We start from the raw sequence: 72,089 nt of genomic DNA, 5'->3' as shown, positions 1-72,089 counted from the left end.
GCTGGTTTCTGGTGACGTTGTCCCGCTGTTTTCTCTAATTCAGCAACCCTCAGAGAAAGTGCTGCCTTCCCAGGTGAGTGGCAAGGCGAGCTTTGCTCACCGCAGCCGGCTGTAGGTTTGGCTTCCACATCTTCTTCTTCTGACTTAGTCATTGTGATCATAATCTCGTAGCGAATGATTGGAGGATTTTTGGTTGGGGTGGTTTTTGCACCCTCCGCTACTCCTGGAGGCCACTGGACATGTGGGCCTGTCATTACACTCTTAAGCCTTGTCCCTTTGCCGAAATGTCCAGACTTTCTGGGCCAAGTGCGATCACTCAGATTTTCCAAATTCCCCGCCATAGGAAGCAGAGACGTTTCTGAAGTTAAATGATCTTCAAATATATTTTCAACCGAACCAGAGAGAGACTTGGTATCTTCGCTCGTTTCCCCCAGGTCTCCTTCTATTTTGGATGCGGTTGTAGCATCCAGAAAAGAATAGCTGGTGGAGAAGGACTTGTCTACCCAGAAATGCAGAGCATCTAAAGATGTGGATGGGACCGCATCTGACCATAAAGAATCCATTTCACTTGATTGAGATGGGAATTTCTCCTTCTCCGTTTCATGGGGTTGAGGGCAGACATCAGGTCTACTCTTCATATCCACACAGCTGCCAACAGCCGGTCTCTGAAGCCGCCCCAAAGGATCACATGCTGCGTTATCCACACAGTTTGAGAGCTCAATATGGCTGCTGCGGCGCTTGTGCCAACCAAAATTTCTGAATTTGTTGAAGAGGCTGTTCTTCCAGAGACTGGGCTCCGAGGAGCTAAGCGAGCGGATCTGTAGAATGGAAGGGAGAATGTTGAGAAAGGAAGTGCAAATTCAAATGCTTCCATGGCCTGTTTCTTGGGTCGGGTGACCTATTCTGCTCTGCTTGAAGGGCTGACAGGTGGTCACAGCAATGTACTCAAGGTAAAGATATAGGTTCTCCTCGCACATTTGTGCTTGTCATTCCTGACTCTAGGGGGCGGTGCTCATCTCCGTTTCAAAGCCAAAGAACCAGCGATGTCCGAAGACGTCTCCGTGGTCATGTGGCTGGCATGACTAAATGCCAAAGGTACACGGAATGTTGTTACTTTCCCACCAAAAGTGGCTCCTATTTTTCTACTTGCATTTGTGCGTGCTTTCGAACTGCTACGTTGGCAGAAGCTGTGATAAGTAATGGGAGCTCACTCCGCTACGCAGCGCTAGGGATTTGAACTGCTGAACTGCCGACCTTTCTGATCGACAAGCTCAGTGTCTTAGCCACTGAGCCACTGCATCCCTTCAGCCTCATAGGGTTAATTACTAAATACGATAAGATAATTTCAGCCACTGAGATAGGAACACATAGAAACAAACAAACAAATTGTTAAGACAGATGAGTTATCCAGTTCTTCCTGGCTACACAGACCACACTAAGTCAGGATTGTTTGAATCAAAGTTTCTTTCACAAAGTATAATTTTCTAGGCTTACCCAACAAGGTAAGCTAAACCTGGCAGTTCTCAAACTACTTCGCCTTACTCAAGGATACACCCAACTACAAGCACTCATCCGCTTCTCATTCTCCTCCTCCCTAAAATTTAGAAATAAAAATTCCATGAGTGGCTTAGCTGGACTTCTCAGACCTAAAAATGATTTTATAACAGTTTACAGATTGTTGTTGTATTGTTTACACTAGTTTGTAAACTGGCCTAGTTTTTATCGTACTTCTATGTTGTTTGTTTGTTTACTTGCTTGCTTATTGAATTTATTTGCCACCCATCTTGTATTGAAACAACAATGAGTGGATTTTAATTAAACCATAAACAAATCATAAAATGGGTTGAGTGGGCATAGAAAATTAGGGAGACACAAAAAGAGGCCAAGTCCCAATTTTGCGCCCAGGAACCCCACCTCTTATAAACACTCCGACTGCCTTCCTATCTAAAAGTTACATTCCAATCATGAGGACTGACAGCTTAGCTTCCGGGCCTTAACGCTAAATTCAGAGTTATCAGGAATTCAAGTTCTATGGCCCTAAAAACTCCCAATTATGTAAAAATGTACCTGGGGCTGGCCTGCCATTGTGCATCTGAATTTATCATATGTATAGCAGCCCTAATTTGATTCTGCTTCCTTTTATATAATCCTTCTTGGCCCCTTTGCCAGGCCAGGAAGTGGGTGGTTTCTCCTGCAGCAGATGAAGCACGCCTGGATAGCAGCCATGCCTACCCTCGGGGCCAGCTCCAGAGACTGAAAAACAGCTCAGGGGCACCCTACCCAGAGGAGCTGCTGAGGTAGCAGGAAACCACTTGATAATAAGCATCCTCTTGTTCCAATTCCATACACACCTTTGGAGACTTCAGCTGCCTCACATATCTGTAACTGCCCCCAGGTGAGCCAGCTGCCTCCCAAACATGGCAGGGGCTAGATTAGGAGCCCTTGGCCATACCATCATGCTGGGGGGAGGGGGGGACATCCCTCTTATCCACTGCACAAAAAACCAGGTGGGATTTTGTTCATGGGGCATCTCAATGCACTGCAGTGCCACTTTGGGTGCCAGTTGGACAGCTGGCAGCGGGGAGAAAACCCAGTAGAAAATCTGTAAGAAGGAACCAAACGAGGCCCCAAAGTCTCTCTCTCTCTTACTAGCTCACTCTTTCATTTCTTTGCTCCTGTTTTTTTTTTCCTGGGTTGGGGAAGAGAAAGTGATGGCAGGACTGGAAAGTCCAGGAAGGATGCTGAGTCCTCCCAGGTCACATGGTATCAATTATTTATTTCTTTTTATTTTCAGTACTTCAATTTTTTTTAAAAAAATAATAGGATGTTAATATTTTTAAAATATTATATAAACTTGACTGCATTGAAAATACATTGAAATACTACATTTACAACTAATGGAGGCATCCTTTCTTCATATGAACACAATTTATGGCTTTTTTTTTTTTTGCCAGTTTCTGGCAAAAAAAAACAACCTAAAACCCCCACCCATTTGAGAAAGTGGATTCAGATTTATGATCCTGAGATTTATTTAATGACCACTATAAAAATGGCTGAAAAATCAGGTCTGGTTACATGGTGCTCTGACTTACGAGCACCCTGATTTTCACTGGTTTTTGCCAGTTTCCTGCATTGGCTTTCAGTTTCTGGAAAAATCACTCATTGGTAAAAATAGATTCATTTAATGACCACTACAAAAAAAAACCATAAAATCAGATGGCAAGATCATGTGGTGATTCAGTTAACAACTGCTATCACATAAAACAGTAATTCTGGGTTCATTTATGGTCATAAGTCAAGGACTAATTGAGTGGCATTCGAAAGAGTGACTGAGAGTTTCCGCTACTCCTGGTTGAAAGGTTCAGATCCTACAGAGCAATGGAATAGACCACTTCATTTAAAAATGAAGAAGAAATGTGGATGGAGGATAACAGGTCACGAATATTTCAGATACCTTCAACAGAAGCATTAGAACAGGGGTGTCAAACTCGTGTCATCATCTTGTCATCAGGTGACGTAACACGACTTCCCCCCTTTGCTAAAACAGGGTGGGCGTGGCAGCACGTGATGCATCCGGCCCACGGGCCGCGAGTTTGACACCCCTACATTAGAAGATTAAAGTTTGGAAAATAAAGCAGCCCAAAGAAATTTGTGGAAATGGAGACTGTATCTATTCAACACATACTAAACCAGAATACTTAGAAACCTAATAACTACATTCACACATGCGCCGTTTAACCTGTCCTCGTCCTGCATAGCTAAATGCCTATGGAGATTCTCAGTCATCCAGGTCATGACCTGGATAACTTAGAATCTATACATACACTTAATATACATTTAACCTGATTTTATCTTTTTTTGCATGACTGTTTGGGGTGAATCCAGATCATCAGATTAGTTTATTACTCAAAATATTGCATCATCTGAGAAACACAAGTGAAAAAGATTTGCAGGAGAAAAAATCAGGACGGAAAAATTGGAAAAAGAGAAGCTGGACAAGGATGATGTTGGGAGCAAGGAACTTGCCCCTTGATTTGGACAGCCAATAATATGCTTGGCAGCAGATCTTGTTGGATATAGTATATGGTATAAAATGACCGTGGGAAACTGCCTGGAGCCAAGCTTCCAGTTCCTTTCAAAAATATGTTCAATTTCACTTGCCATAATCAGAAGCCATGAAGGCCTTGTAGGCACAGTTTTTGTGGAGGCCCAGTAGCCAAGCAGTTATGGGGTACAATATTACTTATCGGAGGACTCTATTGGTTAGGCCCCTGTCATCCTCTTTTGCTAGAGCACCAATTATCTCGGATCTAAAAAAGCTGATCCATACTATCTAGGAAACAAAGTTCTTTCTAGAGCAGGGATGTCAAACTCGATTTCCAGGCCTGAAGAGAGGGGGGTGCAACCAGTACATTTTCCCAGGGCCCATGGAGCTCAAAGGGAGCCCATGAAGGGGACAATTTTAAAAAAAATTACAAACCAAATTTTTAAAAAGAAATACAATATTGGTGTGTATAGCAAAACTGCCTTCTACACCTATATAACCTTTATTAATCCGAAACTCAGTGAACAGTTATTTTTGTAATTTATTGAATTTTAATTTCATTACTTATTTATTTAAATTTGCAACTAGTTTCATTTTCTTTGTGAATATATTTTATATTTCCTTTTAGTTTAGTTTATGAATGGTTATGAAATGTCATCTCAAAACTCTGTGTATTGTTTCATTATTTGTTTATATTGTTTATACTAATGTGTATTATTATTTTTATAATCTTTTACAGAAGTACCTATCCCCCTTTTAATATATTTGCAAGTATGTTTGAATGCAATTAATAAATGTACAATTATGACATTATTGTATGTGTCCATGTGTAAGTGAGGAGGCCCATATGAGTCTTGTTCCAGCACTTAATAATCCTTTCGGCGGCCCTCTCGATTTCATTCAGGGCTGCACCAGGGTTGTGTTTGACCTTGGGAGGGCAGGGTGGGCATGGCCAGCTTGATGTCATTCCTGTTGGGGATGGCTGGGGTGGCCCGAGTGCTCTGCCAGCAAAAATGGGCTCCCGAGCTCCATTTTCGTCTAGCACGGCCTCCTGCAACCCTCTGCCAGTAAAATCTGAGCTCAGAAGGGCCGCACGCTGGCAGAAGCACCGCGGGTCGGATCTCAGTATCCCACGGGCCGTATCCTTCCCCCGGGCCTTCAGTTTGACACCCCTGTTCTAGAGGATGCAGAAAACCAAATGTGCAACAGGCTATATATGCAAAGCAAGAGGACCAGCTCACTATATAACAATCCTTGCCAAGCCTTTCCTCACAAGGACCCACCTTACTCAGGGAGTGTTGAGTCAGATACGACACCGAGACATATTTATAGATTTAGCTCACATTGTCTGCCCTGAGTGTCGCTGCCTCTCCCACATTTTATACAAGAATGTTTCCTCAGCCCTATCCAGAGCCAATTTCCTTCTACACATGCCCCTTCGCTGAGCTAGGAGGTAGACTTCTTGGCTCAGGTGATTCCCCCCTAAGCTGGCTACCCTGGCTCCAAGCCAAGAATGACAAGAACTCAAGGTGGTGACTTTTTTTTTAGGTCTATGCAATTCCCTCTAATAAAAGCAGAGGGGAGGGGGAGGGAGATATATTAACCATTTTGAGAGCTTCATTAAAATTACTTTGAACTGAATTAGTTAGTAACACACCCTTCTGCAGCTTTGGGAGGAAGGAAGAGAATGCAGAGGCTCTGTAACTACCCCAACAGGTTCCACTGACATCTGATACTGGCAGTGCCACCAAGAGTGCCACAGATAGAGCAAGGCAACCAGGGGTGGGCTTCAAAACCCTTTTAGCAAGGGTTCTCTGCCCGGTTGCTGGGTGGGTGTGGCCATGGTGGGTGTGGCCACAATTGGCGTGAACTAATCAGCCTACTGTACAATGGGGGGGTGCCCTCCCCAGCCTCCGGAGGCATTCCTTGAGCCAGCAGGAGAGCAAAAATGGCCTCCCCAGGGGCCAGTGGCCCATTTCCCACCTTCCCAAACTTCTGGTGGGCCTGGTTTTCACCCTCCCTGAGCCTCCACGCGCGCCCTGCACTTACCTGCATCCAAAACAGACCGCATGGGAACTCCTGGAAGGGGCAGGGTGGGGTGGGCGGGGCCAGCCAGGAGTGGAATTTGGGGGTTCTCCAAACTGCATAGAATCTTAGCTAGAGGTTCTCCCGAACCCCTGCGAACCCACAGCAGCCCAACCCTAACCCCATGAAAACCTCCAAGAATATTTTCATGCAATCTCTTTTTTTTTCGCCTGAAAGATTTTGCAACGATTCTTCTGCAAATCTCTTTGATTTTCAGTTTCTATTGGAATTTCTCTGAGTTTGCTCCAGGTTTGGAAGCACATCTCAAAAGCTCCCCTGTTTTGGTTTAGAGGTGCTGGATGAAGTTTTCTCATCTATGCTGCTAAAGAAAAGCAAAATAACCTACGCAGAAACCAACTTTCTGCAAACTTTGCAAGAGCTAATCCAGCACATCAAAGAGGTTTGAGCACCACTCCTTGTATATACCCACAGACGGTTTGTAAGATAAGCAGGACAGGCTTTGTGAGAGTTCTGAATCATTAAAATTAAAACTTCCATCCAAATCTTAGAGTGAAAATACTTAGTCAGATAGTCTTCCCTTCCTATTCTCTGTGATTTTTAAATTACTCGATCACAACCTGAAGCCCAGTGATGCATCTGAAAAACCAGTTTCTACTTTAATGTGGATTTGTTCGCTTCTGTCCCGTGTTCTTAAAAGTACAGATAGTCCTCAACTTACAACAGTTCATTTAGTGACCGTTCAAAGTTATAACGGCACTGAAAAAAATTTCATGGCTCTTTTTCATCCGTATCGTCTCATGATCATGGGATCAAAATTTAGAGGCTTGGCAACTGGTTCCTATATATGACGGTTGCAGTGTCCCAGGGTCATGTGATCCCCCTTTGCAACCTCCTGACAAGCATAGTCAATGGGGAAGCCAGATTCACTTAACAACCATATTACTAACTTAAAAATTGCTTAGCAACAGAAATGTTGGGCTCAATTGTGGTTGCTAAGTCAGGGACTACCTGTAGCAAATATTCAATTTTATGATATTTCAGTTAGGTTTGCAGGCAGTCAAATGGTCAGAGAAGCAGAGAAAAACTTTAATAATGGATGAACGGTGCATTGAAAGACGAGAGATCCATGATCCTGACTACGATCAGGATAATCAATATAAACCCTTACTAACAGTGTGTTAAGATACTATCACAGCATACATTAAAGGAAGTACTGTGCATTGTTCAAAAGCCCAGCTCCCTACAGTTACACTCTGCTCTCAGTAGAGGGCACTCTTTGTTCAGGAAAAGTAATCAATTAACACATCCCTTGATTTTTTCTACACAACAACTGTGCCTAAAGGAGAGGTCTAAAAAGTTGAAGCCTAAAACATTAAAATTTGCAAACGTGTAAAAATGGTAAAAATTGTTAAAAGGTAAAAAATGAAAAGATCACATCCGGCAGGCAGGGAGAAGGTCAGAAACAAACTGGTGTGCTCTGAGGCTGCTGGAGAAAAGTTTCTCAGCTGGAGAAATGTTTCTCAGCTTTAGCCTTTTAAGATTTGTTGAATTTCAACTCCCAGAATCCCCCAACCAGCATGCCGGCTAGGGAATTCTGGGACAGGAAGTTCTCCCGTCTTAAAGTTGCTGAAGTTGACAAATGCCGTGCTGGGTTGATATATCACCAAACTTCCACCTCCCAAAAGCTGCCCGCCAAGAAAACCATCTTTTGCAATACAATCTGCCTCAGAAAGCAGTAAGACTGACCTTTGAGGTTGACTTCTGCCGCTTCTTGTAGGCTGAGGGTTCTGCAGCAACACGCTTCCCGCGGGCAAAGGGCACATCCTTCTCCCTTGCTCTGGAGGAAAAATGTTAAAAGAAGCCTTGAATTCAAAGGGAAAGTAGAGAGATCGCAACGACGTTAGCGCAGTGGTTCATCTTTAATACCTCTTCCTGCTAGAGACAGTCAACCTGGCACTTTCCGAGCATTTGGGGTTGCCACACGTAGAAGACATAGCTCCAGCAAGGACACAGCGCAAGGATGGTAGGTTGTGTTGCTCTGGGCAGAATCAGCAGGCTTAATTTTTCTTCAGATTGCCAAGGGCAAGGTTTTTTTTCCCCTCTCTCTCTCTAGACCAGTAGAGTAGAGTAAGAATGAATGTGGCTGGTTTGGCTTGATGAACCCAGCCACACAGGTTCAGGGCATATGTAATGAGCCCAGCCAGTGGCTTACTCTCTCTTGTCCGTGTGTGTTTATGTAAGCTTTGCAATATGTCATAAGTCAGCAGCCAAGAGCTCTTACCTCGAACACTGTACTACTTTCTCCCCTCTAGCTGGTATCCTAAAAAATAAAGCTACGATTAAAGTATGACGAAGTCACTCAGCGTGTGAAGTAGTCAAGGCAAGAAGCACAACCAGGAATATTAGATAAAGGCAAAGGTTCTCCTTGCACATATGTACTAGTCGTTCCCGACTCTAGGGGGTGGTGCTCATCTCTGTTTCTAAGCCGAAGAGCCAGCGCTGTCCAAGAAATTCCATGGTCATGTGGCTGGCATGACTAAACACCGAAGGCACACGGAACGCTGTTACCTTCCCACCAAAGGTGGTTCCTATTTTTCTACTTGCATTTTTATGTGCTTTTGAACTGCTTTGGCAGAAGCTGGGACAAGTAATGGGAGCTCACTCCGTTACACAGCACTAGGGATTTGAACTGCCGAACTGTCAACCTTTCTGATCAACAAGCTCAGTGTCTTAGCCACTGAGCCATCGTGTCCCTCCAGGAAGATTAGCTCTACCTTTATTGTTAAGTTACATTAACTGAATCTTGCAAGTCTGAAAGTATTTCTCCTTCCTTCCTTCCTTCCTTCCTTCCTTCCTTCCTTCCTTCCTTCCTTCTTTCCTTCCTTCCTTCCTTCCTTTCTTCCTTCCTTCCTTCCTTCCTTCCTTCTCCAATTCTGGAAGCTTTTAAGAAGAAATTGGACAGCTATTTGTCTGAAATGGGATAGGATCTCCTGCTTGAGCAGCAGACTGGAGTAGAAAACCTCCAAGGTCCCTTCCAGCTCTATTCTGATTCTTTTTCTTCTTCTCCCCTCTTTTCCTTTACTCTCTGGAAAACTATGGAGGGTCCCTGCTGAGATGCTTCCCACTCCTTCCCTCCTTCTGTAGGTTGAGATGTCTTATACACACTGGTTAGCCAATCTGTGGCTCTCCCTCCTGCCTCTCAATCATTTCCATAAACCATTATAGGTAGCAATAGCAATAGCACTTAGACATATATAGTGCTTCACAGTACTCTACAGCCCTCTCTAAGTGGTTTACAGAGTCAGCCTCTTGCCCCCAACAATCTGGGTCCCCATTTTACTCATCTCGGAAGGATGGAAGGCTGAGTCAACCTTGAGCTGGTGGGACTTGAACTGCCGAACCGCAGCTAGCAGTCAACTGAAGTAGCCTGCAGTACTGCACTCTAACCATTGTGCCACCTCGGTTCTTAACTTATGACTATTGAGCCCAACATTTCCCCATTTTATGAGCTTTCTTGCCATAGTTGTTAAGTGAATCGCTGCAGTTGTTAAGTTAGTAATATGGTTAAGTGAATCTGGCTTCCCTATTGACTTTGTCAGAAGGTTACAAAAGGGGATTACGTGAGGCCGGGATACTGCAACCCTCATAAATAGATGCCAGTTGCCAATCACGTCACCATGGGGATGCTGCAACAGTTGTATAAAAAACAGTTCAAAACTCCCTGTTTTCAATGCCATTATAATTACGAACAGTCACTAATTGTATGGTTTTAAGTGGAAAACTAACTGTGCACTAGTTTTTATGCCAAAGGGAAAGCTAGAATTCAGTTTTCTGCTTTCTAGTCCAGTATCTTAGCTATCACACTAATATGTGATGGTAGGGGGTAGTTTTAATTAGTACAGGTAGTCCTTGACTTACAACAGTTCATTTAGTGACCATTTAAAGTTACAATGGCCCTGAAAAAAGTGACTTATGACCAAAGGTGGTATTCAGCTGGTTCGAACGAACCAGTAGTGCCGAATTGGGGGTGGTCAAAACAGTCTATGTAGCTTCATTTTCAATGGCGAACACATGCATGCACACCACGTGCACAAGCAAAGCTGGTGTAAATCTTGGTGAATCTCACCGCTGCTTATGACCATTTTTCACACTTACAATCCTTGCAGAATCTCCTTGATGACATGATCAAAATTCAGATGTTTAGCAACTGACTCATACTTATGACAGTTGCAGTATCCCGGGGTCATGTGGTCCTCTTTTGCAACCTTCTGACAAGCAAAGTCAATGGGGAAGCCAGATTCATTTGATAATCATGGTACTAACTTAACATCCACAGTGATTCATTTAACAACTGTAGCAAGCAAAGTTATAAAAGGGAACAAAAATCACTTAGCAAATGTCTCACTAAGCAACATAAATTTTGAGCTCAATTGTCATCGTAAGTCAAGGACTACCTGTATGCAGTAGCCCCATTTTATGACATTTCCTGCAGAAATGTAGGAATTTCCTGCAGAGAAAGCATTTTGTATTTCCTCCTTCCAGCGCATATATTTTAAGACTGATGTAAAGTCATACTATTAATTCTCTGTTTTCATTATTTGCTGTTTGCTGGGTGTGCATTTCATTCCTGCTTATTTTGCTCTCTTCATTTTCACCACATGCTTTCATCTTTATGTTTCAAATGAGAATCCTCCACTGTTGAACAGGATAGACAAGCTGGGCTTGCAAATAATTTAAATACATTTTGAGCGCAAAATTCTGAAATTCTTAGGCTGGAGTTAGGTGACTGAATGGATTCCAAAGGATTGCAGAAACCATGCAAGTGCAGGGAAGACTGATCACAAGCAAAAGGAGAAGTAAAACAGCAACCCCCCCCCCCAAAAAACCGCCTTGGGATAGAAACCAAAATAGAATCTGAAAGATGATCCCTCTAAGATCCAGGCGGTGACTCAGCTGCTGCCTGTTTCCTGAAACAATCAGAAAGTGCTTACGTCAACTTTTTTGAACTTATTGGCCTCTGGGCATCTCGGATTCCAAGTCCCATAATGCCCTCTCAACATGGCCAGTGGCACATTGTTAGCATTTTCGAAGTGCAAAGGAGGGCAATAAAGGTAGCTGAACTCTTGCAGACATACTGGCGACATTCACTTTGTCACGGATTCTGAATCAAATCTACATTTGTCATCAGGCGCAGGCCTTTGGCTATTCAGTAACTATCAGGCTTGTTTAGAGCCAGAGTCAGCAACTAAGGTGGAGGGGAGGGGGCTTTGAGAAACGTTTTTGTTCCTTCCCTCCATCCACTATGAATTTGTCCCTGAATTTCAATTCCCTGCTGAAATTTGGAAGCCACCAAGTGGGTTTTAACAAGGAAACTGTTCCAGAATACTGGCGTGGAAAAAATAAATTGGTGCCTAAAATTGTTCCAGAGGTTACATGATTGAAAAGCAAGATGATGGCAATTATTTAAAGCTAGATTTTAAAAGGAGTCTGTTTACTTTTTCAAGTGTAAGCTTTCTTTTTTCAAAGAAGAAATACACACATGGCTTTGAAACGCAGTATGGGTAGTTCTAGACTTATGACCACCATCGAGACCAGAATTTCTGTTGTTAAGTGAGTCGCTCCCAATTTTATGACTTTTGGGCATGGTTGTTAAGTGAATTGGGCGGGGGGAAGTGGGTTACTCAAAGTCCCTCGGGCAGCTTCCATGGCTGGAGAGCCTCCCTGCTCTTTCTGTGACAAGGTCCTTCCTACACCACCCTGGAGTCTTTATTGTCAGGTCTGTGAATTCTGCTAAGGGAATCATGCAGTCGTTAAGTTGTTAGGGGACTGCAGGCTAAAACATACGATGAACGGTTGCAGGAACTGGACACGGCTAGGGTAGTGAAGAGAGAAGGACCAGGGGAGACATGATAGCAGTCTTCCAATACTTGAGGGGCCAGACAAGGAATAATGGATGGAAACTGAACAAGGACAGATTCAACCTAGAAATAAGGATAGTGTTTCTGACAGTGAGAGCAATCAACCAATGGGACAGCTTGCCTTTAGAAGTTGTGGGAGCTTCATTATGGGACGCTTTCACAAAGAGACTGGACTGCCACCTGTCAGAAATGGTGTAGGGTATTCTGGTTGGGCAGGGGGTTGGGTTGGACTAGATGACCTACAAGGCCCCTTCCAACTATGTTAATCTGTTAAGCTCCTCCCATTCACTTTGCTTGCCGGAAGCCAGGTGGGAAGGTTGCAAATGGCGATCACATTGGATATTATAACTGTTGTAAAGACATGATTGCCAAGCACCCAGGTTTTGATCACATGACCATATAGACGCTGCGTTGGACTGTAACAGTCATAACTATGAAAAACAGGCATAAGTCATATTTTTTCAGTGCCGTTGTAAACTCCAATCGCTAAACAAACTGTTGTAAACTGTTGTAGACTCTCTGTACTGCAGTTCCAGGAAATGGGTCTGTTCAATCATTAATTAAAAATCTTTTGCAAATACAATGTTGGAAACAAATACACTCAAACCAGAGGTGAAAGCAACTTACCTTCGCTACTGGTTCACAAATGTGAGCATGTGCGCACGCTTGCTTAGCTCACATGTGCTACCTCCATGCATGCGCAGGACCTTCCGCAGAAGAGCAGAGTGTCAAAAATGGGACGTGATGACGTCTGGGCCAGTGGGTGGAGCCTGCTACCGAACGCGTCTGCAAAGGTAAGTAGAACAGCGCGGGGGGGGGGAATCCGCTGCGCCATGCAATTTAGATTAGCTAGAAAGCAGAAAATCCGATGATTCTAGTTAATATAAATCGCGCATCACAGCTGATAGTCGGAAATACCAGTTCGCCCGAACCAGAAGCATTTTTTTTACTGCCGGTAAACCGAACCAGTAGCATTTCACCCCTAAGTCAAACCAGCTAACTGTATCCCTAGCTTGCTGCCTTTCAGAAGTTGAATTATTCAACTTCTTTTCTTAGACACTCACCCTTCAGCGATTTTTTGCTTCCTATCTTCCTTCCTTCTTTTGTCCATGCTGTGGTTCTGATGGACGGTTTCTCCCGCCAAATGGGGACCACTTTTATCCTTGTTTCTTGAGTTATGAAGTTCTTTGAGGCTGAGTTCACTTCTTGACCACAGGCCAGATGGCTGTCTCCTGAAGCCCACCTTCTTACTCAGTGAGGCAAATGTGGGTAAAAGTGGTGCCCGGCTCTCCATCCTGAGGTCATTGGAAAGAAACCACCAAGAAGAATGAGCTGATGCTGCCAGGCTTCACACTCGTAGCCTTGTTGACCAAGTTGAACCTCACAGCTTCGTTTCTGTAGCAGAAGTATTGGCTTTTACCTTGTTCCTTTGCTTCCCAGCTGCTGAAAAAGATCCGGTTGCAAAGGTGTGACATGTTGACAGTTCCCAGGTGTGTCACTCTGGGACCCTAGCCAGCAGCTGAGTTGTCTGTCATTGGAAGTCTCACCAGAAAACTAATTTTATGTTCCTCAAACACAGCCAGCGCAGGAGCTTCTAATGGGGAGGAGGAGTACGTGCCACGGGCATAACTGAGAATAGGAAAGGGATGTACCGTTGCAAATGATAAAATCAAAGGGAAAAGCTTATGGGTTCAAGCAACAACCATTGTAGGAGGAAGCTGAACACCTAGAGTAAATAAAGGCTTTACTGTCTGCATCTAGACGCTATAGGGCACTGCACACCAGAACACCTAGACACAAGAACAGCTTTTTCCCAAAATGCCATCACTCTGCTAAACAACTAATTCTCACAATACTGTCATATTACTAAGATTGTATTACTATTATTCTTCTCTTCCTTCCTAGTATCTATCTCTTCCCACTTATGACTATAACCACGTGGCTTATATCTTTAAAATTTATATAGTTTTATTTGTTCCCTAATTTGATTGCTTATTAGTAACCTATGACTATCACCAAATGTCGTATCTTATGATTCTTGATGAATGTATTCTATTTTATTTTTGTTATATGCACCAAAGACAAATTCCTTGTGTCCAATCACACTTGGCCAATAAAAAATTCCATTCTGTTCTATTGTTTGGGAGGGAAGCTAACCTGGTCTTTTAAGACCAATAAGACATTTCAACTGTTTTTGCTGCTGTCACTTCATTACATAGATCAATTCATGAAATACACTCCAAAGGAAGGCCCAAGTTACTAGTGTTATTAGCTATAGGAACAGAATTTTGCAAGTTCAACTGTGCTTTAATTCCATCTCCATCTTCAACCTTATGCTCATGTAAATTAAGGAGGTAACTGCCAGAGATGTTTGTGCATGCCTTCTTGCTTTGGAATTAAGGCATGTTTCCCCCATGTCATTTTGGTAGCAGATCTATCTTATCTCTGCTAAGGACATCCGCCTTTCTTTAAGAGGTGCCCATACTGGGATTTAGAGCAAAAGAGAGCCTCTATTTTAGGCCCAGACTTGGTGCTGTCCCTTAGTGCGACTGTTCAGGGTACCCTAGATTTGGGTGTGTGTGTGTAGACAATTGTTTCTTTTGTTCAGGGTAGTGTGTGTTTGTTTGTGTGTGAGAGAGACAGCAGAGTCGAGCTAGGCATTTTCTGAACTTTTGACACGCTAAACCCAAAATGTCCGCCATCACTGTGCTAAGATCACACCACCTCAGATGAGCTTGGCAGCCATTTTGTTGGTCCTTCAGAGTCCTGCAAAGGCTGGGAGTTTCTCTCCAGACACATGGCTGGGGAATTCTGGGAGCTGAAGTCTATACATATCAAAGATAGTGTCTTAAGTGGCTGCCAAGTGAAAGGCTTCCTATATTTTGCTGCCTTTAAATGCCATAAGGAATTTTGTCTGTTAATCTTCTCGGATCTTAACTGAGAATACAGGAGGGAGTTCACTGAATTCCCTATTGATCAGAGATTGCTTGCGACTAAAAGTCCTTTACTAAGTTTTACATTTTATTTTTTTATGGTGTCTTGGTTGATGTAATTATGCTTATGGTTTTTTTAAAATACATATTTCGCAGTTGGTTGTGGGTTATACAAATTATGTATTTAAGGTGACTGGGCATATATAAAAAAATTCTAAATTAATTTATTTTGGAATTCACACAAGACGTTTAGCTTCCCATCCCAGCTTATCCATTTAAGTATGCCCTGTAAACGAGGCCCATTATCTTGACCGAAAGGAAGATTTTATTTGCTGAAAAGAAGAGGCACACAGGACATTGTTATCCATCAACTTTATTCATTTCCAACATTTTCCATAACTGGTATAAAAATGGGAATGGGGAGAAAGATGCAGTGTTGGGGATTTCCGATGTCACTGCAAGACATAAAATCAGCAGGAAAAGCTGCTTATTTGGACAAAGTCCTGCAGCCAAGACATTCCCCCCCCCCCCACAAAAAAAGAACCCAACAATCGCCATGTTATTGCCACCCCTTCCCTCCCACCCACCTATCCACTTAATTAAAATTCAAGAGTTTAACACAAAACAAGCTTTGGTTACTAGCAGTAAACATGGAGTTACATTCGTTTTGTCTTGCAGGACACAAACATGGAGCCATGCAAGAAATGGTTACCCACCCACCCACCCAGCCCTAGTACATTCAAATTCCCCACACCACAATGACCCTGAGTGCGGACATGGCTTTACCCTGCCTGCCATTCACACCGTTTACTCTTTATGCATAGTGTCCACCACTCTCCAAATTGTATTCTCATTCCTTGTGCCAGACAGCAATTTATTTGTAAGACCAAGTCAAAGGTCTTTCAAGACATTTTTTTCAATGTCCAAAATCTCTCACTTTCCCATTTTTTGAAAACAGAGCGATGCAAAGCTACCGCTGGTGCTATCCAACCTCACTACAATGAGTTTCAAAACATGATTTTCTTTTCCATTCAATGCTCTTACAGATAAATCACCGTTATCCAATAATCCAATGATCTCAGCAGTTACAAGAGAGATGGGGAGAGGGGACTTCACCAGCTCTCACTTGGCAGAATTACAATAAAGTACAAAGAGGGAACCCTACCCCCATATCTCTGGTGCAAATACAACCCCCTTGCTTTGGCTATTTTTCTTACGTTTGTAAACAATAATCCAAGAAGAAATTGGGAAGAAATCAGACAACTTTACATGAGATATTTACACAGACTAAGCATCTAGAAAGAGGAAGAGTGTCACTTATCCTTCTTTTTTCTTCTTAATAAAAAGCAGATTCAAAACTCCAAGGTGCCACAATCTAAATTTTGGGCACAGCCTAGGGAAGCATTCATTCTTTGACCAATCTAGAGCAAAGTAATTTACCTAGTGGTAAGTTCTATTGTATTTGACACCTATGGTCATAAAAAAAAATCCTGAGGTAGATACAGTAAGTTTCTTCACAGCAACATATCAAAATTAACCACCTGCATATTTCTCACTGCCACTATTTCTGTGATGGGTGAGTCAGAAGACGAATGACATGGAAGTTTTAAGTTGTTCAGCATCTTTTGAATTGTATTGCTCAGTTCTGTAAGTTCCCAAAACACATTTAGTTTTCACTGTTCCACTTAAATGTTTTAAGAGTGCTGCATTCACCCCTTAGCAACTGCGAGAAAGCTAGTTACTTTGATATCAAACAGCAGATCCTACACAACTTCCCAAGAGTAGCAGAGTAGAAAACTGGGAAGTTGGGTGCTCCAAAATACAATTCAGTGTCCCAGCCAGCATAGCTAATACAGCTATGATTTATCAACATCTGCAGTGTTACATGCTCTCAATTGCTGCCTAACTCTCCCATCTTTGCAGATCCTTTCCTGCTTGCAATATCACCTCCAGCAGGCAAGCCCTACTATTCAGCAGAGTGAGGTGACATCCTTCAACTGTGGGTTTGGGGCAGAGTGAGAAGGCAGCAAATGAAATATAGTTTCTCTTTTTCTTTTCCTGACAAAAATATGGAAAGGGGAGATGGATTTTTTGTTTTGTTTATTTCAAATAATTCATGGGGCTTGGAGTATAAGACATCCTGGCCTGGATAAGTGGACATGTCTGCTGATGTGCCTGACGCAGCAAGTACATTTCTCTACTTTCAAGAGGTGTCAAAGTTTTCTGACCAATTTACAGATTCTCCCCTTTCCTATCTCAGTTTCTTAAGACTTGCAGAATCTGAACATTACATGAAACTGACAGTTAAAGGATAATATGGGTCTGGACTCTAACATGCATGAACAAGAAATTCTACTAGAGATGAGATGCAGGAATGGTCAATGAGTCAAAAGGCTTAAGGATAGGTGGAACAGAGGAGGAGATCCTATCAGGCACCAAAACTATACTAGGGTATAAATTACATCACCAATATAATGCACTGCTGTGGGATATCCTTCCCTTTGGCTTGTTGGTCCACAGGCAGTCCTTGGAGAAACCTTTAGCTTATGCAACTTTGGGGGGGAAAGGAAGGAAGCCCCACAGAAGTATCTCTACATGGAGACTTTCCTCTGAGCTGTGCCACAAATCCTTTTACCTTCACTTGTATCCAAGAGGGAAAAGAAGAAATCTACTAAAATACAGCATTTAGAAACATCAATGCACTCACACACAGAGATTGTTAGAGCTACAAAATGTTTTAAAAACGGAGGCTCTCTTATTCTTTGTGCTGTTAAATGCTGATCCATTCAGCCCCAGAGCTGCCAAGATTCTTCCATCCCTGAGATGTGTGAGAATACCTGAGAATAAATTGCAGAATCGTGTCGTTTTTTTTCTTCCTTTTTTTCCTCTTAAAATTTAAAATATACAAAAATACAAAACAGAATATTTATACTTTTAAAACAAGGGAACATTCCCCCCTCCCAAAGAAAAGCAAAATAAAAAATAAAAATAACAAACCCAAAGATACGTCATTCACGCACATCGTAGTGCAGATTTCACATCACGGCTTCAGAGCAGAGAGAGGTCCACCCACCCTCCCGCTTTTCACACGGCAAGTCCAGCTGTCCGCGGGAACAAAATAAATTAAAGGCAGAGCTACAGAAATTAAGCTGGGCAATGGAGCAGCAGTTTTTATCTGATGAGTGGGCTTGACAAAGTAAACACATATTTAAACTTAGAACCCTTGTGCTCATTTAGAGAATGAAAAATATGTAGGTCGCATGCATGGCAATATTAGATATGTGCCAAATTTGCATTTTTGTGTCTATGTGTTTGTATCGTGTGTGTGTGTGTGTGTGTGTGTGTGTGTGTGTGTTAAACATCTGAATTAGCCAAACAAGCACCTGCAGGAAGGAGCATGGCTATAGACGTTAATAGCACAGAAGTTAAACAGATCTAATCCTTCAGGTTTGTTTTGGCAGAAATCAGATTCCTGCGCCTGCCAATATTCCTTCAGATCCCATAAACATCTAAAAGCATGTGGCTCTTACTTCTCCCTAACAACAAATGAATCCCAGTTCAGATATGAAAATAGAGGGGATTCAGTTATTTTCTGTTAAGAAAACATGGGGCAGGCAGTTTGGGGAGTCGGTGTCCCTAAAGACTTCTAAAGTGGGACTCTTCCTTCCTTGACCCTCGGATTGTCTTAAGAGAGGGGAGCCTGCCAGTTATCTTATTTAAATTCCAATGTCAATGTGTAGCAATGACATATACACACAGAGAGACACAGACACACAAACACATTTAACTCAAGTACAAACACATCCTGAGATCCATAACTTTAGTTTTTTTTTGTTTTTTGCATTTTCTTGATCTTCACTCGGATTGGTGAAGAAAGCCAAGCTCACGAAGGTACCTTTGGCTTTTTCTTCCAATTTCACAAAACTGATTAAGAAAGGGATTCCTTAGATTCCCCACCCACTAAAAGGAGAAAAAGGGTTTCCCCCTTCCACTCAAGTTTTTGCCTTTGCTAAAGATAAAAGCTGCTGCTCTCCTGCCCAGTGCTTGTTCACTCATAGCTTGGAGCCAATGCTGTTCTCTGCTCCCATTTTGGCTGACTTGATGCCCTGAAGCCGGTCAACTGGGCAGATTTCCTACTGATTTCCAGAGATCATTCCCTGGTTTCAGGAAGAAAGGGTGAGCTGTGCATTTCTTCCTCCTCCCGGAAGTACGTGGGCTTTCCCTGAGAACTGGGCGACTGCTGCGTTTTGATCGGACAGTTGGCCACCATGTGGGCAATGCTTTGGCAGAAGTGGCATTTCTTAGGCTGCGGAGGGAGCTTGCATTCTTTGGCATGATGATCCAGGCCACCACAGTTGTAGCATCTGGGGAAAAGAGGAAAACAAGATGGAGGGGAAAGCAGGAGGGTTATTCCAGGAAAGCCGTAGCTATGTGTATCTCCATAACCTAGCCAAAACAAAGGAGAATTATTATCATTCATGTTAAATCTAGGTAATGTTCCCCTCGCACATATGTGTTAGTGGTTCCTGACTCTAGGGGGTGATGCTCATCTCCATTTCAAATCCGAAGAGTCAGCACTGTCCGAAACATCTCTGTGGTGATATGGTCAGCATGATTAAACGCTGAAGGCGCATGGAACGCTGTTACCTTCCCACCAAAGGTGGTTCCTATTTTTCTACTTGCTTTCGAACTGCTAGGTTGTTAGAAGCTGGGACAGGTAATGGGAGCTCACCTTGTTACTTGGCGCTAGGGATTCAAACCGCCAAACTTTCTGATCGACAAGCTCAGCGTCTTAGCCATTGAGCCATGTCCCCGAGTTATTATCACTGAGGTTCCCCTCACATATAGTCGTTCCTGACTCTAGGGGGCGGTGTTCATCTCCATTTCAAATTCGAAGAGCCAGCACTGTCTGAAGATGTCTCCATAGTCATGTAGCCGGGAATGACTAAATGCTGAAGGTGCACGGAACGCGTTTACCTTCCCACCAAAGGTGGTTCCTATTTTTCTACTTGCATTTTTTATATGCTTTCGAACTGCTAGGTTGGCAGAAGCTGGGGTGAGTAAGGGGATCTCACTCCATTATATGGTGCTAGGGATTCGAACCATCAAACTTCTGACCCTCCACAAGCTCGGTGTCTTAGCCACTGTCCCTATTAAACCTAGGTAGCAGAGCCCTAATGACCTTGGCTGATATAAATAAAATCTGAACAAAACCAATCTGATTACACTGAACCAGGGCCTTATCAGGAAACCTCATAGCTATCGACTCAATCGGAAAGTCAAAGAAATATCAACAACACTCCCATCATTTTTCAGATTCTCTGCCCCTCTCTTTCACACACACACAGCTTCAATGAACCAATTGCTCCCTCAAGGGATAGTAGTAAAGGAAGATCCAGCAACTTTCCCAGAGAGATCTTCAAAAATTTGATGAATTAAAATAATGTGTAAATCTGTTTTCAACCACTAGGGGGAACCCCCCTCCCCGTTGCTATTATTAAACCCCCCCCCAACAATTGTGGAAAAGCAAAGATAAGGCAGGCGGCAGTCTCATGCCCTCCAGATGTTTTGGACTATGCCTATCATAAATTTTCAGTTTTGGTTTTGCAGCTTGCAACCCCTGATGGGAAATGCTATCCGAAAACATGTTAAGAACATCTGGTTTCCCAACCAGACAGCTGAAAGTTTTTTGTTTGCCTTCAGGTGTGTTGGGAAGAGCCAAGGTGGCGCAGTGGTTAAATGCAGCACTGTAGGCTACTGCTAGATCAGCAGGTCAGCGGTTCAAATCTCACCGGCTCAGGGTTGACTCAGCCTTCCATCCTTCTGAGGTGGGTAAAATGAGGACCCAGATTGTTGGGGGCAATATGCTGACTCTCTGTAAACCGCTTAGAGAGGCCTGAAAGGCCTATGAAGCGGTATATAAGTCTACTGCTATTGCTATTGCTATATCCCTCAGCAAATGAGCCATACGGTAATTCTGCAATAAAAGCACTGCTGTTCAGTGCATCCCATCCTCCCAACTGTATTATGTCAGTAGAATAAGTGGATTCTCTTAAAATAGTCCGGTGCCCATTTAAGATATTAGAGGGCCAGGAAGAATAGACCACCCTGAATCAACCAAGGGTGTAGCCTAAAGGCTTGTCTTTCAGTCAGTAAGGATCACCCCATTCTCATGGGTTTGTGCACACACTGAACTATTAAATGAGCAAGTGAGCTGACTTCATGCAAGCTGCTAGCCAAAAGGCCTAAATTTAATCTCTGAGTATGCTATGCCAAATTGTTAGATCTGTAACAGCCAGTTAACAATTGTAGGAATACAGCCAGTGTAAGATAATCTGGTGCCTTCCAGATGTGTTAAGAATGCAACTCCCACAGCCACTGCGATCTTTAGAATATCTGGAGGGCACAAGCCTGGGGACAAGTGTTGTAAGATACACTATATTGCCAAACGTATTCGCTCACCCATCCACATAAGCAGAAGCAGTTGTGAGCGAATATTTTTGGCAATATCGTATATATATTTTTTCCATGCACTGCTGTGGGAAGTCTCCCTGATGTTCTCTCTCTTCCTAGGGTGCCCAAGGGATGAGCCACTGCTCAAGCACATGAATGCTAACGGGTTGATCTATTTCTATTCAGCTGGGGTGTGTGTGTGTGTGTGTGTGTGTGTGTGTGTGTGTGTGTGTGTGTGTGTGTGAACTCTGACCTTATCCTTTGTTGCCCTAGGAATCTGCATCTGCCATTCACTTAAAAAGCCAAAAGGAAGCAACTTATGCGGAAGGAGGAGACAACTGATGGCCAAGCCGCCACCCCACAAAGGAGGGTAAAACTGGCTGGGAATAATGGGACACCTATAGTCAAACACCTCCAGAGACAACCAGATTGGGTGAAGCAGAATTAAGGCAACTAATTTAAGCAAGGTGGTGGGCCTTTGCATAGGCATAGCCGCATATATTAGAGCCATGATGGCGCAATGGTTAGAATGCAGTATTCAGGACTGCTAGCAGTTCGATCCTGACTGGCTCAAGCTTGACTCAGCCTCCCATCCTTCCGAGACTGGTAAAATGAGGACCCAGATTGTTGGGGACAGTATGCTGACTCTGTAAACTGCTTAGAGAGGGCTGTAAAAGCACTGTGAAGCGTTATATAAGTCTAAGTGCAATAGTATTTCTCCCCTTCTTTCCTTGGTCCTGGTGGCGCAGTGGTTAGAATGCAGTGTTGCAGGCAAATTCTGTCCACAGACTGGAGTTCGATCCTGACTGCCTCAAGGTTGACTCAGCCTTCCATCCTTCTGAGATCGGTAAAATGAAGAGCCAGATTTTGGGGGGAAATATGCTGACTCTGAAAACTGCTTAGAGGGCTGTAAAGCCCTCTGAAGCAGTATATAAATCTAAGTGCTATTGCTATCATGTTGGATCTGAAAGTGAAAAAAAGGGGTTGCAGAGGGCAGGGCAACACATTCAGAGCACTGTCTACCACTCCTTTGAAACAGTGTCTGGCACTCCAAGAAACCAGATGATTCAAACAACCAATTAAGCAAACCAATCAGCTTCTCAGAATTTAAATGTAGCTCCAAACGAACAACCAATCAGACTGGCACACAAGACATTTATAAGCTAAGGAGAATAGGAGAAGAAAATTCTGCTGATATTACCTAGTTTGGGAATGAAACATTCAGAAACTAAATTAAAACAAGCTTGGGGAGCAAACCACTGCCAAAATCTAAAACCCAAGCTGCAAGTATTTTCTATTATTATAAACATCTCTTCTCCCAGGCCTGAACTGGCGTGCCTACATGCCTATTTGCCATTCCCATCATGCCAGAAGACATCTGGCAACTGAAATTACTTATTTGATTTTTATCCCGCCTTTATTTTCATAATAAGTCAACGTTACAGTGAACATACTTAATGATCCTCCCTTATTATTTTCCTCATAACAATCAAGTGAACGGAGTTGGACTGAGAAAGGGTGACTGGCCCAAAATCACCCAGTCAGCTGTCATGGTTAAGGAAGGACTAGAACTCAGGCTCCTGGTTCCTAAACCAGCATCTTAACCACTAGGCCAACAGGCCCATTGTCTTATTGTTATCATTATCTTGGTGAGAATGTCAGATGTCATTATTTCCTATTAACATTAAACAAATTTCTAGCTCTCGTGATGATGGTGAAAAATGAACATCACTGGAAACTTTAGAAAGCCAAGCAAGATTTTATTGTTATTAGCTATCTTGAGTCCTCTATGGGTGAGACAGAATAAAGTAATGAAATAAATAAAGAATGCCCGGATTTGCGTAATATGCCAAACTGCTGGAAAGAAAGGGAAAAAAATCACACATCTTTTATAACGTGTTTCCCTGAAAATAAGACCTCCCCGGATAATAAGCCCAATCGGGCTTTTGAGTGCATGCGCTAAAATAAGCCCTCCCCAAAAATATTTAAGCACATGTGCAGCTGGTTCCCACCATTTCCTCTGGTTGTTTGCTGTGCAAACATGAGGTGAAGAGGCAAGGCTGGAGGGGGGGAAGGGAGGGGGGAAGCATGCCTCATGCACCCCACACACCCTTACCTAACAGCCGCTCCCACAACCCTAGCCATTGTGCCCCTTCTTTGACGCTAATGGCCACCGCAAAAAGAGTGGCAGGCCCAGCGATGTGCCTTGCTGCTGTAGCAGCGCAGCAGCAGCCATGAGGTGACCATGCTTGCCACCTCCTGCACCTCAAAAATAATAAGACCTCCCCAAAAATAAAGCCAGGCACTTATTTCGGGGGTGAAAAAAATAAGACCCTGTCCTATTTTCAGGGAAACACAGTAGATTATGTGGAAGAGAGTTCCAAACTTAATTTGACTGTTGTTTTTTCTCCATCCAAAAAACAACAACACCCTCACAAAACTGATTTATCTATTTCTATGCTTCCAATACACAGAATATCCTTTGCTTTTCCAAGCTTTGACATTTTGTTGTAAGTCAAGAGGTTTCCGGACTCGCTGAACAAGTCCCTGAACGAAGCCTTACCGATCTCCTTTCGACCTGCGTTTCTGAAGGTTTTTTCCCTTCGGTCTCCTTTCGCTGCCAATGCAGAAAACTCCTCCGGGGCCAGTGACTCGGATGGACTCCAAACCTTTAGAGGATTTCTTGAAAGTGAATTCAACTGCTTCTCCTTCTTTCAAACTGCGGAAACCTTCCATGTGGAGCTTGCTCTGGAGCCCAGAAAAAGAGTGGGAAGAGCAGTTTAGCAATGAAGAGGAAATTATAAAATACAGACAAAGCAAGGCAGAGAATGATCAGATAAAATCAATCGTGCATTTTCACTGAACAAAAGTGATGCACATATTCACCCACAAATTTGCAATAGGTGTTTGATTTAACTACCATAACTAAAGTTTTTGATCACTTGCAAAGGCAGCTCCATTTATCATGGACTGGAATAAGACTGACATAAAATACAACTTACAAAGCTTTCTCTGCCCAGAAAGGAACACAGTTGGCATGCTGACCGACTTGCTTTTATGCATTTTCATATTGATTGTGTTATTTATTGATGTATTTTCATTAATACATCTGATCACAGAATGTTTAATTTTGAACTTAGAACACTCCAAGGATTATTTTGGGTTAATGTAGGAAACAACCCAGAACTCTGAAAGTCCAATAACAACCCTCAATACAACAGTCTTCTAATATCAATGTACACAACCAACTATGAGAACTATGTAGCTATATATGCCCCTCCTTGAATTTCTGAATCAAGTCAATTTCTATTTCAAAACATTCTCTGAAAGCAAACCGAAACAGACCAAGGAAAGTCCAATCCATTCCACACTGTCATGAACCAAAACTTACCTTTCTCAAAATATAACATCAATTCAGAAATTTCTCTCCATGCTACAAACGCATCCTTATGCCTTTGTTCAGGGGTCAAGTTGATAGCCCAATCCAGTACATGCCTATTGAAAAGCAGCTGCCATTGCATTATAGGTTATTAAATAATATAATTAAAGTGATGGATGGAAGGAACCAAGATGCTCTCTAACCCAAATGTTTTGGCAACTTGAAAATATTGCACTTCAGTTCCTAGAATTCCCCTCCACCAGATGGCTGCCTGCCTGGGGAATTCTGGGAGTTAAAGCCCACACATCTTCAAGTTTTAGGGCTGAGAAATATAGATTCAGCCTAACCTTTCTAAAATGGAGGAATCCACAACAGTTCCAATAACAGATGACTATCCAGACCCTGATTAAACAGCTCTGGTGAAAAAGGAACCACCACTAAAGGAATCCATTGCTGAGCACTTGTATTATCAGCAATTGTTCCTGACATCCAACCAAAGCCTATTTCCTTTTAATTTAAACACATTATTTGTTGTGATTCTGCATCAACTCTTCAGAAATTCTCCCCTATCGTCTACAATGCATAACAGCTTTTCAGATATTCAAAGACACTGACCTAACCTTCCTGCAGTCTTCCCTTCTCCTGGCTAAACATACCCAACACCTCTCCCCATGCCTCTGAAGTTCTCCCTTCCAGGAACCCCTTATCAGCTTGGCTGTTCTTCTCTAGACATGTTCCACTTTGTCAACGTCTTCCCTAAAAAGCATTGCCCCAAGATGGATGCAATAGCCTAGGAACAGTTTGACCCACACTGGAGAGGAACTCAATGGCGCTTAACTCCACAAAATTAGTCATAGGACTGCAGTTAAAATCTTTTCATTTTTCATAGAGGGTGAGAGATTATAATCCCTAGTAATCTGTCTACCCCACTGAACTGAACCCCAGTCTCCAAAGGAAACCCACAGTAGTGCTAGTACTATTTGGTCAGTTTCTGTCATCACCTCCCCACTGTGATCCTTATCTCCCCTCTCTATATCCCCCTCAAAGCCCCTCTAGGTTTTCAGCTTTGGATTCAAGGCAAGAAGGCTTTGAAACATAAGGGGGTGCCCATGGAGAACTGTCAGCAACTCCTTCACAAGCAGCCAACACTTGATACTCAGGATTCCGAAGGATCTTGACCGAAGTTGTGTATTGAGCCCTAGCCAACAAGATGCAGGTCAATAGCTGAGAAAAGTAAGGACCAGCAGTTAGGGAAGAAAAACCAAATGCATAAGTATAGAATAGGACAGTGATGGCGAACCTTTTCAGCACCCAAACCAGAACGTATGTCCATGTGTGTGCATGCCAGAGCACTGGGAACCAGAAGACCAGCTGGCTGGCACACACATGCCTGTTTTGGGGGGCATTTAGGGGCATTTTAGACTATTTTCTGGCGTTCCGGTGCCTGCAAAGACCAGTGTGCCAGAAATCAGAAGACCAGCTGGCGACGGTGCATGTGCCCATAGAGAGGGCTCTGTGTGCCACCTCTGGCACGTGTGCCATAGGTTCGCCACCACGCGAATAGCAGATACCTGGATGAACTATGTGATAGATCTAGGTTTCCTGGTGGACTACCTGAGCCAGTAGTGTGCTGCACCTGCCTTAAAAAGCCAATGCAATTCAGGGCTGCCTCAACAGAGGGACAGTACCAAAATCATGCAAAGTGACAAAACTGCTTTATACTGCACTGGTGAGGCCACACTTGGAATACTGCTTGCACTGGCCTCCATAATATAGAAAAGATGCTGACCCTAGAAAGTGTGCAGCGTAGAACAACAAAGGGGATAATTTGATCTGGAGGATAAATTATATGAGGAACAGTTAAGGGAATATCTACCCTATTCGAAGGAAGGATTAGGGGTGATATGGTGGCTGTCTTCCAATAATTGAGGGGCTGTTCCAGAAAAGGGGGTTGACTTATTCAGCAAGGCAGTGGCTGTTAAGATTGGGCATCCATTTCATCGGGACGGTATATATGGTCTCCTGCATTGAGCAGGGGGTTGGACTAGATGACCTCCCAGGTCCCTTCCAATCCTAGTATGATTCTATGGCTCTATGCTGCATTTTCCCCTCTGCTGCTTCAGCACAATCCTGGAAAATATTTGACATCAAGAGTTGCAGACCAGTGCTACCTAGAGGTCCCTGTGTTTCTGGAAACACTTTTTTTTTTGCTTTCAAAAACTCTGCATGGCACTTTTATTCAGATTTTATTAAAACAGTCAATAAGGTCATTCTCTTAGCCTTATGGTGATTACTCAGGAGTAATTCTGATTTGATGTAAAAACACATCTGCAGAACCCGAAACAATCAGAAACAGTATGGATGTCCATAGACTCTAACCAATTAAAACGTAATCAGCTTGATTGGAAGCCTCCTTATTTGTTTGAACCACAGTTCAGGTCTCTAAAGGCCATCTCCTAACACATTTTCTAATTCATTCTCAGCTATAAGAATAGATCAATTATTGTTCTGTCGTCCCAGGAGCTCTGAGAAGGCCACTCTGAGGCCTTCTTCCCTCACCTCATCCATTTTTGGAAGCTTTTTCCCCTAAACTACTTGTTTCATTTCTAAATTCCACAACCATTTCATCTCAATTTTTACAAAGAAATATTTACTTATGTATGTTTTTGTGCTGGTCAAGTATGAAAGTAAAACGATTAAATCAAGAGCTAGTTTGTCATACAAATTTGATCACTGATATAATGAATTCCTGTGGTATGGGGTTTTTTGTTGTTATTCATTGCCCAGAGTTTCATTAATAGATAAGCAATTATATACATTTGCAAAATTAAAAAAAAAAAGCTGCTACATCTTTTCCAACATTTTTAGGTAGAAATAATGACCAATGCATAGTGACAAAAAATGACAATGATTTTCCTGGAATTGATCCTCCTCTCAATTAGTAAGAATTGACAAGCAAAAAAAAAGTAACTTCAACTTCAGCTGACTTGTATCAGTTAACAAATTCATAAAATAATGAATAATAATAAAATAACTTCCATTTAGAAACCCCCTTCATATAATCAATCCCGAGAAAAGGTAGGGGATCTCTCTATATAGTACATAATGTAACTTTTTCCCAAATGCCATCACTCTGCTAAACAACTAATTCCCACAACACTGTCATATTACCTACTAAGACTCTATTACTATTCTTCTTCACATCCTTCCTAGTACCTATCTCTTCCCACTTATGACTATAACCACGTTGCTTGTATCATTCAATTTATATTGTTTTTATTTGTTTCCTAGTACGATTTGATAGCTTATTAGTAATCTATGACTATCACTAAGGGTTGTATCTTATAATTCTTTCCTCCCCAATATTAAGTATAGCACCCTAGGCCAGTTATGCAAATTATTTTACATTATTCCACATCACACCTTACCCCAGGGAGTAAAGCTCACAGTTTAATAGAAACCATATGCTTGGCATGCCCCAAATCCATATTTAAAGTCCAGCTCTTGTTTTAAAAGAAGTAGATAGTCCACAGTTTGAAAACCTTCTGCTCTCCAGGCTGTGTTTTAACGCAGGGTCATTTTCTTTGCAGAAAGTTGAATTAAACCAGGAGATTTGCCACCCCCAATTATCTTCAACGGTTCTACTAAAACAGGGGTGTCCAACATCGGTAAGTTTAAGATTTGTGCTGGCTGGGGAATTCTGGGGGTTGAAGTCCACAAATGTTAAAAGTTGCAAGGTTGGACATCCCTGAACTGAACTAAATAATAAAGAAACTAACAAATAACAATAACACAGAGACACTACATCAGGGAAACAATAAATAAATAAAATATATCTTGTGCAAATTCACAAATTACTGGGGGTCTAAGGTCTGGTGGAAGAGCTGGGTTTTGTTTTGTTTTTTTAGTTTTCCTTTAAAAAAAAACCAACCACCAAACAAACGAACACCCCAGCACATCTTATACATTTTGTCTACAAAAAATGCACCACAACATGATATGTTACTTTGTTTTACCTTGGCCTATTATAAAAACTCAACTACAGCAGCCTGTAAATCATACTTTATGATTTAGTATCTTGGATGGACTTAGCCAGTTGTGACTTTTGAACGTAACAGGTGATAATGTTCAAAAGTGCAAAGAAACAAAGGCTCTAAATTTTAAAAACAGTGCTGGGGATGAGAACCAAGTTCAGAGCTACAATAAAACGCCTTATTTCCAAAAATGTATAGCACCCCGAAGTCAGCTCACAATTACGGGTCAAAATCCCAGAGAAAAGGATTATCATTCCCAAAATTTGATGCCACTATATACCTCAATTGTGGTTGTTTCATTGCAAGTCCCCACTGGTTTGGCTGCCACAATCTCATATAATTATCTCCTACCAACAGGGCAATTTACACTCTCAAAGGCTCACTTACCATTAAAATGAGCTCTATGTATATCCCTAATCTTTTTGGGAGGGGGAGGGAGTGGAATGGCAGAATTAATAATCTGTCCATGCTGCTCTGGCCTGAGCCTTTTCCAAGCCGGTTCAGGCTGTCCCTTCTGGGTCTGCAGGCCATCTGCCACACGCAGGAGAGAAGAGCAAGCCTTTTCTTTCCTCCTGTCTTTCATTCTCCCCCCACCCTTTAATGAATGGAGCAAACCCCTCATTCAGTTGTTCAGTAACCCAGGTCAGCTGATGGCACTTCCCTGGGGCTCAAAAATAAGCAACACCACATTTAAGAATACTGAAAAGCAGTCATGTAGCACTACACTGCAGTACCAGAACTACACTAGTTTGGCATTTCCCAAATAGATGCCCTCAACGGCAATGGATATTATCAGGGGTGTGTTCCTGTACCAGTTGATGCCGGTTTCCTTTGCGCATGCCACACATTGCTGACTTTAAATTGTTCTGAGCATGCACAGAAACATGCTGCCAATGGCAGAAGAGACGTGGAAACCGGTTCAGAGGTGTGGCCAACCTGACTTTAAATTGTTCTGCGCATGCACAGAAACATGCTGCCAATGGCAGAAGAGACGTGGAAACCGGTTCAGAGGTGTGCAGTACCAGAACTACACTAGTTTGGCATTTCCCAAATAGATGCCCTCAACGGCAATGGATATTATCAGGGGTGTGTTCCTGTACCAGTTGATGCCGGTTTCCTTTGCGCATGCCACACATTGCTGACTTTAAATTGTTCTGCGCATGCACAGAAACATGCTGCCAATGGCAGAAGAGACGTGGAAACCGGTTCAGAGCTGCCGGTTCTGCAACCCAGGACAAATTACCACTACCAGTTCACCCAAACTGGTGTGAACTGTTAGAAGCTGGACATAATCTGTTCACTGCCCAGAGTCCCTTTGCTGTGAGTGGTTTTAAAAAAATTAAAATATATATATAATTTCCAAACTTGCCGTCATGCACCCTCTAAAATTTCCCACCAAAGATGTCAACTTTTAATGAAGTCAATTGTTGTGAGTAGAGGAAAGGGGAGAAAGATGTGGATTACATAACACAGTCACCTGAGTTCACACCTTCTGGGTTTCAACCACACATGAACCAGACTCACTAAACAAACTGGATTCATACCAGAATGTCAGGCCCAAAGTCAACAATAATCAAGCTTACAATGGTTGTTTTTTTTTTTAAATTAACAAACATATAAAATACACACACACAAAACCTAAGACGTACAGAAGAATGGTGAAATCCAAATGAAATACAATAGAAGGGGAAATAATATAAGGTGAGCAGTATCGATTGATAATTGCTATCAGAAAAAACAGGAAGCTCCTGTTCATATTGTATTGTGTAAATGTGGTGTACGTCCAAGCTTAGTGTTGTACAACCAGATGTATTAGATTTTTAAATGAGGTAAACATGTCATGCTAAAGCTATGGAGGAGTAATCATATTAATCGTAATTCAATCTGAATTAAACTGGATTTAGTTTAGATTTTAACCTAGCCCGTTCTACTTGTCTTGGCCTTGTCAATTATTTGGTGTGCAGTATACCCTTCAAGAGACAAAGCAAAAAATTACATTCATTTTATTTCACTTCATTTTCTAGGCTTATAGCCACTCCAATTGTTATTGCCCTGGAGGGTTTACATGCCTTATTTGTAAGTAACATTAAAACAATACCAAACAACCCATCAATTAGATTTATACCCTTCCCTTTCCTTCATGAATTCAGGGCTGCATACCGATAATCCTCAATTTAAAACCACATTTGAGCTCAAGATTTCTATTATGGAGCAAGGCCATTGTTAAGTCAATTATGACCTTTTTACCAGTTGTTAAGTGAATCATGCAGTTGCTAAGTAAATCTGGATCTCCCACATCGATTTTGCTTATCGGGTAGGCTGGGAAGGTCGCAGCTGGTGACCCGGGATAGCACAACTGTCATAAATACATGCCAGTTGCCAGAATTTTGATCACATGATCACGGGGATGGCTGCAACAGTTGTAAGATTGAAAAACGATCATAAGTTACTTTTTCCATTGCCATTGTAACTTCGAATGGTCACTAAATGAATGGTTGTAAGTCAAGGACTACCTGTATGTACCCCTCTTGCTTTCCATACTACCCACACAACAACTCTGTGAGGGAGGATGAGCTATGGACAAGAGACTGAAGTACTCGATGATATATCAATTCCTCTTGCCATCAATTTTTATTTGCTTTTCTGCTTTCCATATACTATATTATAGTCTATTTCATCTTCAACCCTTCTCCTCTCCCACTCTCTTCCGCCCTACCTTTCTTCCCTCTGCCCTCTCTCTCTTCTCTACTTCCCCTTCCTCTCTTCCTCTCCTTCTTTCCACACCTTCCCTCTCTCCTTCCTCCCTTCTGCTTCCCTCTCTCCTGTCTCCTCTCCCTCTCTCTTTCCCTCTCTTTTTTCTCCCTTCCTGCCTCTATTTTGCATGGTGTATTTCAACGTTTGAGCAAGCCTCATTCAATATCAGTGGCATTAATTAATAATTATATTCCCAAGAACTATCTTCATATTCCTAATTTTACATACCTTCTCCTTCTAAAGGTACACCTATATATAGGTTCCATTTGTTTCCCCTCTCCAAGCCTCTTTTTTGGCCAAAGTGTGAGACGGATTCAAGTTTCCAGCTATCCTCATAATACCCTTACATAGTTATACCTCATTAGGCACCCATATTTTTAGGTCTCTTAATAGATCATTGAGTACTTTAAAAAAATGTTTGTTAAGATGTAATGGTATACTTTGGATTATATGTCTGTTAAAAAATAAAAATCTTTTCAGAAAAAAAGAGACTGAGTGGGCCAACACTTAAGATGTTGCATGCCAGTTTTGACATGTGCATATCACGAATTACCAACTCCATCTTGGCCTGCATAATCCCAGCTATTGTGTGTAGTTTGCCAAGAACAGGATAGAGATTAGTCTCAATTGAAGGTGTGGAAAGAGTCTGCTTTCCTCTTTTCTTCTATCACCCACTCCGCAAAACACTTTTCCCCATGACAGGGAGATCACTGACCATAATAGGACAATTGCAACTCCTAGCTGGAAGAAGGCAGGAGAAATGGGGGTGGGGGGAATAAATAGGGAAGGGCTGAGCAACCTCTTCTCCAGCTAGCTCTTCATTCTGTGTGTGTGTGCACCCGCGCGTGCGCAAAAAATCCCTAGGCATGCAAAGTTCTGAGCCTTCCATTTTGCTCTAACTCTCCAAATTCGGCAACTTTAAGACTTGTGCACTTCAACTCCCAGATTTCCTCATGATTGGCTGAGGAATTCTGGGAGCTGAAGTCTACAGGTCTTACAGTTGTGCCATGTTTGAAGAGTTTTGCTCTAATTCAAGAGTGGTGGTTTGGGGGGGGTTATTTACACGCTGTAAAAGAGCAAACCTTGTGACTCACCCTTTTGAAATAATTATCAGGCCACTAACCTTGGTGCAACCATGAGGAATTCTAGGAGTTGAAGTCCACAAGTATTAAAGTTGCCAAGGGTGGAGCCCCTGCTATAAAGAACATGTGAGCCTAAGCATGAACTAGGTAAAGCTTCCACACTTTTTAAATCTTGGAATATTCATAATCTCTGTAAAAATTGACAACTCTATCCCTTGGAGCTGGTGGCACTTGAAAATCCCTCTTCAATGACAATCCGCAAGATTCAATTAAATGATTTTCAAATTCAGTTGCCCCAGCTGCTTCACCACACCTGAAACGTATCTATTTGGGATGAGGTCTCCATTATAAGTGGCACACAGCTAATATGGAGATAGACACACTCTGAATTCCCAAATATTTGGAAAGCTGCTTAAGAATTCCAGGAACTGCAGATGCAACACATCTGAAAGGGCTGGGAACTATGCAGGATCAAACCAGAAAAACAGGCTCTCAAATACACATTTTTGATGCCTAAGAGTAATCACATTTAAATTTGGCTCCCTATTTATTATCTCATTTGTCCTATCTAGTATTCTAAATATTTTGCAGTACAAAATATTTCAGTTTTGGTTCAGGATTTGGATTCTCTACTCCATTTCCTGATTCCCCTCCAAGACTCTTTCCAGTATGACATCCTGATGGAGCCATTTAACCCTCCCTCTCCCATTTAAACAGAGGTGGGTAGGTGGCCCCAATTATTTTGGGGCACATCTAAGAATGCTGCAAACCTCTCTCCTTACAATTTTGATTAAATAACAGTGCGAGGGACCCATCATCCAACACAAAGAAAATAAGAAAACCTTTGAATCAAGGTTAAAAATAATTATGACTCTCACTGTTTTAACTAGCACAGTAAGTTTTTCCTACATTTGTGCCTTCTAGGTATATTAGGGTAACACGATTTCCAACCCACGCATGGGAAGGGTACCAATTTGGGGAAAGCTGTCAAAAATTATGTTGTGTAATATTTTGTGGTAGAAAACAGATATGCCTTTGTCTGCAAACAACAACACCATTCACACATCAATGTTGCTTGCCTTGCACGCATACTATTTAGGTTTAGGTTTAGGTTTATTAGCATTTGTAGGCCGCCCTTTTCCCTGAGGGGACTCAGGGCGGCTCACACAAAACCGGGAAGGGGGAATACAAACATTAAGATACTATTACCACACACCGTTTGAGTGTTTTATCTGCTGGCTGTGAAGAAGATAATATACTGTATTTGTAAAGGTAAAGGTTCCCCTCGCAATATGTGCTAGTTGTTCCTGACTCTAGTGAGCAGTGTTCGTCTCCATTTCAAAGCCGAAAAGTCAACGCTGTCCAAAGACGTCTCTATGGTCATGTGGCCGGCATGACTAATTGCCGAGGGTGCATGGAATGCTGTTACCTTCCCACCAAAGGTGGTTCCTATTTTTCTACTTGTATTTTTATGTGCTTTCGAAGTGCTAGGTTGACAGAAGCTGGGACAAGTAATGGGAGCTCACTCCATTACCAGGCGCTAGGGATTCAAACCGCCGATCTTTCTGATCGACAAGCTCAGTGTCCTAGCCACTAGCCACCGCATCCCTATATTCATACCGACTCCTAATAATCTCATGCATATGCTTCTTTAGTTTTTTTTATATATATAGTACATCTACCAAATTGGTTGCTAAGCAATTTTGGTAGATACATTCATGTGTGTGAATGCATGTGCACAAGTGTGGCCAAAAACAAATCGGTTAGTGAATTCTCCAACAAGCTTAATAGACCTCTAAATCTCTAATCATTTAAAAAGGTAGTCTGGCCTTCTCCATATTGCCCCACATCTCCTGCAATGTAAATCAATTTGCTTTTAATGACAAGGGGGAAAAGTTTCCCACAGAGTGCCTGCTAAAGACTAAACTTTCTTCATCCATTACAGCTGCATTGCATACCAGGAGAGTATTGTCTTGGTAAATCCTTTTTAGCAGGTCATTACCCTGCCTTTCTGCCAAAACTGACTTCCATTTCTACAAAAAGCTGGATTCACACAACCTACCAAATCTTAAATCTTGGTGTACAAAACATCAATTGTATTTCCATATATTATCATCCCCAAACAAACCACATTACAATGGAAGGTGACAGCTGCCCAGCTTCTGCTGGAGGACAAATAATTTAACTTAGCATAGGATGCTTACACAAAGCAGCCACAGGTAGTCCTCAACTAACAACCTCAATTAAAACCAACATTTCCATTGCTAAGCAGAACTGTTAAGGGACTCATGCCCAATTTTGTGAACTTTTTGCCACGACTGTTAAGTGAATCATGTGGTAATTAAGAGAATCTGCCTGCCCACATTGACTTATTATGCCTACCATCCAGAATGATGTCTCTCCAAAACTTGGCAACTCCCCCAGTCAACATTACTGACTGGGGGATTTTGGGAATGGAAGTCCAGACATCTTAAAAGTTGCCACCCTTGAGAAACACAGATCTAGAAAAATGAAACAAAGCTGGTACTATTTTTAAGTTAACTCCTCTTGTCCACTACAAAGAATGTTCCATCTCAGAAAACCTTCAGAAGCTTCTCAAGATCTTCCCAAAGTATCTTTATAAAACAAGTCAAACCCACCAGGATCTGTGCTTTTTCTTTCTAAAAGGCTGCAAAGGGATGTTCAGAAATAACTGGCAACAAAAACAATTCAATATAAAAATCAAGAATAAAACCATCAGGCAGACAATGACAGGTAGTCCTCAACAATCTGTTCTGATGTCCCGGGGTGGGGTGTCATGTGATAATCATTCATAACCTTCCCAGCAGGCTTTGGACAAGCAAAGTCAATGTGGACAGGCAGATTTGTTTAATGACCGCATGATTTCCTTAACAATTGCAGGGATTTGCTTCACTGTGGCAAAAAGGTCATAAAATGGGGCACAACTCACTTAAAAACTGCCTTGCTTAGCAATATACATTTTGGGCTCAACTGTGGCCATAAGTCAAGGACCACCTTTAAAAACAACAGAAATATCTGAAAATGTTTTGGAGCAAAATGGAGCTTTCAACGGGTTTTTCGTGTGTGACCTCAGAGCACTGGCTTTCTCCTCATGTCAGCTGCCCCGTTGCTTCAATTTTAGCTATGTGAGATCTGGCAAAATTTTCCCTGGGGGGGGGGGCGGGGTGTTCAAAACAGGGAGACCCACGACTGAGAAAAGTTCTACTGGCTGCTGGTTCCACAGTCTGGGTCTACCCCCCCCCTCCCCGTGATCTAAATCTGGGTTAATATTGGAAGAGACAAACGTTTATGTGTTAAAGAGGCAACAATAATCCAGCTCAAACCCACATAGAGATTTTACAGAGGGATTTGTTCACAAAGTCCCTCCCAAATAGCCAATTTACATCGAGGTCTGACACCAACATATCTCTGATAAATATAGATAATTGGGAGGAGTTCAGGGATAATTGGGGGGAGTTAACTTCATCCGCCACCAGCCTGCCTCTCTCTTAGCCGAGTGAAATGTGAAATACTGCTGTTTATTTTGAGGAGTGCTTGAGAGATTGGTCAACCTCCCCACCCCCAACCCCAAAAGCAATCTTGTCTTCCCTTGGGGAACAAGGGAGAGAAAATTGCAAGGAAGGCTCCTTCCCCCTCCCCGGCCCTCCCTCCCTCCCTCTTGCCCTGGGTCTTTTGAAGTGACCTGCAAAAGAAGCTGGTGGTCTTCAGAACATCCCAAGCCCTTCCCCCTCCTTCCCAAAACACACACATTGTTCGAATTCCTCTGTTATCAGATAGGTAATCAAACTGAAGCCCCATTGAATTAGTCAAATAGCCCCCTTGCATCTGAAAGGAAGAGGCCCAATGTGCCTCATCCTGGCACACCACACACAAAGCAGGAAAATTCCCAGGCCATCTCCCCCCCCCAAAAAAAAGAAAGAAAGAAAGAAAGGGGAAGGAGAAGGAAAAAGAAAAGGAGAAGAAGGAGAAGACAAAAGTTGTCTCTGTACATGGGGAGTTGGGGGGGGGACATTCCTGAAGCCCTGAATCTTTAGTGGAGAGGAATCCAGAGCCCTCACAGATCTGTCCCCATTAGCAGCACAACTGCCATCCTGTTTAAGAACCCATCACAGGATTCTCCGACCACAGCAAAAAAATGGTGAGGATTCAGTCCAATTTTATAAACAGGATTTTAATCCTAAAATACAAATGCCCTCGCCCACCAATGCTGATGCATTTGCAACACTTACATTTGCATTTAAATGCAATGCACCCAAGGTGCTGCTACAATTGCCCTGGATGACAGTACCCTAAAAGTGTAGGGGAGGGTTAGGACCAACACCCAAAGCGGAAAGCATACAGTGGTGTTAAACACTGGGGGGAAAAGAGTCACCCATCAGCCATTTTCCGATCTGAACAAATGGAATGATATTGACTGCCCACCCTTATTGTTCTCTTTTGCTGCCTCTAGGAATTCTCAGTGGAGCTCCCTTTGTTAAAAGCAAGGGCTAAACAAACACAACATCCAAATGCCATATTCTACCATCATGGCAAACGTATAAGTGGTCACCGCAGAAATAAACCTTCTCACCGTAAATTTTGCCCCTGGAGATTGTAAATAAGCAATCCATCACAATCCTGCTGAAATGTGAACAAGCCAAAAGCAGTTACAAGATGTGGCCGCCGCAGCTTCCTTTTCCTCCACAGTTTCAAAGGATATAAATGGTCACCTCCAGCTTTATTCATGGATTCTGGGAATGCTTATCCCCACCATACCAACATGCACCCAGGTGGGAGCTGGGCATTTCCAGCCCTCAAGCTTGGGGTGGGTTTGGTTTGTTTGTTTGTTTGTTTTTTGGGGGGTATCCCTTGGAATCACACTGATGGTTGTTAACTGAAAGCAGGCAGCTGCAGTGTAGGCAGCAAGATATATTTTAGCTAATTATGCTGATGGGGAAAGAGAGGAGGAGATGGCCAACGAAACTCTCCTTAAAAAATTCGCAAGTAAAAATCAATTCCTTTTGTACAATGGTAGTGTCTGCTGTTGTCCTTCAGCAACACATAAGTGTTAAATGCAGTCTTCACCCACAAAACACCTCTATTTCAAGCCAAACAGTCATGTAAATTTCGGTTATATTCCCAATTCTAATTTCTTCCTTGCCTATAAAATTAGCCTGGCTAACTTACAAGCAGGTAGTAAATCTGCCTGCAAATCTTGGCTGTTTTATCTGCCATGTTCCCTGTTCTGCCTGACTCTAGGGTACTTTATTGGAAAAAATAATGTTTAATAAGAGGCTAAGATGATGCTTTCAGAGATAGCTGCCCACTGGTTACCTAAATGATTACTTAAATGCTCTGCTATTGTTCTTTGTCCAAAATGCCCACATCTACACTAGAGCAAATACAGAAGGGGGGGATTTACATATAGATCCTCCTTTTTAGGAAAGTAACTACATTCTGAAAATGTTGTGTTCACACTATACACTTAACTAGGTCCAAATGTTAAATCTGATTGGTGTTTTCAGGTTTTGCATTGTTAATGGCTTGGCCTGATATGCAAACTTAGCTTGTTTACTTTGTTTATGGTTTAATGTATTGTATATAGCCAGAAAATGGATTAATAACCATTAATTATCAGCCCAGGTCATTGTTTTGGCCTAAGGTCACCAATGAGTGATAGTGATGGGCTGCTAATTCCTAAGCCAGCTAGTATGTACCAGTTCTATTGTAACACAGGGGTGAAACCATAAGACACATTCTTGATTTAATGGTGATTTTTTTTGCCTTTTCTCAACAGTTTCCTATTAGGAATATCAAGGGTGGGCAGAGTGCCAAATTTAATTTGTTTGTAATTTGGACTGAGCATTTTTCACTGCATTTCCTCTATCACCCTTTCTAAGGTGGGATTCATTTTACTCAATAGGAGCAAAAATGCAATATCTTTATTTTTATTCTAGCTAGTCTGGCATGAAATGATTTTGGCTCTTTCAGTAGACAGAGGAAAACAGCATCTCTTTTTACATATTCTTTAAATTCATAGAAATGGACCATGAATCAGAATCCAGAATAAATCATGCATACAAATGTTATACCAAAAATGTAATTTATATTCCTGAATGGTGAGTCTCAGTCTCCCTCTCTCCCTATCAAATATATTACTGAACAGGAATAAAGTTTTATTGTTCTAAGAAACGCCTGTTTGTTTGTTTTTTTAAATTTCTATAGCTCTCATTCCCCCCCCCCAAGAATTTCAGTAGTTAATTATATTATAAAATACAAAGGAAAAATGAAAATAGTGGAAAAGTAGAGGCAGGAAAAGGGAAGAGAGGAAGGTACAGGGGAAAGGGAGGGGACATTGACTCCCAACTCTTTTTAGCATAGTAGAAAAAGATATAATTTTTACTTTTACATAGTACTATATAGTAGGCATTTCTACAACAAACTTATTTAATCAGCAAGCCCAAACTTTAAATCAATCAATTAAATGAAATTTGTAATTCGATCTTTGAAATGCCCAATGCACCATATGTGCTACTAACATTCTACTACATATATAATTTACTCACACTTAAAATGATCAGAAAGATGGCAATAGTTCAGTTCTTATCTCAGGTTAAAGTATAATGTGATTAGTTTGGATTTGATTTTCGAAAATAAGCTGAAAACAAGTCATAGTTCTATACAATTTATTAACTTTTAGAGCCATCCTTTCACAGACTTTCAGTGAAAGGCTCAAATTAGAATTGCTCAGAGAACATTGGATCTGATATTTAACTTTCATCACCCAAAGCATGTTTCTCAAAATACGATTTTATGTAGAATAATCACTCAGATCTTAATCTGCCTTTGTTCTATAATTTCTCTTTATTTTAAAATTCTAACAAGCTATTACGGAAACATAGATTCAACCATATTCCATTTTAATGCAATGTGCAATCCAAATAACTGTGCTTAGTAAATGAATCATGTTATACAAACTATGCCAGCCTCATTTAAGAGGCTGGGCTATCAAAGCCAGGGGATATCACCATAGCCACAAAAGACATACCATTGTGTCATAATTCAAAAATAAAATGGTATTTTTCCAGTAAACAAGCCCATTCCACAAAACCAAAGCTTAATTGTACGTTATCATCTAGATTGTACTAGTTCTTCAGTTCCAAGGCCATAAGTTTTAAGACTTGTGTCAATAGGTCTACAGCCATCTCTATCTCATCTTTCCATCCCATGGTTGGGGAAATGACAGGTATCTAGAAACCTGCCCTTCCCCCAACAATATTTAAGGCACTCACACCCTCCAGATGTAAACCCGGTGATTTTTTTTACTAGTGATTTAAATCATGATTTAAATCCACTTGATTTAATTAAAATCCACCCTGCATAGAAGTATGCTTCATTAAATATACAATAGCAGCCTAAGCTAAGTTCAAGCTTTGTGAGGTCCCTGGTACTCTGAAAAGTTTGGTTCTTGCAGACATTTCATTACCCAACTTAGTAACATCATCAGTGCTAGAAGGGAGCACGATTTAGTCAAAACAAGCTCAACTACAAATACTATTTTCTATTAAATCAAGTTTTTCACAGATGGAATGTACACCATGTGCACCAAAGGATCAGATCAGATAGAGATGTGGCTCTTGTCTCATTATTAAATAATATCCACCAGTGGTTTTAGTTATGGGAAATCTTTGTGATGGAAAAATCTGACTAGTCCATGATTTGGTTCAAGGAGAATACAGTTACTGCTCCATGTTTCAGAGGCGTCATGTATACTTTTTTTTTGAAGGGGGGGGGGTTCTTTTTTTTTTGCAAGAAATTTTTATTTTTATGAAACAAACAACATATACACACAAAAAAATCATCATCACATACAGCATGTCATTTGGTTACAAATGTTTTTGCATCCATATTCTCAAATAGCATTTACAATCACAAATTTTTCATCTAGTATAACTAAGTACCTCACTTTCATTGTACAACATATATTCAATTACAATTAGTATTATTTTTTTCCCAATAAACCTGATTCCCTTACATTCTTGATTATCTATTTGATAACAGTGTACCTTTATATAATCACAAATCCCAATATAAAAGAGATTTACCAGCCATTTATATTTGTTTATCACTATTTTCAATTATGCATAATTCCACCATGAGGCGTCATGTACACTTATATGATAGTTAAGGCTAGAAGTTGCAGTAGGAATGATAGTTCAAAGCGAATAATTGGTTTTAAAAGATTCTACCGCACCTTTCCTCCTCTTTGAAATGACTGAAGGCTTTCAGCAAGGATCTCAAAGCAAGAGCACAATATGTTAGGACTGGCTCCTGAACCATTTTAGGGGGTTTAACCAGGTTTAGAACTAATAAAGCAGCCAAAGAATTCTTTTTAAAATTTGTGTAACATGCTCACATCTGAAAAATGCCAATCCAGATTTTGACAGCCATGATTTGCTGTACACAAGTTTCATTCAAAGATAGTTCTATTTAAAAAGGTAAAGGTTCCCCTCGCACATATGTGCTAGTTGTTCCCAACTATAGGGGGCGATGCTTATCTCCGTTTCAAAGCCAAAGAACCAGTGCTGTCTGAAGACCTCTCCGTGGTCATGTGGCCAGCATGACTAAATGCTGAAGGCACACGGAACACTGTTACCTTCCCAATAAAGGTGGTTCCTATTTTCTACTTGCATTTTTACGTGCTTTTGAACTGCTAGGTTGGCAGAATTTGGGACAGGTAATGGGAGCTCACCTCATTACTTGGCGCTAGGAATTCAAACCGCCGAACTGCCGATCTTTCTGATCGACATGCTCAGCGTCTTAACCACTGAGCCATCGCGTCCCTAGGATATGCTATAAATGCATGGAGTCCAACAGACTGTAAGTTAACAATTGTATACATAGCAGCAAAATATTTCAGAAGAATCAGCATAGGAATCTGCCCAGCTTTAATAATGCTTCCATTTCTCCTCTGGGAAGGTCTGGGAAAGAAGCATTTTTAATATGTGTAGATTTTTATTGTGTTTTAGGTGTGTATATTATTTTATTTATCTTTTGGATTATTGTTACCCAATCTGAACAAAAAGACAAAGATACTGTAGATTTCAGCCTAGCATTATCAGCAAGTAAGAATAGTTCAACATGAAATAACTATTGAGCTCGAGATATTTGCTTCCTAGAGGTTTTCAAGCAGAGTTTGAGATTATGTTGTAAAATTCCAGTAACTTGAGGTACATGACTTCAACTCCCAGAATTCTCCAAACTGCTTGACCATTACTGAGCATTCTGGAAGATGAAGTCTATAGATCTGGACATTCTGATGGGAGAAGGTGACTGGATCAGATTGACTAGGCCTACTTCCAAACTCTTTACTTGTGTGTCTGGCTTTCAAAGTAACCACAACAGTACCTTAATTCAGCACAGTGCTCTCAGCTATTTTTTCAAGTGTCCTCCCCACCAATTTTAGCCAGGATCTGAGCATTCACCTACACTTCCCAAATTACTTTCTGCATATCCCTGCTCCATCCTAGCTGAATGAAAAGGAATGAAGACTTAAAGAAAGCAAGAATCGTTCTTGAGAAATTAATAACAATCCTCCTTTAGGATAACTTGGGACTGTCCAGATGGAACTGCAACTCCAATCATCCCCAGCTAAAAGGAGGACATCGATTTTGACAGGGCTGGATGAGAAGACTGTATTTTTAGATCTCCCCTATTCATTTAAACAACCCAGTTCTAGGTTTCTTAACATTGAATTCTGTGGCATCTACCAACAATCCATTTCTGATTTTTGGGTTTCTGTAGGATTGGTCAAACTTCTGCTCTTTTGAATTGGAAGCAGCTCCAGAACAAGAAAAGAAGGGGGGGACCCCAAGCAACAGAATGTCTGCAAGGCAAATCCATCCTCAAATGAATTCTTCCCAAGTAAGACGGTGGCCTTTCAATTTAGCAGTCCCAGAGAGAAGCGGCTTGCAGACAATGGCCTGATTATCTCAGCATTTTCTCCCCGCAGTGCCCTTTCAAGAAAAGGTGCCGCCTGGCTCCATTTGCCCTTAAGAGACCTGAGCGCACACATTCACCCTGGAGGCAAATGCTGGCCAGCAAAGAAGACCTTTCTCTCCTATTGACTGCCTCTTTTTCATCTGATGTGTAGCTTCATTCCTAATGCAAGACATTTAACTTGTGGGTGTCTCAGTCATCCTTTAAGAAGTCCTAGAATGGTGGACCCTAATTATTAAAGCAGCCCTGTCCAGTTTGCCATCATTTGGAGGTGCTGGACTACAACACCAATCAACCAGAACTTACGGAAAAGTCCCATAAGGGGTAGGAGATTAAAGTTTTAAACTCAGGAATTTGGACCAGAGACAATTGAGTTGAAATCTTAAATGAACTCCATGGTGATTTGAATTTGAAGTCTCTGCTGTTAAAATTCACACAGCATACCAACTATTTAAAACTGTAACCATGGCTAGGTTTTCACGGGGTGGGGCTAGTGTCTTCTGACTACTTTATTTAGTTTATGGCTTAGTATTATCATGAGTATCACAAAAAAGGGCTGAATCTGGTAACAAAAATAATGCGATGGGTGAAGCTTGTCCTTGAGTCATCAAAAGGACAAAAGGACCATAACTTACCCTAACATTTCACAGTATTGTTATGAAGCTTTAAAGGTGGTATATGGGGATTATCTCTGGGCTGCTAGATTGAAGTTAAAATGCTGTAGAACAGGGATTTTCCTCTCACTTCCCCTTGCCTCCAACTCTTTCCAATTCCCCATTTCCTTCCCAAACATTATTCCATACTGCATATGTACTACTCATTCTTAGTCCTTAAAGGACTGTTATTTTAGGAAGGAGGGATAGTTCTCCTGATTTTTTTTCACCCAATGTATTGTTGGTGTGAGGTGAGATTGTATGCATTCAGGCACCAGTGTGTAGCAGTTGCTGGACTAGGATAGGGGAAACGTGGGCACAAGTCTATTCTCAGCCACAGAAATTAATTGGGCCAATCACTCTTATTCAACCCAACCTACCTCACATGATTGTTGTTCTGGGGATTGTATAAAGGGCATATAAGCTTCCTTGAGCTCAAGAAAAGATGATATATGCATTTAAGTTTATTTAACTGTGGTATGTTGAACAAACAATAACTAGATTCACACACTCGGCCAACAAAAATCTTACGTGATGGTTTAGCCTGACATTTTGAGTAAAGCAGAATTAAGTTCCTACATAATGTTCATCCCGGTTTCGTAATTCTAATAAACAATCTTGAATCTTGCAAATTTTGAGGTCTGACTACAGTTGGAAGAAGGGAGACCTCAAGACAAGCTAAAGGAGATAGCGGTCCTTACTTGACTGAAATGTGAAAGTTGGACAGGCTATGCAAAATTAACTATACTTGTCCCACCTGGTTGGTTTAGTGCTGTCAAAATGAATGTGCAAAAGTTGATTCATACAGGCAGAAGGATTTCCTCTGTGTTACCAGTTTTGGGGATTGAGTGGTTCCCAATCTAAATATATTGTACATTAACTAATAAAAGAAAAAGGGAAACCTGAATTATTTTCATACATTTCTCAATTCACAAGAGGAATGAGCAGAAAAAAAATTTCTTGATTAGAACTACTAAGTTGGAGAGCAAACAGGCACACCCGACTCAGATCAATTTCTTCAGTGCAATAACAGGGCCTTTCCACTTACAGGGGAGGATAGAGAAATTCCACACACACATTGCTAATTGCTTGAATTAGGCGCTGGGGGAAGGAGGAAATCATTGCCTGAGGCTGTTATCTCTTTGCTCCAAAGCCCGAGTCTCATGGATCCACTGACCAGCAAAAAAATATGCAAGCAAAAAATATTTTCCTCAAAACAGAAACTCTAAAACAACTCAATACTTCATTAACTGTTAACCAAACACCAAGTAAGCCAGATTTAGCAGGAATGCAAACCACAACCAAGCAAAATGGCTGCCAACAGCATAATGGAAGCTCTGATGATGATCTAAAAGCGGGCCTGTTACATACATGACCATTGGATGTTATCTGTTTCTGATTGCAAAGCCAGGTGAGGAAACAGAAGACAAGTCAATCTGTTCTCCATTTTGCTGAAATTTTTGATTGCTTTGTTATCAGATGAGTCAAATGAGAGCGGATGGTCAGAGAGAGAAGGGGGGGAAAGAGAGATGGAAACTAACCCCCTGCTGGGACAGGCTATTCAAAGCTGGTTCCTGTAATAAAGTGATTTAATAGATCTAAAGAGGCCAATTCCCTTCTTTCTTCCAGAGTTACTTCCTGTGGGTTATCATTCACATATGTAAATGACCAGAAGAGGGTTATCTCTGACCCTCATGCAATTAAATAAATTCCCCATCTGTGTTGTTGTTGTTTTTTAGGACACAGTGCATAGATAAAGAAGCCAGATTTATGTTCTTTTCCTGTGTGGTCATCTGTTAACTCATGTCCAGTTTCCATTTCTGGCCCATCAATGCCTTTCTACATGCCATGCAATGAGCAAACAATTTGGGAAATAAAATAGTGACATATTAAAATGCATTTGACACAACAGTTTAGAGGTCAAAGCACTTCGATATCATTCTCTTTAGGAATTTATATGAGCTGGAATTTCTCAATCCCAAGGACACATAAATGCTCCAATGTAATGGCTCCATTCTTCAGTCTACCAAATATCACAGGCCATAGTTACAGTAATGTCTGAAATAACTTCTGCTTCCACTCTTTAAGTTACCTATTGATAATCTGAAAAGAGATATAAAGCTCCCTTTTGCTATTCATTACTTGCCCCATTCCTTAATAAAGCTAATTAATTATATGGAGTAGACTCCCATATCTGGGCTCTAAAAAAATTCAGATAACCAATAGGTGGCAGCATAGAATGTTCTCCTTTGCTGCCATCTAATGGTCATTTGGATTTTTGTAGCCTAGTTGATAAATTTGTCTTGGGAGTTCACAGTGCTTTCTGCAGATCACTATGATTAGGAAACTAATACCATCCAGTAGAATACCATGATTTTAAGTTATAATGCACATAAATAGGTGTTCGAATTATGACATTCTGTCAGAAAACATCTGCATAAAATGATGCTGAGCTTTCAGAATCAATTTTAGACCTACCTGCTTGTCCCGGCTGACTAAGCTTACACTATGTCATATTTTACATTTGTTCTGCTGGTGTTATCATAGCAGTAGACTTATATACCGCTTCATAGGCCTTTCAGGCCTCTCTAAGCGGTTTACAGAGAGTCAGCATATTGCCCCCAACAATCTGGGTCCTCATTTTACCCACCTCGGAAGGATGGAAGGCTGAGTCAACCCTGAGCCGGTGAGATTTGAACCGCTGACCTGCTGATCTAGCAGTAGCCTGCAGTGCTGCTTTTAACCACTGCGCCACCTTGGCTCTTCTCATGAATGATGTTACAGCTTTAACTTTTTGTGATTTCGTGTATATTAGCTTTTAATGGATTTTAATAAAACCAAATAAATATGATTTTATGGGTTTTATTTTCTCCTGGCTTGGGTATTATTTTTAATGAAAATTAGGTTTAAAAGCATTATAATTAAAACTATAATTGCACCTCAGCCTCATCCCCCCCCCCAAAAAATCAGCATAGTGAAATTGGAGGAAGACTAGCATGACATGCCCTCTAAAGTTCTGTATTTCCAATTGTTGAATAGCAGTTGAGAAAACTGATATATGTCAACCAAGCTGCCACCACTCAAAGACCAGATTCAAGATGGTAATATTTAAAAAAAAACCTCAGAAGAAACAGCTTTGGGTCATTTGCTCTCAACCAAAGCACAAACTGAAAACAGAGCAAGAACCAATATTGTATTATTTCCTTGGGTTGGCTAAGGAAAAAGGAGTCACTTTTGATCAATTATATGTTTTCTTCTACCAGTACAGGATATCCACAATTACAGTTCATAACAGTTTCCAACCATTTCCTTCTGAAGCCTGCCCATGTCAGCGATGTAGCAACAGAGTAATGACAATGCTATCAATCACCAGTGTGGATTGCCCGAGATTAATGTCTAGTCCAACAAGCTACAGAACGCTTATTCTCAAGTCTTTATGGATTTCCCCATCAGAAACAAAGACAATTTCATCCTCTCCAACATCAGCCATTTCTACCTCCTTTTTCAGATGCTTGTTCCTGCATCTTGATATAGAATTAATGCCAAGGGATCGGGAAATCTCTGTAAAGAGATACTTATTTGTTGGACCAGGTCAAAAAAAAAAAAAAAGAGTCTGGTGATTTTGGGATGAGGCTTTGCTGTAATTTTCATCTTCCCTAGTGCCCTAAATTGCTTAAAAACAAACTGGTGTTAGGAATACTTTATTGTTCTAAAGCTGAGAATATCCATGATCAACTGTGAAGCTCACTTGGTAATGATGGAGATATAATAACCTAACTTATGTTTCCTTACAGGATTATTGAAAATATATCATCCTAGAAGTATGGGTTATGAATGTGACATTCAAATGGCACTTTATAGTAAAATACTTTGTTCAACATTGTTTAGATGGGCTGCAACTTTCCAGGAAGCCTTAAACACAGCATCCTTCAGCCATTTGGATACTTTCCATCACCTAAAGTAGAGATGTGTAATTTTGTCAACTTGAGGGGGAAATAAAGCAATTCCCTTTGTTTTTAACTGCCTATCCCACAGCACCTGCCACCAAACACAAAAAAAAACCCTTTAGATTTTTTTCATACCTCAAGGGATGCAACTTCTCTTGGCCAATAGTCATAGTTGGTTTTTGGCAAATGCTATGACTGATTTTGATAATGATATGTACAATAATATGCTAGAGGCAGCCTTCCTAAAAATAAGCAGGCCAAATGTTAAATAGTACCCTCGCACACATAGTTCATGATTTTCCCTTCTGTCACACTAAAATTTGGTAGTCCGTTTTGGGGGAGAAACATTCAAAGCTTTTTAAAGACCTTTTGTGGCCCAGGGACCTAAGACTGTGACTCTTCATCTGAAGGAAATATAAGGCTGGTCCCTTATATCTGAACTCCTCTAATCAGCATTCATCAGATGTATCACCTGAGTCTACCTGTCCTTATAACCATTATGCCACAAATTTGTGAAATGTAAATTACTAGGCACTTAAATAAAAGAATGTGTAGCACAGTCCTAAGAAGCTCCCCAAGATTTTGAGAGCACAATAGAACACAGTATCCTGAAACTGTGGCTACAAAAGCATGTCTGGATATTAAAGAATACAGAAACAAGGAAGAGGGTTGATTTAAGAAGAATCAGAATCTACAGCTGGGCCATTCCTTTATTAGGGCCAACAAAAAAGGTACAATAGGATATTATGCTTTTAAGATCTCCAGAATTCTTCCGGGCAATTCTTACAACAACAACAAAATAGGGAAAGGAAAAAGTTTAAAAGTTTTAAAAAAAACATTCAGCTTGGAGTTTTGCAGATTACAGTCAATCTTAAGAAGGAAATAGTAGCTTGATGTTAAGGATTTCCTTACCCTCCTGTGCCCCAAACATGCATATTTCAAATACTTGTATTCATTTTTCTAGAATAGGTCGGGGTATAGCAAAATCATCACAAAAATATCCAGAATCCTTCAGGGTTTTTTTTTCTACCAGACTATTATTAGTGCTTGAAATCAGATGCAAAATCAATCCAAAATGTTTTGTTTTGCCTTCCAAGTGATGGGGATGGATTTCAAAGATCTCCCAAAACTCTAAATTTCAGCCACATTCCACGCAACAAACAAGGTGATTAAAACAAAGCCAATGGCCCTCCATGCATCTCTCTCCAAAGAAAACAGGGAAGTCAGCATTTCAGGTTTATTTCCTTCAGGCTTTTCCATCAACTCATCTAGGCCTTCACCTGGGGAAATCATTCCCAGAGAAGGGGTAAGGGCCAATAAAATACAGAAATCAGGAGTTGCATCCATTCATTTTGTAGATTTATCCTGTGCCTGGATGTGAATGAAACTTCATGAAAATTCCAAAGAATTGTCCAAAGCAGCTGTGGGTGTTAATATGTGTCTGTGTGTCTGTATGTATGAATTCTACATGAGTCAACCAACTTAATCTAAGAATTGAAAATAAGTGGTTTAGAGTTTCCATCTACCTTTCTTGTTACATAATGAATTGACATTATAAAATACAACTCATATGAAAAAAGCCAGCAAATGTGAATCATGAAATATTTTACACACACAAGCTTACATTCAAAACCCCACAGCTTTATCAAACCCAAAACTTATCATTTCTGTGTTTCCCCCCCAAAAAAGGACAGTCTGCATTTAACCATATGAACTAGCACCATTGAAAACGCACTCCTGTATGCATTCCTCAAAGCAAAGTGCTTTCAACTTAGCAAGGAAAATAAGTGTAAGATTACAACATTGCTATGGATTCCAATCTATTGAGGACAGTGGTTTGCTTCTAAGTCAACATCTATACCTCTTCTGAATAATCTTGTTTGGCCACCTAACTATTATCATCAGTAAAATTAATGAGGTTTTTTTCTGAGTCTGTATATTTGAGGATTGTTGCACAAAGGCTGTATCTCTACCCAAAATTGCATTATACACCCTTCAGTACTGCTCAAGTAAATTAAGACCAGGAAAGGTGTTTCCAATCAAAGATAACCTTGAAGCTTCTTCCAATTAGCTGTTACAGTGTAATCATTTTCTTGTCTTAAATGTGGCTTTCTTCTGAACAACTGTTTTGTTTCAAAAAGGTTACTCATGGTCAAATCTTAACATTCAGTTCACCATCTGAATCAGAAGGAGTATACATACACTTTTATTATAATTTTGGACCTTGTACCACTAAATTCAAATCTACCATTACAGAACTGGTGTTGTACCACAGTTTCTTAACCTGCATAAACAAGGTCATCTACAATCAGGACTTCTTTTTGCTTATCTTTCCTCTGTAAACAACAAGAGGTTTCATGTGGATGATAGCATAATACCATCAAGAATGGCATGGCCCCAAAGAAAATAAGTACTAGTCAGAAACCGGGGCAGTATTTTATCTGATCTGGTAAGAACAAACATGATTAAAGTGAAGAAAACTGTCTAATGAGGAATGTGGCTATCCTATCCTTGCAAGGAAATTAATTCAAAAGGTGCTACTTTTCAAATTATTATTTACCTTCAAGAAGCAAAGGAAGACATGTGGTACATTTAGAGAAAAAGTAAAACCCACAGCTGGCTGATAGCTCTTAACAGAGATCAGCCAAAATAATGAGCAAGTTTTTGAGTTCACTAGGATTATTCATTAGACTGAATGGGGAGGGGGGTTTGGAAAACAGGAATGAGAAAATAGAAAGCTTGATTTTGAGACTTAAAAAAAAACCAGTTAGTCACTGTTAAAATGTGGAAAAAAGAGGATAGGCTTACAGTATAGAAATACGGAGACCCACTGTATTCAAAGCTAGCATCATCTGGGAAAGCTCTATTAAGTACCGTACTTATAAAGATTTGGGCTGCAGCTGGGGCAAGGAAACAATGTTCCCTCCCTTTAGGGGTGAAATATAAAATGCAGCCATTTTATTGTCAGCTGATATGAACTTTGGGTAAAGAAAACAAAAGTACCTGTGTTTCAAATTCCACATGAAGGAATTTTGTTAATGTAAATTTCTCTTTCCTCACCTATGGGACACAAATATTTATTTCACTCATTTAATAACATTTACCTATCTCCTCTCCATTCCCCAGCTGTGGCCAACTCCTCTGACACTCATGGGCATAGTATATTGTGTGCCATTCCTACAAGGATCTAGAAGACTATCTTTGAACAGGAAGTTCTGATACCTTAAAACCATCTTGGTGATACCAAAAACCTAAGCAGGGAATGTGATCAACTTGAAATGGATTCTAATCAGCTATGCCCATCTTCCATGAAATTCCCTTATCCTTAAAAATCATCTGTGAAATTCTCCTCATTGCAACTTCTGGCTTTAAATCCACAATTTTGTTACACTTCTGTTGTAAAACAAAAAACCCTGTACCTATTGACACTCAATTTCCTTTGTACAATTCATATGACACCCATTTTGGGTCAGTTTTCTCTGGAAGTCCTTAATAAAATTATATTAATATAACAACCTTGCAGGTTCTAATTAAAGACCAGCTTAGTTTTGGTTAACTGGTTTTAAATAATCCCTTAGGGCAGCCCTTCCCTGAATTCTCAAAATTTAGAAGATGGTAACACAGTACCCAAGATTATTCTGCTTGATAATGTTGATTAAGCTTTTACCCACAAAAATGTACTGTCTTATCGGTACTTGATATCAAAATTACAAAACCACCTGAATCTTAGATATGTACAGGGTGCACACACACACACATCTGGAAAGCAATTGCTCCCAAATAGTGGAATAGACTACACTGCAATGGCTTCAAGCAACATTTGGAAGCATATCGACCATCTATTAATCAGAGACAGATCATCATCAGTGGTATAGGAACTGTTATGCCTACTGGATGATTGCAAGCCAAGAAATATGGTACCAGCAAGGCCTTTCTTACTAAAATGTATTATTATAACACTGTGCTTTGTCCTTTCACAAGTAAGGAAAAGATTGCCTTCTAGATGCTGAACTACAATTCCCAGCATTCCCCCCATCATGCTGGCTGGGGCTCCTGGGAGGCTCAATCCAGTAACATTTGGAGGACCAGTAGTCCTCTACCCACTTTTAGGTCCCATGCTTAGTTACTTTAGGCAGGATGCTGGCAGCTTCATCAATTCTGTTTTGGAGAGCATGTAAAGCAACGCTACATAAACCCAGTTTGTTTGCTTTTAGCTTAGTGGATTGTGTGAACACAGCATTTGTTTTTTTTAAACCATGATTTGGGACATAGGATGTGGTACAAGCCAACCCTAATGCAGCTTGAATTGCCATGCTAAAGCAAATATAGCATGCTAACAAGTTAACAAGCTAAGTTATTTAATTGTGTATTTAGTTATGACACCTTCCTTCTGTGCTGCCACATGGAACCTTCTTTCTTGTGTCTTTCTAACCCAGGGAAATAAAGGCGAACAAAGCCTTTTCTTCCTATGTTTTTTTCCTATTGGTTTGCCAAAGGAAGATTTTACACTCTATAGTTCCCTGTGAGGATTTTTTTTTTTTGCAACTGCTTCTTCCCTTCCCCATCCCTACAATCGTGATTAGTGACCACGCCGCGGCTCTTCCGGCTCCCCTTCCCATTTGTAAAGGCAAAGTCCCAAGCGGGCCATTTGGAGAGGGGGGGGGGAAGAGGGTAAATTTTTTAAAAAATTGAAATTAAGCCGCTATCGCTTTACAGCAACCTAAGCCTTAAACCCTAAACCATGACGGGAAAGCAAAGGAGAGCCCAAGAACTGGTCCTTAACTGCCTTCCAGAGAGGAAAGAAGCCCGGGCGGAGCTGAGAAAAAAAGGCCCACACATGGACCTCAAAGCAAAACCGCGCGTGGAAGTTGAAATCCGCGCAGGCACCAAGCGAGGCTCGGTTTTTTTGGCCAAGGAGAAAGCAAGAGCCCTTCCTTCCTATAATCAGCAGAAGGTGGGAAGCGGCAGACCTCGGCCGCCCTTGCGCTGTTTTTACGCTCTCTGGCCGATCCGCCCCAAGGCGCAATTCCCAAACTTTGCGCCTAAGACGCCCAACTCTTCTCCAGGCTGCGCCCGGCCCCGTAAGGCCCATGCTGGCCGGGTTTATTTAGGCCCCAAGCGGTCTCCCGGAGCTCCTGTGGAGGAAGCGCGCTCCCCTCCACCACCTTCCCGATCCGCTCCTTCCGCCCCTCCCGGATGGATCCCCCCCCCCCGCTTACCTGGTGCACGAAAACGTCCACGGGGGACTCGAGGGCGACGCCTTCCTTGGTGGTCATGGAGAGGAAGCCGAAGCCCATCCGCACGTTGAACCATTTACAGATCCCGGCGCCATGCAAGAGCGGTTGGCTGTCCTCGTCCGGCCTGGGCGAATCCCCGCTGGGCTCTTCTTCGCCCGCCTTGGCGCAGCCACCTAGAAGCATACACGCGGTTCATCAGTCGAGGCGAGTCCCGGGAAGGCTGCTCCCCTGGCTGGCTTTCCTATCGGCCGGCGGGCGAGGTGGGGGCGCCCAGCCACGAGACGCCCTCGGGGTGGGTTGGTGGGGGGAAATAGGCTTGTCTTTCGGTCAGCCCAAAAAACACCTTCGGCCCCGCCATGCCGCGATTGCCCCCGGAGAGCAGCTTGGAATTCCCAGCCCAGCCGAGGCATCCTCGGATCCTCCCTTGGGTTGGTTTTTTTTGGGGGGGGGAGGATAGGGCGCAGGGGGAAGGCCCACCTTTTCATCGTCCCTGCATGGTAGACCCGGGGGGGGGGAATCCCTAAACGAGGAATGGAGAGGAGTGGAGGAACGGAAATATCGGCAACTCCCTTCGCTGGTCCAAATTCCATAAGGTGGCAACATATTAAATCTATCCAAAGTGTATTTGTTGCATTTTCCTTCCGAACTTTGCAACATTAGAAAAGAGGAGAGGAAGTGGGGGAAGAGCGAAGCCGGTAGATATTTTTAGGGGGATGGAAGGAAGGAAGGAAGAAACCCCCATAATGCTCCTGTCCTGGTGTATTTGGAAATTCTCCTAAAAGTTTTTAAAGGCTTGTTGAAGAAGGAAGTCGAATGCAAAATGCAGACTGAAGGGGAAAACAATACAAACCAGAAAGGGCAACGTTGTTCTCCCGAAACCATTTGGAAATCTGTACGTGCGCCTTTTTTAAAAAGAAAAAAAAGAACCTCAAATCCCTCTCTTTAAAAAAAAAAAAAAAATCTCCAAGCTGCCAATACGGCCAAAAAAGTTTTCAAGCTCTTTCATCCCCCCCTCCTTTCCTAAAAAGAAAAAGCACATGGCAAACCAAGGAAAGAGGATATACCGCCCTCCTCCCTCCCAAAAAAAGTCACAGAAATAAACCATAAAAGTAAGAAAACCGAGGTAGAAAGACTAAGCCTTTTAAACGCGAAAGGGGCAGGTTCAATATTAGAAGAAACCAGAAATAATATCTGGTGGGCGCAGAATAATTATGGTTATTTTTGTTAGCCAAACTAGGATGGACAGAGGTGAAGGAAAAGTGAAAGAAGACGAAAGAGAAGCGAGGGAGAAAGGCCTACATTTTACAAAGGGGGGGGGGGAATTGGATAGGAAAAAATTCACTTAACCTGCAAACTGCTGGTTAGAAACAGACCCCATTCTGCACCCCTGATGGAAATGGTGGACTCTTCGCAGGAGCCGCTTCCCCTCCTCTCTCTTGCCAGCCTGCTTCGGAGAGGGTGTCACCGCAGTTCCCCAGCCCCCAAAAATAGAGGGAGGGGAGGGGGGAGGAGGACAGGAGGGGGTGGGGGAAGATTCTAAACAAGAGGAGGGACGGGGGGAAAAAGCCAGCCCAAGGTTTGCTACATCTTCGAGGTAACAATAGCGGGTGGGAGGGCCCGAGGCCTCCTATGGCTTCCCAAATTTTGGACAGAGACAATAGAATTCCCCCAACGCCAAACCTTGCCAGATCCCCCACACACACGCCTCCTCTTCCCCTCCTCCCCCAATCCCTGTGCTCTTTTCTCTCTCTCTGGAGACCAAAAAATGTAACCTCCTGCCTCCCGGTCCGGCAGACTGGAGCCGGAGAAGGGGCGGGGGGGGGGCAATCCTGGTTAGTGTCAAAACTTTAGGGGGGAAAACCGCACACTAACCCAACATCGCCCCCATCCCTTCAACTTTCGTTTTCACACGTTATCCATCTTGGCTGCCTTGGGAAATGTTGAATGGGAGGTCCCTGGAGCCCCCCGGGCGGTCACGATCGGGGTTCTGTCGGGTTTGGGTTCACGTGGGGGGGAGGAGAGAGAAGCTGGCCGTGCGTAGCGGGTGGGCGCGCGCGCACACACACACACACACACACACTCTTTTCCCATGTGACGATGGCACCCATCAACTGGCCATTCCAAAGGGGGGGGGGGTATTTCCCCTCCCCGATGTGGTGAATTGGAGGAGAGGGGCGGGTTTACCTGCCGGGGGGAAGTAAGGAAGCGCCTTCTTTCTATCCGGACTACTTTTTGCTATTGCCAAGAGACCGGGAGCTTCTAATGATTGACACCCAGAGGGACACACGCGCCCATTGCCTTGCCTAGCCCGTTGGGTTAGGATCGAATCAGCTTGATCCTAAACGACCTGTTTCAAAAGAGAGGCCCCCTCCCTCTCCTTTCCTTTCTACTTTTAGCAAGTTAAGCCTCTTTTTCGTAGATGAGTGGTCTTGATTGCCGGGCCCGCCATTCTTTTTGGGAATCTCTTCTGGTTGGTTTCGGGAATGGAAGGGAGGAAGAATGGCAGACTGGTGTCCCCCCCCCCCAATTTCCCTATTAAGTTGTCCTCCATTATTTCGGGAGAGAAATAATCTCGCGGGTGATTTAAAAAAAATCCCTATATTTTCTTTAGTAGGTAAATTAGAATGATCTCTGATTTATCCCGGTGTATTCCTCAAACTAGGGACAGAGGGAAGACAGGCAGAGTAATTTGGGAGTAAGAATGCATTTTATATGTGAATATATGATTGATAGATATTTCAAAGGGCTCATTAATAAGAATCCCAAGTAAATTCAGGCTGTGGTTGAAAACTTGAAAGTCCTACTTGGTCATTTAGGAAAAATAATCTCCCTTTATTTTTCTTTGCAAATGGAACGTTCATTTTAAAAAAATAGATGAATTCTCTCTACCTCGTGCTATAAAGACGAGATATAAATGTGTAAGCAAGACGTATTTTTACTATGAATCTACTTCGTAAAATCTCTACAGGAGAAACTGCGAAAGTCGGATATTATGAGATTTAAGGCTGTAATTGGGAAACCAATTCATTATTTTTTCCTAAGCTTTTACTCTCCTCGGAGAACGTTTTTAAATAATTTAGATCGAGCTAATGAAAGGTCTAAGGTCTTAAGTGAAAACTTTGAAATCGTTAATTACATTTCAATATGCACTCTGAAGCGGTGTAATCGCAAATGCTCCTGTTTTACAAGGAAGAGGCTGCTCTTTTTAAAAAAAAAAAAAACCAACCGGAATTATAAAATAATACGAAAAGGATATTCGCCGGTATTCACCTCGGTCAGCTAGCTTGAAAAGTTATCGAAAGAAGACACAGTATTTGCTCCCCCCTCTCAATAAATTCTTGGCGGGGGCTAACCAAGTTTGTTTACGTTCATTACAGATCCTGGCTTTGCAGGGCACAATCCGGTTTTAATCAAATCCTGGGGCGGGAGGGAAGAGGTGGCCCAAGCGATTGGAGCAGACTCCTGGGCTGAGACTCCTTTGCAGGCAGGGACGCTGGTGGATGGATCCTGATGTCTATATTATCTCGCCGCAGCTCCAGGATTGATGGGTTGGAGTGGGCGTGGCCCGGTGGCTGCTTAAAAGACAATCGGCTAAAATGAGAGGCGATCGGAGCACCAAAAGGCGATGGTCGATGAAAAAGAGGGAGGGAAGAAATCCCCCCCCCCCGAAAACGCGTGCCGAGGGACGTGCGGACACGTTCTTGGGGATGGGAGGGGATTCACGTCTCTCCTCTAGCGTAGCTCTTATCTGAAACGGTTTGGTTTCTTGCCACACACACCCAAAATTGAGGAAGGGGATTCTGTCTTTAGCCCACCAGAACTCTGGAGCTATTTGCACTCTCCTGTCCAAACGATGTACATTTAGAGTTATACATTTTGAGCGGAAATGGCCCATTTGATGATCCTGGAGGGGAAAACAGCCAAAGGTCTAAAGTTCCTTCTTCCTCATCATCTGCCCCGCCTGCCCCCCCCCCTATCTTGACTGCCAGCGGAGGAGTTGCAGATGGAGCGGGGAGAGGTCAGGCCTGACTTTTGTGAGGCATCTTGTGGTCTGGGGGGGCAGAAGGAGAAGGAAGGGGAGCTTCCCAGTTCTCCTCCCTCCCCTCAACCCCTCCCCCTCCTTTTTTGCGGGAGGGGGGGAGATTGGGGGAGATTTCACGGCTGGCCGAGGACAATGGCCGGAGTGACCAGTACGAACTCGGGAGGGCAAATAGCCTCTCCATTTCCGGTGCTCAGTTCAAACTGGACAATAACAGCCAGCTATTTCCCTGAAGCAAGGCTGAAGTCTTTAAAGGGACAGCAGCTTCATCTTGAGAAACTTGCCCATTCACTCTCCAGTCTCTTCTCTTTAAATTTTACTCAAATAGTGGTAGTGGAACTGGAGGTAAAAATAATTTATCAATATGCATAAGTCCATTTGCATGTTGGATGCTTAAAACAAGCCTGGGGAGGGGGTGTTTAAGTGGGCACACAAAGCATCATGCAAAGAGATTAGTGTTTGCCAAAGAAATGAAGGACCATTGACTTGGATGTACAGACTATAAAATAATATAAAACTGTTATATTAGTACAGGTGCCCAAAATTTAGCTATTTGCATAAGATAGTTGAGGAAGAGACACAGAGAGTAAGAATACTCAACATCTATCCCAATCACAGATGGTTTCCAAATCCAGTACAAATATGTAGTTTATATACATCATGGTGCTCAAAAGGACAGAGCTTTTGGAAAAGCAAATTGATTAAGGGGTGTTATGTGGGTAAAGTTTTTATGCATGTGTGTTGTTCATCAAAATAGTAATTGCATCTATTTCAGATAACACTCTTTCATCTTGCTTTCACTATGTTTCTGAAAATGACGTGAGGGCATAATTTTTAGAGCCGATTTCTACAAAAGGCTTTATCAATCAACTGTTTGGAAGTCGGCTAAAATATATGCTGCTCTCACTTCCTTTTTATTTATTAACTAAAACCCTTCCTTTGCTCTTTCTTGCTCACACAACACACATTTCCGTTTAGATTTTTTTCCTGAATTTAATGTTATCCGAAACTTGATATGAATAACTTGTATACATTAAATAATTGGAAAGGACTTTTTTTTAAAGGACCCACATACTTTGCAGTTAAAATTGTAGAAATCTGCAAGATGGGTTGGAAGAAATTTGATCACATGAAAAAACACATTAACATAGCCTCTGCATTTAATGAAGCTTGTGAGAGACTTCCTTCTCACAGAATATTTTATGGGCAGAGAAGCCTATGGACTTTTATTATAACTACTTACTCAATTTGCTATCTTATTAACAAAGAACCTAATGTGAGACTTTCTTGTTGCTGTTTAAATGTCTGTGTAAGCATCAATACTATACACTAAATGTTAACTGAACTCAGTGGAATTTCCATTGCAAAGGATGTACATGGAATAGACCTGCTTAGTGACATTATTAAATAAAATTTGGGTTTTTTTTTCTATTAGCATTGCACATAAGGAAGATTATAGCTAAAATGTCTTGGCCTCTAGCACTATCCTACTTCTGTTCTCATTATAATCCACAGATTATTATCAGTTTCAATAATCATCATATAGACTCTAGAAGGGCCGGTTAGTAGAGGTGTTGGTGAGCTTGATAACAGCTGGACTAAGCTACTCATCTCTATCAATAACTAATGGTTAAAGTTTTAAAAAGGGCCCAAGAGGGCCATTGCCCTATGTGGAAGTTTCTGCATTCACAATTTTATTCTGATTTGCTTGGGCTTATTTAATCTTCATTTTTTCTTACTGGGGTTCACTCTGAAAATAGAGACGATGCTGTGGGAATTTAAAGGGAAAGACATTATCTTTGAAAAGCAATTCATAGAATACAAGTGCTGGCAGTTAAGAAAATCAGTGTTAAATGGGATTAATAATGTAATGCATACTCAAAAATCCCATTTCATTAAATACGGTCATGAACAATGTAGAGAGAGCCACAGTTTCTACATTTTCTATATATTTTCTGCAGCTTGGCTTGTGTGAGTGTATATGTGAGAAAACTAACTGTGTTACATTTTGAGTAAGGATAGTGGGAAAAAATAGATGAAGGAGTCACTTGAAATCTCATGCTCTGTCCAAGGTGCTGATGTGCTGGCGTGATTATGTTCTTGTGCTCTCCAGGGTGCTGAAATATACCATGGTTACACACTGTCCAGGGTTCTGAGAGGGGAATTAGAACAATAAAATGAAATCACAACAAAATCTGTTAAGACTCATTTTTTTCTTTAGTCATGACTTTTGTTTTCAATATTCCTGCATCCACACTAGTAAAATTATTTACCTCCAGAAAATGGAAAGGAACAATCTCAGGCACAATTTCAGCTTTCTGAAATAAACTGAACATGTTCTTTTCACTTGTGATGCAATGAAGTGTATGGGAAATATATACATGGCACATCTTGCAAAGGCTCAAAAAAGAATGTATTATCGGACTTCCTGGGAGGAGCCTACTGGTGAAGGCAGCAAAAAATCAGCTGCCTCCGAATTCCTGGCTACGTACCTGTTTAGAGGATCTTCCATCTGACGTCTTATCAGGTTTTCTTATCCTTCAGGCAAGAGGGAAAGAAGAAACTGTTTTGCTGGCAAATGCTCTTCGATTTTTGCAGCTTTTGTGCTTGCAAGGAAAGGGGGGCGAGCCCAAGGCAGAACGGCTGTCCGTGCTGGGAACTTCAAACTGCCTTGTGCAGGACAAAGTAGGTCTCTCCCACTCTGCTCTAAGTTTTGTTTGATTTAATCTTATCACGAGCTGAATCCGTTTACTGCGAGGACAATAATTGCTTATCAACATTTTAGCTTCTTCTGTTTTTCTCCTCCGAAAAATTATTTACTCAGAGGCTTTTAAAATGGCGCCGAGCAGGCTGGTTTCTCCGGTAATAACGAACACTTTTTGCTAATTCTCACAAGACTTCAAAAGACTTCAAAAGAATTCAAAACAAAAGAGATAGCTTATCAAATGTTTTGGTTTCACAATAGAAGAATTTTACTCCTTCATTGACTTTGCTTATTTGGAAGTTAAATGGTGATGAATCTGTTGAACGGTCTTGTTACAATGTTTACTCACTGAAAGTTTTGCCAAGCCTTAAACTTCAAAATAAAAGCCTCTTTACTTAAAGCTGCATATTTAGGCGATAGAGTTTTATTAACTGCAGGCAGACAAATTTTGAAATGGCCTCAAAACCAAATATTAACGTGAAGTCGTCACCCTCTACTTCCAGGGGCACATCCTTAGTGCCTGGCACAAAGCTGCAGCCTCCGCTTCCTACGCCCCCTGCTGGGGATGTGTTAACGAAAGATTTTTTTCTGAGTAATCTAAGCGAGGCTCTTAATGCACAGACAATTAAAATGGAAGATAAATTTAGAGATAATAGAGAGGAGAGAAAAGAGGAAATAAAAGAAATGAAAGAAGAAATTAAAAGTGAAATTAAAAGTGAAATAAAAGGACTTAAACAGGAGTTGTATGAGAAATTTGAGGCTAAGGTTGATAAAATTAGAGACGACATGCTGAGTCTTGTAACTGTATTAACAGAACATATTTCTGGAGTGGAAGATACTCTAGAGGTTCTTAATGATGCCAATGCTAACTTGACATTGAAAACAGAGGTGGTGGAACAAAAAGTGGAAAATGCTGAAAAAGAAATTATTATGATACAGTACCGACAAATGGAGCTCGCATTAAGAGTAAGGGGGCTGCGTGAGGAGAAACAGGAGAACCTGAAACAGATCCTATCGGAAGCTTTTGACCGCCTGATGGGAAGACCAGGGACCAACCAAGGCTGGCAAATTGACAAAGCTTACCGCGTCAACTCCTGGCTGGCAAAGCAGAAGCAGCTTCCTCGAGACATCGTTATATATTTTACTACAAGAGAGTTCAGAAATATGGTACTGCAAGCGTCTTATAACACTAAGCTTCAAATTGGCGGTCAAGACCTGGCTGTTTTGAAAGAGATACCACCTCAAATGTTAAGAGCCAGAAGAGACTACGCTTTTTTGGTCGAAGAACTCAGAAACCGTCAGATACAGTATAGATGGGATGCACCATTCGGCATCATATTTACATTTGATAAGCAAAGGTATCGCCTCAACTCTGTATGGAAAGCCCGAGATTTTTATTATAATATATTGAAGGCCGGACACCCTGCACCATCTGGACCTAGAGAAAGACCACAAGAAGGACGGGATAGACAGCAAACTACACAACCACCAGACAAGATGGAGCATCTCTCTTCTCTAGAAGTGCAAGGTGCTATGGAACCAAGACCTAGCCGCATGACTACTAGACGTGTGGAGAAACAAGCTAAGAAGCAACAGTATCAACAATCATCGGCCATCGATCAAGGAACTACAACAACAAATCTGGAAGCAGTGGGAGGAGCTAAACCTAAGGTTAAACAGGCCGTGCAGGAAGCTCTAAAAATGCTTCAACCAACCAAAGATGACAACTAAGATTTTAACATGGAATGTCAACGGACTGAACTCTCCACAGAAGAGGAAGAAAATATTTCATTATCTTAAACAGTTTAAGAACGATGTAATTTGTTTGCAAGAAACTCATATCAAGTCAACTGATCAAAAATATTTGATCAACTCAAAACTTGGTCAACATTTTGCAGCTTCTGCTATGGAAAAGAAGAATGGTATAGTTATATACTTAAGAAAAGATATGAAAGCTGAATTAATAGAAGCAGATCCCTTCGGAAGATATATTGCCTTAGACTTAATCTTAGAAGGGAAAAAGACATTACTTTTGGGAATTTATGCACCCAATCAACAGCAAGATAGATTCTATAGAAATCTTCATGCTAAATTAGTACAGTGGGACTATAGTTCCTGTATACTGTTGGGTGATTGGAATGGAGTGATAGACACTAAGAGAGATAAGAAGATTTCCCGCCTAAATACCAAGATGCGAGCAAAGTTACCCAAATCCTTCTTTGACATTATGGATGATTTTGAATTGAGAGATATCTGGCGAGAAAGAAATGCAGAGGAATATGACTTCACTTTCTTCTCGGACAGGCATCAATCCCTTTCAAGGATTGATTTTATTCTAACCACTAATGATTTGCTTTCTAGGGTCAAGAAAACAAAGATTGCAGCTAGAGTCCTTTCGGACCATAACCCAGTTTGGATGGAGTTGGGAAGGGTAGTGCAGGCAAGAAGGTTTTGGAGACTGAATGAAAATTTATTTAGATATGAAAACTATATTAATGATTGTAAAAAATTACTATCTGAATATTTTGTTTTGAATATGAATAAGGGTACATCTATGGAATTTGTATGGGATGCAAGCAAAGCGTATATGAGAGGAGCTTTGATGAATATAAATAAAACACATAGAAATAAGCAAGGGTTAAAACGAACAGAACTGGAAGAGGAAATTAAGAGAAAAGAGCTGGAATTAACAAGGAAACCAGACGATACAAAGGTTAAGGAAACTATTAACATATTAAAATCTCAATTTGACATGTTGATCTCTGACCAGGTAGCTACTAATTTATTATATGCAAAACACAATACTTTTTGTAATGCAAACAAACCTGGCAGATGGTTAGCTTATCAGATTAGGAAAAAAAGGAAAACTCGAAATATATCTAAACTGATTTACAGAGGGAAGGAGGTGTTCCAACAGGAAGAGATTCAAAAGGCTTTCTGGGAATTTTTTACAGAACTGTATAAAGGGGATAAAATTAATGGTTTAGACATAGACAAATATTTAGACAAGGAGAAAATACCTTCAGTTAGAGAAGAACACAGGCAAAAATTGAATCAACCAATAACCTCGGGGGAAATCCTGCAGGTAATTAAGCAATTAAAGCCAGGGAAAGCACCAGGTACAGATGGCTTGACAGCGGTTTACTATAAAAACTTACAGTTAGAAATGGTAGAACCTCTTAGAGAATTATTTAATATGATTCAAACGGAAGGTAAAGTCCCTCCATCTTGGAAGACAGCGTTTATATCTTTGATACCCAAAGAAGATCAAGATACTACTCAACCCAAAAATTATAGACCCATCTCATTACTGAATGTAGATTATAAAATTTTTACTAAAATATTAGCAAATAGGTTAATGTTGGTTATTCAACAATTGATACATACGGACCAAACAGGTTTTATACAAGGGAGACAGATGAAAAGTAATGTCAGATTAATTATTAATGCATTAGAATATTTGGGAAAGAACAACCAGATCCCTGCTGCGTTTATATTTTTGGATGCTGAGAAGGCCTTTGATCGAGTTAACTGGCAATTTCTGCTGAAGATATTGCAAAAAATGCAGATAGGAGATAATTTTTTACAGTCAATTAAAGCAATATACCAACAGCAAACAGCACAAATCATAGTCAATGGAAGTTTAACAGACTCTATTCAAATTGGAAAAGGTACAAGACAGGGTTGTCCTTTGTCCCCATTATTGTTTATTATAACTTTGGAAGTATTGTTGAATAAAATACGGGGCTTGGATGGTTTAAAAGGGATCAAGATTAGGCAGCAAGAATATAGAGTCCGCGCTTTTGCGGATGATTTGGTCATAATATTGGAACAACCGCAGGAATCCAGTATGGTTTTAATGAATACGATTAATCAATATGGTCAAGTGTCTGGCTTTAAAATAAACTTAGGAAAAACCAAAATATTAGCTATAAATATGAATATTAAACAAAAGGAAGAATTAGGAGTGATGCTAGGATGTGAGGTAGTTAAAAAAGTCAAATATCTTGGAGTTAACATTTTAACTTCAAATGGGAAGTTATATAAGCATAATTATGAACCACTTTGGCATAGCATACAGACAGAGATGAAAAAATGGGAGAAATTGCACTTATCTTTGCTGGGCAGGATAGCGGCAGTGAAAATGAACATTTTACCAAAATTTCTATTTCTTTTCCAAATGTTACCTATACTTAAAAAAGATGCGAACCTTTTAGAATGGCAGAAGGGTATCAACAAATTTGTGTGGGCAGGAAAGAAGCCGAGGGTAAAGATGAAAATAATGCAAGATGTACGGGAGAGAGGAGGACTGAAACTACCTAATTTAAAACTATATTATGATGCAGTGGCATTATCTGTAATTAGTGATTGGATTCATCTAACCAATGATAGAATATTGAACATTGAGGGACACGATCTGGTATTTGGTTGGCACGCTTACCTGTTATTCAACAAAAAATTGGATAAGAACTTTAAAAGTCATATTTTAAGAAATGCTTTATTGCGGGTTTGGAAGAAATACCAATATAAATTAAATGACAAGATACCCATGTGGGCAATTCCTAGACATGCAATTGAAAATATGAATACAGCACAAAAACAGGACAGATTTACTTACAGACAGCTTCTTACCTCGGAAAGGGGGGTATTACAATTAAAATCTTTAGAGGTATTAAAAGAGGAGAAGGTAGTTCAAACATGGTTCCAGTATGGGCAATTACAGGCTAGGTGGAAAATAGATCAAAAAATTGGTTTTATTCAAGTTGAGGATAATTTGTTTAAACAAATAAGAGATCAAAGCTTAATGCATATAAAGAGGATATATAATGTATTAATACAGATGGATTCGGAAACAGAATTAGTTAAAGATTGTATGATAAAATGGGCTCAAAATATTGAGGAACCAATAATGTTGGATACATGGGAAAGAATTTGGGTAAGAAATGTGAAATTTACACAAGCTCAAAGTCTGAGAGAAAATTTTTACAAGATGTTCTACAGATGGCATTTAGATCCTAAAAAGTTGGCTTCTATGTATCCGAATGTACAGCCTAAATGTTGGAGGTGTGGTTCTCTCGATGCTACATATTATCATATATGGTGGACCTGCCAAAAGGTTAAGGCATTTTGGATAAAAATATGGTGGGTCATGCAAAATGTTTTTAAAAGAAGGATAAAGTTTAGTCCTCAGTTATTTTTACTAGGTATATGTACTGATTTTACAGTGGGAGAGACCAATTTGATTCTGCACCTGATAACTGCAGCGAGACTGTTGGTGGCGCAATATTGGAAGAAGGATGACTTGCCTACAATCCAAGAATGGACATTGAAAGTAACAAACTTAGCTGAAATGGCTAAAATATCGGCATATCTCAAAGATCATTCAAATGAGAGATATAAACGAGACTGGAAAAAATGGATTGACTATATACAAAATAAATACGGGACTAGGAAATTCCAGTTAGCCTATGCTTAAGATCAGAAATGGTTTAAACTGTTAAAAGTCAGTTCAGTAAGAAGAAGCTAAGTCCAATCTAGAATGTCATTAATTTCTTTATTTCTTTTTTCTCAATAGATTTTAGACTGTGTTAGTTAAAAATCCATACCGTGTACGGGTTCTGGGAAGTCGGGGGGGGGAAGGAGGAGGGGGGATGGGGGGGTGGAGGGAGGGAGGGGTATACACAACAAAAAAAAAAATTGTACCTCAATGTCTTAATGAATGATAAATGATGATATATTTGTGTTTTTTTTTTAAAGAAAAATAAAAAAGTTCTCATAAAAAAAAAAAAAAATAAAAAAATAAAAAAAAAGAATGTATTATCTATAAGAAGTTAATCCATCCAAAATCCTTGGTTTCTGTTCAAAAAGATAAAGTTTATATGGAATGCATTGCTTTTGTTTTTAAGCTTCAGTTGGTTAATATAAAGCATGATAAAAATATGTCATTTATAGATACTATATAATAATATTTTCAAGGGAAAAGTAGAGCTCAATATCTAAAGACTAGATCAGGGGTGTTCAACCTTGCATATTTTAAGACTTGATTTCAATGCCCAGAATTCCCCAGGCAGCATGGCTGGTTGGGGAAATTGATGATAACCTCCTAGAATGCATATGGGTCCATATAAAAGGAGAAAAGAATGATATTGCTATTGGTGTTTACTACAGACCACCCAAGAAAGCAGAAGAAATAGACAAAACTTTTGCTAATCAATTAAAAAATGTATGTAGGAAACATATCGCAGCAGTAATTGGATTTTTAACTACCCTGATATCAACTGGGAGACAGACTGTGCAACAAGTGGGGGATCAAACAGATCCCTAACCAACCTAGTTGACAATGTTGTCATCCCATAGGTAGAGGAAGGTGCTAGAGGAAAGGCTATACTGGACCTGATTCTTTCTAACAGACAAAAAATGATGGAGGGAGTTGAAGTTGCCAGAACTTTGGATGAGAGTGACTACAACATATTGGAATTCAATATAATTTACACACAAGCAATAGAACAAAATCCAAAAAGTGTCTTAAAACTTTAAGAGAGTTGATTTTAAAAAACTCAGAGAGAACTTAGGAAAGATTCCATGGATGAAAATCCTAGAGAGGAAAACAATTTAAGAAGCCTGGGAAACTCTGAAAAATATTATCATAAAAGCCCAGTCCACACAATACCGCTGAAAAAGAAAAACAAGAAATCCAAGATGAAACCAGCATGGTTTCACAAACATCTCTCTGATAAACTGAAAGACAAGAAGGACAAGGATCAAAAATGGAATGAGGGCACATAACAGTGATGGGTTGCAGGCGGTAGGCCCCGTACAGGCATACTGAAGCCTGCACAGAGCATCAGGTACTGTTCCGACAAAAGGCCCAGAATGAACAAAGACTTCCAACAAAAGTAATGATAATTAAAAAAAAATATTTCAACACATAACCCACCACTGGCACATAACTAAGCATAATATCAGCAGATAGCCTGAATCTGCAAAGATGGTCAGGAAATAAAGGCCCAGAATGAACAAAGACTTCCAATAAAAATAAATGATAATTTTAAAAAAATATTTCAACATATAAATAACAAGTAAAAAATGAAGGAAACTGTCAATCCACTAAAGAGAGAACATGGCAAGGAGGTAACAAGCTATAGAGACAAATCAGAGCTGCTGAAGTCATCTTTACATCAGTCTTCATGCAAAAAGAAACTATAGTCCAATCTATCAAAAACATAACCGTAAAAGATAGACTAGAAATAAAAATTAAAATAAACAAGAAAATGTCTGATCTTGACTAATATAAATCACTGGGATCTGACAAATTACATCCCGGACTTCTGAAGGTGCCACCAGATGTTATCTCAGAACCATTATATCTTTCAAAAATCCTGGAGCACTGGGGAACTACCTGAGGATTGGAAAAGACCTGATGTGGTTCCCATCTTCTGGGAGACTAGACAGCCAACTTGTCTGAAATAGTAGAGGGTCTCCTGCTTGAGAAGGGGATTGAATTAGAAGACATCCAAGGTCCCTTTCAGCTCTATTCTGAATTGATTATATGCCATCAGTTAGTACTGACTCTCAGCAACCATGAGGATGCATTGATTTTCTTCATGATGATCTGTCCCTAATTTGGTCTTTCAAATCTACCAAAAATGCATCATTGTGAATGTTCCACTCAACCTTGGTCATCCTCTTTTCTTCTCCTCCACATTTAAAAGCATTAGAGGCTTCTTCAAAGAGCTATGTCTTTGCATAATGTGTCCTAAGTACAGTAGAATAATTTGAGGCTGGTCATTTGTGCCTCAAGTAAGAATTCTGTGTTGATTTATTCTATGATCCATTTGTTTGTTCTCTTGGCTGTCCATTGTATTCACAGGAGTCTTCTCCAACACCAAAGCTCCAAAATGATGTTCTTCCTAGCCTTCAAAATCCACTATTCACTTCCAGAGAGTATCACAGTATATTGCTTACACCATTCTGATCTTTGTAGCTACATCATCCATCCATCAGCATGGACTCTGAATATCTTTCCCAAGCCTTTTGTGGATGGTCTATCAAGTAATAGTCAAACATTTATTTATTTAGAAGAATTGCAGCTGATTTTTCAATGGAGTAATCCTCAAATTGGCTCATAACAGATTGCAATGCTAAATAAAAGTTGAGTTCACATATTGTGCTAAACCATTATGTGTTTTGGTTGGCTAATGGCTTCTTGAAATAGATTATCACAGCTGCGGTGGTTTATAAGGAAACCATGGCTTAACAAAATTATAAACCTAGCTATAGGTGTTTTCTGAATCTTTAGCCACAAAGTGTTACATTTCAGCTCTTCAAAGCCATGGTATTTCTGGTAGAGAGCATGAAACAATTGATGAATGGCTCCTTCTTGCGTGACAATCTTCCTAGGTAGACATAGACCTTGCTCCCTGGTCTTCCAGTGCATTTGCACACAGAGATTCTGCCTGATCTTGATCATTCTTTTCCCAAATCAATGTCATTTTGCAAGGGCAAATTCACTCTCTGGTTTTCCTGGTATAATTACTGACAAGTAAGGTAATTAATGACAATTGTAATGAAAAGTTCTCATGTGTGATGTGTAAGCCTTGTTCCTCAAGAACCCAGGCAAAACTCCAGGACTTGAAGTGACCAGCAGGTCATTTGTGACTTCTGACCTAGGCTCAGTGTGAACTGGCGACCTAGGGGTGAAATTCTCCATCTCTCATTAGCAGGCAACTGACACTCACTTTTCCCAACTAATTCTTTACTTCTTTCATAGATTTGGGCCCTGGACCTAAAATCGCCTCCTTATGAAAAATCATTTTTAAAGTGTCTGGATAGAAAAAAGACATAATTCAATGTGGTATTTATTAGATTTTCCTGTATATAACTGGAAAAGGTGTAGATACAGTAAATGCTGGAGAGCTGCAAATTAAACCTGCTCTCATATTGTAGGTAAGTGGTAGAGTGTTGGAGAGAAATCTTACTTCCCTTTTTCTAGATTAAGCCTGCAGGAATTAATCTGGTTGCAAAGTCACCAAAGTGGCCTTCTAACTGATAATACAAGATGAGTCACTTTTTAAAATCTTACTAGTGATCCTGTACTGTAGAAAATCCCAACAAAACTGAATGCAAGAAGAGGCTTTTAAAAACCCATAAGAGATATTCCTGATCAATACAGCATTCATAGCCAAGTGAAGATTATTAGTTGCTTAATGGTGAGATGGGAGGTGGGTTTCACATAATTTTACCACTGGTTCGCCGCACACAGAAGCTGTGAACTTGTGTGTGCACTCATGCTTGCTTCATGAGCGCGTGTGCCTTCCGCGCATGCACTTTGCTCATGCGCACATCTTGCACGCAGCTTAGAAAACGTGGCTAAATAGGACGGCATAGAACCGAGGTGGGTGGGCTGGCCTACCTGCAGGTTGCCACTACCGGTCCAAACCGGCTGAATACCACCACTGGAGGCATAGAAATTTAATATATAAATAAGCACTCATACAGAACTCTGGCCATACTTAGAATTTGGTGCAGATAGAGCTACTAAACTCAGCTTGTAACAACTCTTTTTAAAGTGTGGCATGCAGCCAATGGCTGACCTCCTAAAAACATAAACTACCTAATCTCATTCTACATTGTCCAACATGTTGAATAAATGAGGGGAGGAACAAAGAGAAGAAATTTACCCTTAATTCCAACTTCAGGAACATCTGATACCGATTTTTAAGAGCTGAAAACCTCCACTTTGATTTTTGAAAATAATCCATGATATAGTTTTGCATAAGTTTTGTAGGGTGAAGGTTGAGCCTCTCACTTGAGGTTTTTTGTAAAAAAAAATTGCCAAAGTTTGTCTTTGGGCCAGTCATGTGGTGCTTTTTAACTGTATATTGTCTAGAGTTGCTGGCCAATAAAGTGTGTGTGTGTGTGTGTGTGTGTATCAGTGATGGGTTCCGGATCCCGTTCCAACCAATACGGTTGGAATGGGCCCTGTGGCGTCCACATGGACGTGTGCAGTGCGCATGCACATGCACGCAGTGGGTGCATGCGTCTTAGCGCCTCCGTGAGCCTCCGCAATGCTCCAGCTGCTCAGCAAAGCATCACGCAGGTACTGTACGCGCCATGTGCATGTGTGGAAGCATTGAAGACTTAAAGGACCGGTAAGGAGCTCAGGCAGGGGGGTGGGCCCTCCGGAGCACCGTACTGGAATGGTATCCAGTGCTCTAGGCCCATACCAGGGCGTGCCGCCTGCAACCCACCACTGGTATGTATGTATGTATGCATGCATACATACTTACATACATACATATACATATACATATACATATACATATACATATACATATACATATACATATACATATACATATACATATACATATACATATACATATACATATACATATACATATACATATGGCATGAACTCAGCTATGCTGTGACTCAAGAAGAGTTTTTCTGGACACATTTTAACCAGAAATGTATGCCAAAAACACTACCAGGCCTTTTCAAACAAAAACCACTCCTGGTTTCTTTTAAAGATCCTTTCTCAGCAATCCTCTTTCTCCAGTTAATTGATCCAAACCTGATCTACCTTTTTCCCACTGCTCCCTGCAAGCCAGCTATGCAAGGTCTTTCTTAGTGGGTTTGAAGTTTCAGGAGAGATTAGATGATCTTCAGCGCAGACTAACCACATTCCCCGAGAATTTGGTTGAGTCTGAGATTAGATTACATGTTTTTTCTTTCTTTCACAGATGTACTGTACACGTCAGCTACTCTAGGAAGGGACAGACCAGCATTAGTACTTTAGCAGAAACTGGTGGAACTCTAATAGAAACAAGTTAGGGAAATCACACAGAGTGTGGGTTTTGGATGCCTTTTCTAATTCCTTGAACAGCAGGGGCATAGAAGGGTGTCTGCATTTTGTTCTGGGTGCATGTTGCATCTGTGTGTGCTCACACAAGGATTAATCAGGGTGTGTGTATATATGCTGCCTGTGTGTACACGTGTGTGGATTAGTGAGGGTCTAATCCGGGTGGATTCATATGGGTTGCTTTTGTATGTTTTTGTTTTCCCCTTGTGCTGAATCTCTCAGTATGTTTTGCTCACTAGGAAGCACAGAGCATGCTCTGAGAGATACGGCTCTGAGTCACGTGACCAGAGGGAGGAGCTTGGATTGAAGCCATCAGCAGCATTCTGAATCCCTTGGAAGGAATGGGGGAATGGGTGGTATCCTGTTCTTTGGATTCCCTAATTGGATCTTGTGCATTTTCACACCAAATCTTTTCTCTCCCAGTTTCTCCCACTTTCGTCAATTTGGTTCCACTCTGTTCAGTTTTCTGAGAAGTCTCCTGATGATAGACAGTCTCTCACACCATTAAAATAATAGAATAACAGTTGGAAGGGACCTTGGAGATCTTCTACTTCAACCCCCATTAGATTTTTCCCCCAACTTCCTATTAGTTTAGAAAGAAGAGAAAGCACATTTGAGAGTATTCATAGCATCTGCCTGTGTCAGTTTGGAGTGGACAATCTGTGGCCCTAAAACATTCCAGACCTCTTATTTTCAGCCTCATTCTCCTGCACCTTTGCAGTAGGCCAGGTGAGGAAACAGACTATAAGAAAGCATCTACACTACATAATCTTAAAAGCCTGACATTTTCTCTTTTTCCTTCTGATAGCAAAGAAAACTACTGCAGTGGAAGTTTTGAGCTGGTTTTTTTTAAAAACAACTAGCTGATAAACCAGCGTAGCCAGGGTATGTATGTATCCCAATCATGTATTAGAGGGAGACCCCTTGTGGAGTACTGCGAAGCCGTTACCATGGCAACTCCACTGTGTTGTACAGTAGAAACCATTTTAAGGCACAACAGGCTGTATCTTAACAGACCTTGAATCCAAAATTCACTCTATCACTGTCAAAAGTACTGTGATTTGACACTATAGCTATAATTCAATCCTTTTCATTTTAGCGGCCCAGGTGTTTCAGAGTTATGGTGGAACACACAAACGGACACAAACAGACACACACGGACACTCTGAAAGGGTGTTAGGGGTGTATTACCACCACAGTATTTGTTTTCAGTGAGTAAGTCATCTGTGTACCACATTTGATTGAAATTGCTGGAGGCGTTCCAGAGTTATGCTGGTACACACACACACACACACACACACACACACACAGCCATTTTTAATATATAGATAATAACTGGGCATTAATTCTCCAAAAGGCTTAGTGGTTGCATTAAAAAGACTGTAAAGCTGCCTACAAGGAATGCTGCTTACTTTTGGTTTAAAGCATTTGTATCACACATTTCAGCCAGAATGGTTTCTGAGAAGTATAAAAGGTGAATAAAAACAATCTGTGGCTGAACTTGCACATCACCTTAATCATGATGTGCTCAAACATAGTTCTTTGAGTAAATGTTAATTGCCTGGCTTTGTACAATACATAAAGCGCATTGGCTTATACAAAAGGGTGTATAATCAAGGCTCTGGTTTTCCCAGTTGCAATGTATGACTGTGATTCTTGGACTATAAGAAAGGCTGAGCACCAAAGAATGGAGGCCTTTGAACTCTGGTGCTGGAGAAGACTCCTGCGAGTCCTTTGGACTGCAAGGTGATCCAACCAGGCACTCCTGGAGGAGATCAACCCTGACTGCTCTTTAGAAGGCCAGATCCTGAAGATGAAACTCAAATACTTTGAGCACCTAATGAGAAGGAAGGACTCACTGGAGAAGAGCCTCATGCTGGGAACGATTGAGGGCAAAAGAAAAATGGGATGACACAGAATGAGGTGGCTGGATGGAGTCACTGAAGCAGTAGGCGTGATCTTAAATGGACTCCAGAGGATGGTAGAGGACAGGAAGGCCTGG

At 41.1% G+C, this 72,089-nt stretch overlaps 1 protein-coding gene across 1 annotated transcript; it reads right to left on the bottom strand.

Moving 5' to 3' along the window:
* Positions 1-16,455: 16,455 nt before the first annotated feature.
* On the bottom strand, positions 16,456-52,868 carry LIN28A (lin-28 RNA binding posttranscriptional regulator A). The gene is made up of 3 exons (XM_014064105.2): positions 52,463-52,868; positions 23,959-24,143; positions 16,456-19,306 (listed from the first exon to the last, which is right to left on the bottom strand). Exons 1-3 carry the CDS (start codon positions 52,661-52,663, stop codon positions 19,093-19,095), a joined length of 600 nt encoding a protein of 199 aa, XP_013919580.2. The 5' UTR covers positions 52,664-52,868; the 3' UTR covers positions 16,456-19,092.
* Positions 52,869-72,089: the final 19,221 nt, after the last annotated feature.

This window comes from Thamnophis sirtalis, unplaced genomic scaffold (genome assembly GCF_051295495.1).
Source record: "Thamnophis sirtalis isolate CommonGarterSnake01/CBP01778 unplaced genomic scaffold, rThaSir2_p1.2 scaffold_13, whole genome shotgun sequence".
In the NCBI taxonomy this organism is placed as follows: domain Eukaryota; kingdom Metazoa; phylum Chordata; class Lepidosauria; order Squamata; family Natricidae; genus Thamnophis; species Thamnophis sirtalis.
This window is presented reverse-complemented; position numbering and strand designations above follow the sequence as displayed.

Coding starts and splice junctions, on each gene's coding strand:
- LIN28A (XM_014064105.2), bottom strand. CDS start 52,663: ATGCTTCTAGGTGGCTGCGCCAAGGCGGGCGAAGAAGAGCCCAGCGGG. Junction 24,144..52,462: donor TGGACGTTTTCGTGCACCAG/GTAAGCGGGGGG, acceptor TCTGGGCTCCAG/AGCAAGCTCCACATGGAAGG. Junction 19,307..23,958: donor CGCAGGTCGAAAGGAGATCG/GTAAGGCTTCGT, acceptor TCTTTTCCCCAG/ATGCTACAACTGTGGTGGCC.